Raw genomic sequence first — 60,948 nt, forward strand, 5'->3', positions numbered from 1 at the left:
GACACTTCAGTCAAATCTCCTACCTGGACCACCACTTCTGAGAATTGGATCAGTGCTGTAAAACCACATCTAGCTTGGCTTTGGTTCATCATGCGTTTTCTAAGCCCTTCTGTGATTAGTTCTCAACAGCATGATGTGATTTAGGAGGTTGTGTCATTCCTATGGGTTAAGGAATCTGCACAAAGCCTGCCGATGTATGCTCTCCAGGCCAGCCGCTTTAGTGTGCCTGGCTTTTCAATAGTAAGGGAAACACCGAGAGTCAGCAAGGCACAAACTCCAACAGAAGTCTCACTTAACAAAGGCAGGGTAGAGTCAGCTGTGACCCAGACTGATCCTCTTGCCTCAGCCTCCCCACTGTAGACACAACAGCATGGTTGGGGCACCTCTAAACTAATCTCACAAAGTGAGTACTTTCTCTTGGTTTCTTAGGTAGGAGATCTGATTAATGCGTCTCACAGTGGTGGCATCCCTTATATAGCAAAATCATACTAAAGGTTTTTACATAATCAGACAACAAGTAGACTTGTGTTCAGCTTTTCATTTTTAATATTTGGTTAAACAAAATACATCTTTGTAAACAAACCCAGCACAAGGCCAACAGAAAAAGGGAATAAAGCAAGAAAAACAAAGCCTAGGGTTGCCCCTTGCTGGGCATCAGGGTCAGGATGTCCCTTCCTTAATAGGAATGGGGCTTTTTGCCCTTGGGCATCAACATGGGTCCCTGTTCCTAAGCACCAGAATTGGATATGAACAGAACCAGCCCTGAAATGCTTAAGCGTCTTTGTACATCCCACTAGCTCATGGACTCCACGTGCGTGGGACTCGTTTGCAGTGCCATTTGCATGGGCCCAAGCAGATCTGTAGGGAGGAGTCTCCTCTTCCCAAGAAATGGCTTACTATCACCGACAGTGCCAATGGACCCAAGGTCCTACTTGTGACAATCAGCAAGGTCGGCTGTAACTTCTGGCTGGTAGTGATTGGAATGTCATTGTGCAGGGGCAGAGTTCCCCATGGTGCCAAGCAGATCTGGTGTAGAAAATGGTGCAGATGACCATGGCTGAGCGCAGTGCAGTAGCCACTTGAGGCCTCTGCTACTTGAATAAAAAACGGCCTTGTTGGATTGAAGATACATGTGCAGAAAAAGTGCTGGTGTAAACATGCACTCCAGTCACAGTGGGGAGACAGCCCCCGCTTCACCCCAGCAAGCTTGCTCAGGATTAACATGCAAGCCCCAGGTAGCTCTGCTGCCAAGGGAGAAGCAGGCCAGTGGGGCAGCTCTCAGACCTGCAGAGACCGTGGACTGGTAAGGACTGGCCAGGTCACCTGCCTTGAAGGCCACCACAGACACATTGGTATGGGGGTATGGTACTTATTTCCCCTCATTTTCCAAAATTACAGAAGAAAATGGTCTAGAACTACTTGAGGTGGGGCGAGCCAACCCTGTTTGTTAAAAAAAAAAAACTACGCAGACGCCAAACCCAGAGGCTCTAGCTCAATGCATACAACCAACCTGAGATTGCTGCCACAGCTCTGGAGCTCAGGACGTGCCTACCAGTCTCAAACCCTGAAGCTTACCTTCATGGCAGTTTCCTCGCCCAACTCTGTCCCAAACTATGGAATTTTATGTCAGTGGTAGATGTGTTTCTGATTTTTCTAAAATGGGCCAACTATGAATACGATCACTGTTACTGTCTTTTGCTCCAGAGCCTCCCCAGTCAATGTAGTGAAATGGTAGGGACATAATTAGAGTGACGGGCCACCAGTGACTGCCCTACTGTGGTTTTACCCACACAGTATTAGGTATACCTTTCACCATTGTCTTGCTAGAATACTGTGCAATTCACCTACTTTGGAATAGCAGAACTTTTCATTATAAAACTTCAAGGCTGGCTGGGATTTAAAGGGCTAAGAGGTGGCATAATGGACTGCAGATGGCATGTGGTGCCACTGCTGGAGTCTTGAAGGTTTCCTGAGAGACAGTTTCCTGGCTCTGGGTCCTTTGAGCCAGTCACTGGACTCTGCATGTACTGTGTCCTCAGACCCCATGGTGCCACAGGAGAGAAAAGGGGTGGCCTCTTTGTGAGCCTGAAGCATCAGTGACACTACCAGCAGAACCTGTGTCAAGAACTCATAGAAAGGGGAAAATAATCCAGCCCCTCAAAGGACCCCGTTTTCAGCTCCCTCTCTGAAACAGCAAAGGGTGTTGTTCAATGGCTTGCCCTAAGCGTTCAGAGTTCCTACCTTCTTCCCCCAGGCACAGACTGCTGGGTGACTCTGTGACAGTCCACACATCTGTCCTATTGCACTGGCAAATCTGAAGGGAAAACCCAATGAGATGTTTGGGGAAGTGGACTGCAGAGGCCACAGCACATCAAAGAGGTCTGGAGGGTTGAGGCAAAGAGGGTCAGGCAGAACTGTCACACATCGGCCCTCCAGCTCTGATGGGCTTCCACTTCTTCCGGTACCACCAGTAGGAGTTCACAGTTTTTACCTCGCAAATGGTGTTTTAGAAATTTCCTATAGAAAAGAGAATAGCCAAGAAGAAATGAGATGCCAGTGAGTTGCAGACTGCAGTCCCAGGACCACTCATTCACCAGAATCCTCCCCATCAGAGATCCACTGGCCTCTGCCCCGCCCCCAAGTGCTGGAATTAAGGGTGTCTCCCACCACCAGCAAGCTACACCCATACACCCATGACAATCTTAAAACTCCAAGGGTCACTGGCTCTTAAGAGACTCCATGTTTGGTTACCCCTCCACTCCTGCTAGAATTCCAGTCTCAGTTCCTGCACATTCTCATATATTCCTGTCATTAGTGGCTGCCGGCATGAGGACAAGAACATCACATATTCTAATGGTTACTAAGCTTCAAACAAACCAGCATCAAAGCTAGTGTAAAGCACTTGCCAAGCAGGCCTCAATCTGACCAAGATCCTAGGAACCCACAGTGGATGGAAGGAGAGGGCCAACTCCTGAAAACTGTCCTCTGACCTCCATGTGTGCCCAGGAGCACACAGGCACCTGCACACACACAGTAATAGATAACAGGAAGAACTTCAGTCATAGGGCTGGGTGTAGGCGTGACTCGTGCCTTCAATCCCGGCACTTGAGAGGCAAGAGCAGGCAGAAGACCATCTCTGAGTTTGAGAGCAGTCTAGTCTACATAGGGAGTTCTAGGATAGCCAGGAATACAAACAGGACACATAGAAACTTAACTGTCTGGAATAATGTCATCTTCCTCTCTCTTAACTGGCAGCTGTCTAAGTGGAGAGGTGACAATGTCAGTCCCACCAAACCAGAAAGCTAGAACCATAGGATGTGAAACCTGTTCGTCAAAGGGATGGAGTCCTAATTAAGTCCAAAACCCTATGATTCCAAGGGGACAGGGAAAGGATCCCGGGACACAGGAATTTCATTTCCTTTGTCAAATAATCACAGGAGACCAACTTCCCCAGCATGCCAAGCTAAAAGCCCAGCAGCCCAGCCTTGTAGGGTCACCTGAGCTCACTCTCGCCTCCAATCCACTCTGGCATCTTGAGTTTGGAGTCAAGGTTATAGTAGGCTCCTCCCACCTCACGAACACAGATCCAGTGCTGCCTTTTGAGAGGCAACTTGAGTGGACCCCAGCATAGGCTGGAGGGCAGGTTCATGATGAAGCCCATGACGTTAGTAAGAGCAATGACACCCACGTCCCTGCAGAAGAGAAAAGGTGTCAGGCTCTGAGGCAGCCACACTCCATGGTTACCCCATTCACTTGGAGTTGGAACCACAGTCTGTTCTTGATGGCAAATCAAATTTGGTTTCTACCTGCGCTTGTCCCACCAAACAGCTTCATAGCCTTTGGTTTGAAGTGCTGCCATAATGACATTCACATCATAGTTCCCATTTCCCAGCATGCTCTTCTTGTGGGGTGTTACCATAGTGTTCGGAGACAGCCTACAAATGTAAAAGGAAACATTTAGGCTTGTTGATCTGCCCAGCTTTCCCAGGCTTGTACCGCCAGAAAAGCACTTGATACCACTGCCCCTGGAAACTGGTTCCCTCAGCAGAACAGCCTCACAGGTTTCTACCCAAGCATTGCATGCCTGGCTCCTGTAGCCTAGAGATACCTCTCCTGATACAAAACAACTGAGGAAGGTTGAGACCTATCTGGCCTTCTGAGGAGTGTTGTGAAGAGAGTGACCACAAGAGATGATCCTCGGAGGCACTGGCCTCCTGTCAGTGCAGCACTCTACTGCTGATGTTCTGCTTGGACACATACCTTATAATAAAACACTGGCAAAGCTGGGTGTGCTGGTAGCACACAGCTATAATTCTGGCACTCAGGAGGCAGAAGCAAGGCAGGTCTTTGAGTTCAAGCCCAACTTCATCTACTTAGTGAGTTGTAGCCAGTGGGAACTTTACTATAAAGGCAAAATGCACTAGTAATTGGTATGTGGTGTTTTAAATGGCACAGGTAGTAACTGTTATTCCTGCTGTTTGCAATTTAAATGCTGTAAGGCCTGTACGTTTGTAATTAACTACTCAGAGGTATGTAGTGGCTGAGACAGACAACATAACTGCATGAACTAGAGCCAAATGAAAGGCAATAAAGAGTAATGAGGCCTATATTACACTGGAATGTAGAACCCTATAGTCAGTGTGCATGTGTGTGTATGCCTGTGTACCCTGAACAAAAGTAACATTGTAACATTAATGCTGGGGCAGTGGTGGCACACACCTTTAATCCCAGCACTTGGGAGCAGAGGCAGGCGGATTTCTGAGTTCAAGGCCAGCCTGGTCTACAGAGTGAGTTCCATAAGACAGCCAGGGCTACACAGAGAAACCCTGTCTCGAAAAACCAAAAAAAAAAAAAAAAAAAAAAAAACAAAAACAAAAACAAAACATTAAAAGCACAAAGGATCAATTGGGGAGAAAACCCTTACAGGCAGAAACAAGTGAATGTTTGAGTTTGAGGCCAGTCTGGTCTAGAGAGCAAGTTGTAGGACCTTCAGGGCTACACACAGAAAACCCTGTTGAAAGAAAGAGAGAAAGAGAGAGGGGAAGAGGAAGAGGAAGAGGAAGAGGTCAAAAAAGAAAAAGGTACTCAATTGTAGCTCTGGTGGCCCACCCAGCTTTCAACTAAGGTTTCCACACTAGCTCAGGTTGGCCTTGAAATCAGGATCCTCTTGCCTCAGCTCTAGAGTGCCAAGATTATGGGTATACAGCACCCCACTATGCCAAGCCCTTTCTTTTTATTGTTCCTTTTAGCAATTCCATTTTCCAGCAAGGCCTGTGCTGAGGACATTCCAAACTGGATTACTTTGTTTCCACAGTCTGGACAAGCCAGCAGATGAGAAAGGCCATTTTACTAGAGGAGGGTCAACATGTCTTTTTGTTGGTGGTGGGTTTTGCTATTTCGTTTGTTCATTTGGTTTTGAGACAGGGTCCCTCTACATAGCCCTGGCTGTCTGGGAACTCAAAGAACTCTTGCTTAAAATAAAATAAAAAACTTCTTCAAGCATAGCATCCATGTTGATCTGGGGTGGGTATTAGCAACGCTACAGCCTCATGCATGCCAAGCAAACACTCTGCAAACTAACCCATATCACAAACCCCATTCGTCAAAAATAAAACATGCCCTGACACAGTTGAAAACTCTCCAGTTTCAAGGGACTGTGGTGTACACCTTGTGATCTCAACAATCAAGAGTCTCTGAGGCAGGATTGCTGAGAATTCCAGGCCAGCCTGGACTACAGTGTGAAACCCTGTCTCAAAAACCAAAAAGGGGATGGAGGATGACCCAGCACTTACACAGTGGCTCAAACCCATCAGTAAATACAGTTCCAGGGCCCTTCCCTGGCCTCCATGAGCAGTGGACACAATGGGATGAAAGCATACATGCAGCCAAAACAGCCATACCCATAAAATTAAAATAAATAGACCAGGCTGGCCTCAAACTCACAGAAATCCACCTGCCTCTGCCTCTTCAGTGCTGGGATTAAAGGCATGCGCCACCATACTAGCATACTGGGCATTGCAGGGATTTAGGGCTGGAAAGTTGGCTCAGGGGTTAAGGAAGGCCTGGGTTTGATTCCAAGCAGTCATGTGATGGCTCATAACAATCTGTAATTCTAGTTCCTAGGGATCCAATGCCTTCTGGCCTCTGCTGGCACCAGGCACATATATGGTACACAAACGTACATGTAGGAAAACACCCTTCACTTTAAACTCTCCCCTGACTGACGCCTTTAATGACTTCCACACAGTCTATTTTGATCACATTCTCTGCCCCAGCTCCTTCTTGTCAGACCCTTCTCAGCTCCCTAATCATTTCACCTTCATGGTTTTTCTCTCAAAAAAACAGCAACAAAAGGAAAATCAAACCAGAAAGAAAGACTGAAAAAAAAAAAAAACAAAAACAAAAACACAAAAAAAAAAAAAACCTACCATACCAAAAAAAAATGCAAATAGTGAGTCTGTTTTATAGTGGCCAACTGCTCCTGACCATGGGCCTACCCTGGAGTGTGGCTGATATACCTAGTGACAATCATTGGAAAAATTAATATCACCACTTTACACATTTAAAAAGAATAGTAACATTAAAAGAAAAACGGCTCACTTGCTTGTCTCCAGAGCAAAGGCACCATTTCCCCACACATGAAGCAAATAGCGTTTACTTCTGACATCATCACTAGGACAGCTGCCTTAAGAAGTGCCTCGTTTTAAGCCTCACAATTAGAGGTATGAGTTTATTCTATGTAAGTAAAAAAAAAAAAGCCTGAGGCATGGGGCTGGGGAGATGGCTCATCAGCCAGGACTGCTTGCTCTCCTGGAAACCTGAGTGGATTCTAAGATCTACCTCAGGCAGCTCACAACCATCCAACTGTAGCTCCTAGGGATCTGATGCTCTGGGTTCTACCGGTACCTGTACACATACGCCCCCCCCCCCCCCCAAGAGCTGAGGACCCAACCCAGGGCCTTTCGCTTGTTAGGCTAGCGCTCTACCACTGAGCTAAATCCCCAACCCCTTACATACATTTTAAAATGTGCCTTTTTCTTTTAATTTCTTTTCTGTTTCAAGTCCCATATCCCAATTACCCAGAAAGCCCAGGATTGGTCACCTGAACAAGAAATCTCAAAAAGAAAAGGCAAGCCAGCCCAAGATTAGCAGGTTCCCTTCAAGAGGACCCACAATCTGGATGCTAGTGTCTCCACTCAGAATGTTAATAAAAACTGGCATAGAATAAGATCACACAAGCAAGCAGTAACCTGCCAAGAGGAGCTTTTTGCCATGGGGTACCCTCCTAACAGACCAGGCTATATAAAAGGGGTGTTTGTTGGCCTTGTCACAGAGCTCCTTCCTGGCTTGGCGGTGGTGGGTCCTAACTTTAATCTCAGCACTTAGGAGGCAGAGGCAGGTAGATCTCTATGAGTTTGAGACCAGCCTGGTCTACAGAGCAAGTTTCAGGACAGCCAGGGCCACACAACCTGCTGCTGTCCTTCCTCTCCAAAGGGCAAAGTACACTTCAGGCACTAAAGCTATGTGGCCTTTAGTAGTGCATCCTGCTTCTGACTACAAGCTGAATCCCACAGCTTCTTCAGACTCAACCTCACGTTGTCTCCTCCACAGAATCCTTCCTGATTGTATGAAAACGGAGGGAGACTCAGGACCACACATAATACCAATTTATCCAAATATCACCAACACTAATTTACTGAAGAATTCATCTGGCGTACAAGCAAGCAAACAGTAAGTCCTGAAACCCTTTTAGTCCTCTCTCTCAGCCAGGCATTGACATCTGATAAACATGCCCACGCTGGTTAATGTTGACACGGGGCTGTTGTCTAGAACTCGGGAGGTGGAGGCCCGATGATCAGGAACTCAGGATCATATGATCACCTTCTAATACATAACCAGTCTGGACTACGAGATCTCCTTTCAAAGAAATCCCAAATCCATCAATATAGGGATTGCTAACAACAATTTCCATTCCATTCTACAGGGCGAGTTATCTGGTCCCAAGAAATCTCTTTTCCCAAAGTCCGGCATTTAGACAAAGCCAGCAAACCCCGACCCCACCACCCCCAACCCTGGACTTGGAAAAATAGCTTCCACCTGCTAAAAATAAGCATTCTCCTTATCTCTGGCAAAAGGGGCCTTCCACTAATATATATGCCTATGGTGTCTATTAGCATATTAAGGTTTATGCTAGCTTCTAGGCTCCTTCAATTTCTATTCAACATGTTCTTGTTACACCCCAGTTTACAGACTACTTTCCTTCTAGGTACCTGTTTTCCTTAAAGCCCTGGAAATCTCCCCAAACCCTGTCATTCCTGCTTTCCTGAGAGACAGCTAGGCAGTTTGGAATACATTTTTCCTTTACCCATGAAACAGCTATTTTGGTTTCTTTATTGCACCCACTTTTATTCACCCATGGTCATTTGGAGATGAGGGACTGTCTACCTGTGACCCACTCCCTGTCCGACAAAAGTCCTTTCTTCTACTTTAAGGCTAACTGCCTGCCCAACTAGGCTAGCTGCTTCATAGGTGTTATCATTTAATCCTTTCACAATCTTTAGATACTGTAAACAAGGAAGCTGAGGTGCAAAGGTTACAGTGACCTGCACAGTCACACACAGCGAGGATCCAGCCTGTAGACAATACTGAATAGCTTGCTCAGGACTACTTCCCCACGCTGGTCCAGCAGAGCCTCTTGGGTACAGTGGCTGCTGCTTAGGACTGCCTTGCCAATTGCCACAGACATCCTGGAGCTTGCAGCAAGCCTCTTCTGTTCACCATTACAAACACGAGGTGGGGGTCTCTAAGGTGGGCTCTAGCCTAGGTCACCACTAATGTCCTGAGTCCACTCATAAAAGTTACTACTGGGCCTGCTATCGTGGTGATAGGGATTTTAATGAAGAGGAAAAGGAGGAAGGAAGAGACTGAATCAACTTTTTCTCCCTTCATTCTTTCTTTCATCAGAATTTCCTGATATATTTCTAAATAAAACACAGCTCATAGGAATAGGTAAGTATCAGCTATTCCACATGGGTTGGATGAGCTACTCCAATCCCAGGACCCAGGTTTGGTTCCCAGAATCCACATGGCTGCTGACAACCACCTGTAACACCAGTTCCAGAGGATCTGGAACATGTATGTGGTCCAAAGACATTCATACCGGCAAAACACCCAGACACATAAAATAACAAGATAAATGCCACTGCAAGCTGAGGGGGTACAGTGGCAGAACACTCACGAGCATGCATAAGGCCTTGAGTTCAGTCCTCTGAGTGCACCTCAAAGCCCTTTATTTTCAACATCTAGACGGATACATGGTACAGTGTACAAGGTGAAACACATGCTGATGCCGTGTGTCCACCACTGGAGATAGCTTCTCCTGGACCACGCCTCAGTCACATCTGACTCCTCCCTTCCCTGCCTGCCTGCCTGCCTGCTAATCAGCCTCAGCTCAGTTCTGAATTCTTAACTCATTTCTATTCCGAGCATGAGTCATCTCATCTCCACAACTCTCTTCAGACTCCACCCTGCTTTTGTATTTCTCCTCCTTTAATTGGCTAGAACACCACGGTTAGGATGAACTTCCTCTCAGCAAATAGGTCTTATCCAGACTGTCCTCCGTCTCTGCCCCTCATGAGCCACAGTTTAAAAACAGCATGGGTCACTCTGTCAGCTTTCTTCTCTCTGAATGCCAGTTTCTTCTACAGAGATCATCTTTTCATTTCTAAACTGTTCCAGTGTCTGTGGCTCTCTGCACCTCAGCTCCAGGTACAGCCCTGAGGTGCCCTGCTCAGCTTGTCTTCTCTACAATGCCTCCCAGTACTTGGCACACTGCAAATAGCTAGTTTTCTCTCTCTCACTTCTACTTCCATTTTCTCCAGATTCCTTACATACATTTGGGGAAAGGGTCCCTACTTATCCATACAGAACCTTTACAAGTAAATATGCTCTATAACAGAACTCCTTTTCTGGAATTTTCTTACTGGTCAGCCTGTACTGTGCTGACCAGGAACACAAAAATATACCACAATTTGCAAAAGCTTCAAAAGAAACAGAGCCCTGGTCCCATGTGGCAATTGGCAGATATTTAGCATCTTTCATTCAGGAAAAACGTATCTGAAAGATGCCCAATTATCTACAAACATTTAAAGCCCACACTCCCAATCTTGCTGACTTACTAGCCAGAAAGGCAGCTACTAAAGTTCCTGCTTCTCTGAATTTTCCAGTCTGTAGCAAGAAGCCAGGAGGAGCCCTTTGGAGGCAGGCCTTGGAGCTATAAAGCTTGGCAGGAATCTGGCCATTAACAAATACAGATTCTACATCCTAATTTCTTCATCTGGAATAATAGGAAACAATAGTGCCGGACTCCTGAGCTGGGTATGAGAGCTCGGCTGCTGCACAGAGTCCTGAGAATGGTGCAAGGAGTCGGTCTGTTAGTGTCTCATTAACTCCCTTGTCAGTCCAGGAACCAAACTCACAGAGGTCAGAATCTGTCAACCTGAGTATGACTGACTGACTACATACAGCCTGACATTAATTTACTGGTGGGTAAAACTAGGCAAACTACATCAACTTAGTCCTGGCTCCCCAGGCCACTGCTAAGGTGGTTAGTACACACTCCCAAGTACCACGCACACTCCAGTGCTCATGTTAATCATTTCCTTCTCCCTGGTTATAGATGAGAAAACAATTCAAGCTACCCAGAAGAAACATTAACAGCTGCCCAAAGGGAAGTAGTTCAGAAGCCTGGGCCCTCCTTTCTGTCACATGACTGGGTGGTGGAAAACACCATTTCTTACCTCCTAGAGCTTCATCTTCTGAGAAATGAACTGTACTTACATGAAGCAAACGGCACATCTTCCCTGCTACCCTCTGATCTTTAACTGGCACTGAAAAGTAATTGCTCTTATTGTAGTTCTGTAAGACACTCAGGATACAGCCCTTCTCAGACTCCTAGTTCTTTCAAGATAAGTGGTCCACACTTATGCTTACAAATCACCCTAAACATTCTAGCTGTAACTGACATTCTTGTGCAAAAGCTATTTCTAAGACCTCAGCGTAGACCACTTAAAGCACCCTTGCACTTTCTCTGTCCTGAGGTCTTTTCCAGTTGGAGGGGTAAGACAGGCTCACTGTCAAAGCTGCTATGGATTTCAGTCATGTTGCTGGGTCGAGTCAGACACTATAGAACTAACTTCCAAGGCCCTTGATAAAAGACTTCAAAAGCCCAGGCAATGGGCATAAAACTGCACCCTGACCACTTGTGGAGTGGCATATTTGTTCTACGGAGTCCATCATTTTTCTTTTGGGGAGGCTGTGCTAGGGACTGCACATAGGACCCCCTACGTAGCAAGCACTCCATCACTGAACTTCATACCAGCCCCACAAGTCGTCACACAGCAGGAGGAGAGATCTGGGGTCTGCTCTAATCACACCATAGCTGTTCAGAAGCTGCTCTGAACAAATTACTTGACCTTTCTGTTCATTTCTCTATGAACAGAAAATGACTATAAAATGACTGTGAGGAAAGTCATACAGAACAATGTATGAAGGACACCATGGGCAGCACACGGCCCCAGAACAGCTAAGCATTATGGGTACACTTTTCTTGTGATGCCCATCATGTCCCACCTTTGGTAACAGATGGCTGAACGTCGATGTATTTTGTGTCCCTCCTAGACTGTAAACTCCTTGGTAGCAGGGTCTGGAAGGGAAGCATTATAGCAGTGACCACCAGTGGAGATACGACCCTGAACTCAACCCTGAGTCCAAAGCTTGTTGGATTATTTGTATGAAATTAAGGTGCTCCACAGAGCCCTGTCTTCATCACAAAATGGGAATAACACATGCAACACGGAGTCCCCTGTCTGACCACATCCGTGGAGACAGTACAACTGAGGTTAGTCCACAACAGATGGACTGTAGACAGTGATTATCTCCCATTCCTGTGTTCCTTATTCCTGCCTTCAGCACCTTAATTCCAAACCTGGAGGTTTGAAGGTTTCTGTCCCTGAGACATCGCACCACCCACACAAATTCAGAAATATCAAGAAGTGGGGATCAAGATGCCAAGCAGGGGAGCCCTACCTCTGGAAAATCTCCTGCAGCGTTTCCCGCGTGAAGGCGTTGCTGTCCTGGAAGACGTTGTTGAGGGCATGAAGAGCACAGAGCTCCCTGCGCTGCTTCTCATGGTAGATTTGTGGGGGTGCTGCCTGGGGAAGCTCCAAGGATTCAGATTTGGCCTTGTCTCCTTTCCATGGCATGCAACTCATGTTTTTCGATTTAGGTTCCAGGCAGAGCCCAATAAACACCCCGCTCCTTTCCTCCTGAGGAAAGTCTAGGTTTCTCTGTCTTCAGATTCCTGAGGTTCACCTATTCTCTGGTGTCCATGATTTATGCTTTGTCACTGAAGGTTGGAATCAAAAGGGATCAAAAAAAATCTACCTTTTCTGTCTTCTCGATAGAAAAAAAAAATAACTTTTGGATTAGTTTATGTAGCCAACACTTTCAAAGTGCAGAATTAACAAAGAAAACATATAAAACGTAGGATTCCTTCCTTTCGCTACCTTCCCCTCCCACCCCCTTTGGAAAAAAGAAAACACCACGCTTTCCTGGCTGTGTTTTCCTCTCTGCAGATGCCAACTAGGCCTCAATGCAGGAGGGCAGAGCCGAATGGGTCACATCGCTCCTTTTCTTCCATTTCGTCCGAATCACAACGCCACAGGCTCCGAAGACCCGGTTGAGTGGTGGAGAAAGGGCTCAATGCCCAGAGCTAGTGAGGACCGGAGGGCATGCGGTCGCGGCCCGCGCGGGGGCTCCGGGGATAGCGCTCCATGCCCGCCGGCGCGCTGGCGGACTCGGCCCAGCGGAGGAGCCGCTTCGCCTCGGCGCGGGCGGAGCCGCGGAAGGGGAACGGCGGCCCGGGCGCCGCCGCGGGGAGGTCCCGCTTCGGCCCGCGAGGGTGCGGCCGGACGCCTTGCCTCGCCCGGTGCAGCCCCGGCTCACCGGGCTGGCCGTCCCCACCGCGACCTCCTGCTGTCACGTGAGGCTAGCTCCGGCTCCCTCCCGAGGCCTGCCGGCCGGGGACCGCTCGTCGGCCCCACGCCGCCACCTGGAGCTTGCGGGCCGCCACCTGGGCCGCGCGCGGACGAGCAGGAGGCAGAGCGGGCGGGCACGCGCACCTGAGCCCGACGTCAGCGGCGCTCACTCGGCGCGCGCCCCAGACACGCCCCCGCGCGGACCCCGCCTGCCAGCCTCGCGTCACCCTTGACGTTATGTGACGTAACCGGCGCGCGCTGTTGGTGGGGGTGGAGGTTCGCCGGGCGCCTGTAGGTTGCGGAGCCGTTGTGCAGGGCTGCGGGGCTCCGCGATAACGGGGAGGTTCGACTTTGTCGCTTTACCGCAGCTCCGCCCCGCCGCCCACTCCCGCTTGGATGCGGCAGGACCCTGCTCCGGGCGGAGTGCTTTCACTTCTGTTCACCAGATTTCCAAATACTTTTCCAACGCGGTCGGGCATAATAATCTTGGTTGGTGAACACGACCGCCTCCAGTTTTCTTTGAGAGTTGAGGGCAGGAGTCTCGCCGGGAGTCATATTTCAAATGGAAACTAGAGTTCTATTTCAGATCCTTGGTGTCATATTCCCCTTCACTTCACACAAGCCACTGCCCTTTTGCTCAGCAACCTTCTCTTGATGGCTGTCACAAGCCTTCCTTTCTGTTTTCTTTTCCCTTCCGATCCTTCTTTTTAGACGTGTGTGTTTTCTAGTCCAGCTGGTCTCAAACTCATTACATAACCAAGAATGTCCAATTTGTGCAGGGAAGGGGAGGATCGAACCCTGGTAGATGCAAAACAAGCACTCTACCAACTAGAGCTCGTATTTTGAGTTTAGCTGAGTACATTGTGCCCAAAGGCAGATTATTTGCAGTTTCCCGTGGATTTAAATTAAATCAATGTAACTGCCTTCCTATCGGGTTTGTTAGGGAAAACAAAAGATTTGCACTTTTTTTTTTTTTTTTTTTTGGTTTTTCGAGACAGGGTTTCTCTGTGTAGCCCTGGCTGTCCTGGAATTCACTCCGTAGACCAGGCTGGCCTCGAACTCAGAAATCCGCCTGCCTCTGCCTCCCAAATAATGGGATTAAATGCGTCCGCAACCACTGCCCAGCTAGATTTGCACTTTCAAACTGAAGGTTTCTCTAATCCTCAAGACCACCCAAATCAACAGTGTTGCGCAACACATCCGAGAGATTACCACGTGATAGGGAGTTCTCTGCCTCTACCTAGACTACTGTTGAATTATCTTAATTTGTGTGTGTGTGTGTGTGTGTGTGTGATTTGTAAACTACCAAACTGTAACAGTGTATTTACATAGGATTTATCTCATAGGGACTTGCTGTTCAACCAGAATTATTGTAAACACTTCACATATATTAATTAGCTGATAAATAATTACTACCAAGAAAATTAGACGTTTTTCTTTTTCAGGGAGAAAGCTGAAGCTCAAAGAAATTGATCAAATTGTTGAAAATCACTATGTCTATACGGAATTAAGGGTTTGAGTTAGGGCCAAACTCTTTTCAAAATGAGAATGTAAAGATGGATAGAGAATTACCTTTCAACTGTTACTTTTTATATTTATTCTTCAAGTCATTCAATTCAAAAAGCAAGTACTAGAAAGTATATCCTTTCTAGGCAAAATCCTATAGTGAGAAGGGCATTCTTTTCTCCCAGTCAAATATCGATATATTCTGAAATTGAACTCTTTCTGGCCATACAATGTTAAATAGCAATCGAAGCAATAGAGTTAATACAACCGCAGCTCCGATCACTCCCAGACAAACAGTGAGCAGCCTCCAGTTGAATTCTTAATACTTGGATATACTGTCAGAACACACAAATAAAGGGTTACAGTCCACAAGACTACCTCTCACTTTAGATGTCAGGCGTCCGAATCTCTGGGACTGGAGATAAGGCTCAGAGGTTCAGAGCACTGACAAGTTTTCCAGAAGACCTGGATTGGGTTCCCAATATCCGTATCGGAAGACTAACAATTGTCTGTGACTCTAGTCCAAAACAGTTCTGGTGCCCCATCTAGACTCTACGGGCCCTGCACAAAGGTGGCACACAAACACACCATACTCACAAAATAAAAATAAATCTCAATAACAATAAATCATTAAAGACCAGGTTTCCAGCAGCATCTGTTCATTCAGAGACTTGGTGGTACGTAGTTAAAATGAGAACAAGAAGCTGCAGCTCAGATAGACTCCCTGAATTAGGGAGGCTTCTCCTTCCTCGCCACATACATTCTGTGGTCCAGTCCCTAAATTTCCCATACATTTTCAGATGGCTGCTCTTTTTTTATCTATTACCAGGACGAGTGGCCAGGTCCAGCCAGCAAGTCTGGGTTTCTCAGACATTTGAAACTGGAATTTCAGGCACACGGATGGCGTTTTTTTGTTTGTTTGGTTTGGTTTTTTTGTTTTTGTTTTGTTTTGGTTTGTTTTTGGTTTTAGTTTTTTTTGCACTGGGACTTTTCACAAGTGACAACTGAAAAAATAAGCCACAAGAAACTATCTTGACAAATCTTAGACCTGTGGCTCAGCTGTTCACCAAAAACGTGGCGAGGGGATTTACGCTGGTGTTTGGGCTGTCATCTTTTCCTTTCTGTTCACTCAATTGCTCTCCGAGGAGTCAATGAATGGAGCTCCCTAAGGTCAGCGTTTAATTAATTGTCTTGGTCTGGCTGTTATAATATTACAACTCCTGGAATACATAGCATCGATTCTACTATAAAAATTGCCTTGCGCATGCCAGCACGCCGGACATAGTATTGCAACAATTGCTTTCAATCAATCTGAGTGCCAGGCTCATTTTGCAGTTTACTATCTGGGTGTGCGGCGGCCAGACGCGCGGGACTTAGGGAGGACAAGATTGGGTCCCGCCCTTGTCCATCATTCTGAGGCTCCAGGCGGGACTGTTTTGCAGTATGATTTGGAAGCTATCCCCGCCTCTGGAAAGTGAGGGGGGCCGAAGGCGGGGGAAAAGCATGGATGTCTCTTTTCATTGGATTGCTGTCAAGTCAGTCAAACCTCTGCTTCGCTCCCGTTGGCGGGAAGGATCTAGGCAGGTAGCGTGCACGCTGTGTTGGCCCCACCCGCGATGGGACCAAGGCTCCAGACCACTACGACGTTTGTTGTTGGGGTTTGGGTCTCATTAATTATTCATTAAAGTATTTGAGAGAGCTGCAGCGATTGGTAGCTGAGAGACTGGGTCATCTGTGTCTCTGCTAGAGATACGTGACACTCTCGGGAGGCGGGGAAAGCTGTGCATAAATTATTCCAACAAGAAGGGGCGGGGCCAAGCATAAATTAGTTAAATGAGCCAGAGAGGGAGGGCGGGCGGCCGGCTGCGAATTAGCCTAAGTTCTTAAAGATGGCGGCGGAGCGGAGTCGCTCCCCGGTGGACTCGCCGGTGCCGGCCTCGATGTTTGCCCCCGAGCCCAGCTCTCCGGGGGCGGCCCGGGCCGGCGCGGCCGGGGCCCGACTCCATGGCGGCTTCGACTCGGACTGCAGCGAGGACGGCGAGGCGCTCAACGGCGAGCCGGAGCTGGACCTCACCAGCAAGGTAGGCCCGGGAGGCGGTGGCGGGGCCAGGGGTACGCGGAGGGGCCGGGCGGTCTCCGAGGCGACGGCAAGCAGCCGGCTGTCCAGTGGCACCGCTCACAGTAGCGCCGGAGGGACGCAACCCGCCCACCTGCCGCTCTTCGGGACCTGCGGGGCCCGGGCCCACTCCGCACCGGGCAGCGTCCACCCGGCCTCCCGCGCTTCCCGCTCCCGCCTCGATCGCTGCCCCTTGGCTCCGCCACGTGGAATGGGGCTCCCGACTCCAGCCTCGCGCCCTGCGTCCGCATCCCTGTGTGGACCAGCCCGCCCTCCCCAGGAGGGGTCCCTGAGACGCAGGGTCTTCCTCTTCTGGGAAGGTCCCGGAGGACCAGGTGTCAAGGTGGTTGGGGCGGGGGGCGGGATACTCGCGGAGACAGGTAGCCAGTATAAGGGGTGGCAGCCGTTTCTCTTCCTGGTCTCTGGAAAGGAAACAGAAAGTAGTTGCTCAGAATGATGTCCGAGGAGCGTCCACTCTCCGTGTCCACCCAAATAAAATAAAAAGATGGGGCTGACAAGATGGCTCAGCAGTTAAAGGGGCTTGCCTCCTAAGTTTGATGACCTCAGTTCGATCCCCTGGACCCACCTAGTGAAGGAGAGAACTGACTCCCACAGGTTGTCCTCTGATGTCCTCACGTACACTGTGGCACTCGTCGCCTTCCCCCACCCCTGCCTTATTATACATTTATAAAAAATAGGCCATGACCCTCAGTCTTGCCACTTAGAAGTGAAGCCTCCTCTTGTATTCATGGGATATGGAAGGGCGGCTTTAAATAGCGACTTCTGCATTGTTGAGAAGGTAGGCAGAAATTAAGATCTCACCATTTACTTGGCATTGTGGAAAATAAGAAAGTAACTATAAGATGTTACTTGTGTTTAGAAAGTGTCTAACACCACTTAAGAAACTAATGCCAAGGGAAGGACTGGGCTTCCCTTTCAACTGTTGTCATTAAAAGGGTCTGTGACCTTAGGAAACTTAACCTCTCAATTCTCCAGCTATCCCATCAAGAAAGTGCAGGTGTGTTGCAAAAATTAGAAGAGAATGTTAAGACACATTATAGTACCAGATGCATATCAGAGACTCAGTAAATGTTTGTACCAGATAAATGATGATTCCCAGTGAGGATTAAGAGGCAGCTGATGGAAGATAGAGCAGCCCCACCCCCTGCCCTTTGTAGGATAATTACAATAGAGATTTTATGGAGCTTTGATGTCTGTGGTCACACTATGCTGAACGAGCCTGATCTCGTCTGATCTCAGAAGCTAAGCAGGGTCTGGTCTGATTACTACTTGGATGGGAGTTTTTTATGGTGCTTTAAAAATGACTTCTCATGATGGCACTGCTACATAAAACTTGGCTCTAAACTGGAAAGAACCTTTCCCCGAAACCTAAGTAAGCAATTCCCAACTGTTCTTTCTCCTTCTAGTCTCTGCTGGACCCTTGGAAGCCAACTAGCTTCTTTTTGCCATGATGGTCCTGCCTAGTGCCTCTAATTCCATAGTAAGGCTGGCTAAGCTCAGAGAGACCTCCATCCAAGATGCAGGAGACAATGTAACACTGGCAGCGTCTGGGTTACAATTATAAGTTCTGATGAGTGAAGTGGACACGTTGAAAGTGTACTGGCTAGATGTCAGTGAGTGGTCAGGGAGCTGAAAAAACCTGAAAACTCAGTGGGAAATTGGGACAGAGCTGTGAAGAGGGTGGTACCTTTTTATCATTTTAGTTAATTGCCCTGAGCAAGGAACTGTTACTTCATCAAGGAGCTGGGGAAATCCTTTGAAATTGAGAGAGAGAGAGGGAGAGAGAGAGAGAGAGAGAGAGAGAGAGAGAGAGAGAGAATAAGTGTGTGTGTTTAAAACAAAAGCTGACCATGTGGGGGAGAGAAGGGTGAATTGAATAGATTTAAGTCCTCAAAAGAGTAGACATTAGATATGTATACCCACTCTACAGCTAAAAGAGGGGAGGGAGCTAAGGCTCTAAGAGCTTCCAGCAAGAAAAACAATTCATGATTAATGGTGTGAGATTCATGCAAAGTTTTTGAAGAAGTGACTGGTTGAGATAATTGAAATGCATGTTAGTTGAGCCTGGCCTGGATGCTTTTGTTTTGTCTTGAGACAGCCTCTAGTTGTGTAGTCCATGCCGACCTCAGACTCATAGCACTTCTCTTGCCTCGGGCATTCCAGCACTGGTGTTAGACTCGAGCCAGCCCGTATGCTATATATGTTACTCTCTCAACTAGAAGATTGACATTCAGAGAAGTTCTTTGTCCAAGGTCACATAGGCATGGCTAGAGAATGAAATCCACTTGCCTCATGGCAATGGCCTTCCCAACTAAGTGGTTGATACTTTGTTATTGACGGGATTTGCCCAGCTGTGGTTCTAATAACACTAACCTTAGCAGCAGTAGGGTTTGGTTGACAAAGATGGCCTTCTGCAGGCAGTTTTCACTGACAGCTTAGACAAGGTAGAATAGAATTCTTTTGTTATTATGAGAACACTTGGCTGTGGGTGGAGGGCATGGCTTTAAGTGAGCGATCTGTCCTTGAACTCCCTGATGCATACATACGGCAGGCAGAAGATCGTGCAGAGGTGCAGAGCACAGCTGGACAGCTTCCTCCCAGTGTCAGACTGTCTTCTTCCTTGTTTGGGACCCAATCCTCTGGTGAAGCAGCAGAAAGCAGGCTGTGTACACTTCTCCTCCTGCGGGTTGTGGCACAGACACATACTCATTTTAGTAGATCATCTGGGTCCTAAGGCTGTTTCAAGAGAGACAGCGTGTGTGCGTGTGTGTGTGTGTGTGTGTGTGTGTGTGTGTGTGTTTGTGTGTGGTTGCACAGCTGTGTCCATTAGTGTGCCCTAGGATTTGGTCAGGGTCTTTGGTCAGGCTGTTGACCAGCTTTGGCTGTGGCACTTTGTAGTGAGTGTGGTTCTAAGGCTGTTGGTTTCTCTTCTAGCTGGTTCTAGTGAGCCCTACATCAGAGCAGTATGACAGCCTACTTCGGCAGATGTGGGAGAGGATGGACGAGGGATGCGGAGAGACCATTTATGTCATTGGGCAGGGATCAGGTGAGCATAGTTTTCCTTTCCTTTGTTTGAAACAATTATTTAGTGAACATTTCCCCACCACCACCTTTTCCTCTCATGTGTCTCTTTTGCGGCCACACTGTAGTACCTGCAGAACTGTCTGGAGGGAGGGACCAGCAACTGAACACCAGCTCCTATGTTAGCAGTCAGGACAAATTTGGGGGTCCACCTGCCCAGGGGCCCCTAGAGATACTTCCTCTCCACCTCAGGATTCCTCATTAGCATACAGGGAATTGAAGCTTTAAAGCAAGGAAACCTCTAGTCTAAGGTAAAGGAGTAGGTCCTAGCTAGGTCTAGAACTAATCCTGCTTCCTCTCCAGGTCCTGTCTGTGGTTCTTATTGCTTTCTGTTTCCTATGTGGCCGAGAATCTCTGTGGTTCTTCTTGAACCCACCAAGGAGAAGACACTCAGGATTCCTCCCTTCCATTGAGCAACTTTGGCCCAGACCACACTGACCGATCAGTCTGGACAGCTGTGATAACAGAGGTCCCTCCTGGCCCCCAGATCCAGTCATGCTTGGAGTCATGTGACCATTCTGATTATTATCCTCCAACCTACTTGTTCATCATAATGGAGCTTAAAGTTTTAGAGAAAGAGGGACCCCATGTCAGAGTCCCAGATGAGATTATAGAATTGGTTTTGTCCAGCCCTTACTCTACCCTCTGGTCACTCATAGTGTATCCCCTCAATGCTGTAACCTACTACTACCTTCATCTTTATTACAACATTATCTCTGCTGAAGTGAAAACTGAAATTGTTGAGGATTGCTTGCAAGAAGCCCAGGCTGGGCCTGTGTGCATCATTAAGGCAGTTTCTTTGCTTAGCAGACTTGTAGAAAGGCACAGAATAGTTCTTTGGCAGACTGAGTCTGAGTTAAGGAGCTCTCACAGGCCTCCTGCCAGGCTTGGGAATGCATGCCTGTGATCCTACCACTCAGAAGGCTGAGGCAGAAGGATGGCCAATTTCAAACCATCATGTCTAAAATTAAAATATTAAAAAGGCTGAAGGTGTAGCTCCGGGCAGTGCTCCTCATGCAAGGCCTGGCTGAATCCTCAACACTGGCAAAAAAAATAAATAAATAAAAATAATTGTTCTTCAACTAGTTGACCTGTGGTGTTAAGGATCTTCCAGATCTTGATACTTTCCAAAGTTCTTTTGGTTGCTTAGAATTTGGTTTCCTGGGATTGTAGGTTAGCAGTAGAAGGCTCACCTAGTGTACTCAAGGCCCTGGGCTCTATCCCCAGCAATGAAAAACCAAACAAAGCAGAATAAAACTGGTGGTCTTCAACCCCAAGGAGGAAAGATGTCAACCAGGGACAAAGACTTGGCTTCTGAATCCTACCATGCCTGCCACCTTATCTCCTTTCTCCTCCCACTCCTGCCAACCCTACCAGGCATGGTTCGAGAGATAGGCTAAGAGGTCACCTGTCAAGGAAGGGAGAGAGCTCTTAGCATTGCCAAGTGCTGCTGGGCATGAGGTTCAGAAAAGGCCTGTGTATTTGGTGATAAAAAGTCATTGATTCCTCATGTAAGCTTGTCAGGTGCATCGCTGACCTGCCTTAAGAAGACAAACTACTCATAGGGCACTTCCTATTTTCTAGGAAACCACATAAAGGTCAGTTTTGACAAGTGGTGGGACAAGTCTTTAAAGACTCAGACTTCTTCTTGTTTGTTTGTTTGTTTGTTTGTTTGTTTGTTTTAAGAAGGTCTTGTCTTATAATCCACACTGGCTTTGAATTCTCAGTGCTTTGGCTTTGACCTTCCCAAGCCATGCAAAGGTTTTTCTCCTACCCTTTAATGCAGCCTGAATTTTACCATACCCACCAACTCACATCTAATCCTCCTTCGGAAGGTAAGATGTCAGATACTCACTGGCCCATCTCGGCACACCCCAGCATTAGCCACACATCATCTTGGTGACTCCTTCTGCTGGATTCTTTGGAGGCAGGGAGATGTGAACTGGTTAAACAAGTTGAGCACCAAACAGGACTGAATCCATCACAAGGCCTCCAGAGGTCAGCTTCATGTCCAGCCTCTCCTGTGTGAAAGTGTTTTACCCCTCCAGCAGGGTCTTCCACTGTAGCATTGGAGACAAGGAGACCTTCCTGGGAGCAATCTTTCCCAGATAAACATATTAAAACCATGTACACAATCCAGGGGACTGTGTGCTATACCTATATGTTCTTCATTTAAGGTTGATATTTTAAGAAGCAAGTCAATAATGATCCAGTGGTTTAGGGTCTGGAACCTGGAAAGTCTGGGTTTACCTGTTGGCTTTTTTCCTTGCCTTAAAATGCAGGTTGTGCTGAGCTGGAGAGTGTACTGCTCTTCCAGAGGTCTAAGGTTCAGTTCCCATGCACATTAGGAGGCTCACAGCCGCCTATAACCCCAGCTTCTGGGGATCTGATACCTACTGGACACCTACGCTGATGTGCCCATTCCCACACACATTTAATTAGAACTCAAATCTTTCAAAATAAATAAATAAGTAGTGGGGAGAGATGAGTAATAATCCCACAGTGTCCCAGTGAGAGTGATGTGAGCACTCCAGGAGTGCATGTGTGGCACAGAGGTGTTCATGTCAGCACTGCCAGGTGTTCAGGGTCCAAGGTTGTAGCTGGTTTATTATGGGATTGCTTTGCAAAAAGAACCTTGACTATTTCTTAGAAGTCATGACTCGAGAGCTCCTCTGGAGGTTCCAGCAGGGAGCACAGCTGCTTCATTATACCTGTGACTGCGAACGCTTCTCTGTCAGGGAAAGGTATCCTCTTCTTCTGAGCACAGCTTCTGGAGGGACATACATGGAGTACTGAGAGAGGGAGGGAGGGTATTCCTGCTTAGCCAGCCAGATCAGCCTGGTGATCAGCAGAGTGACAGATGGCACAGCAAGGGACACAGGAGTCAGCAACAGACACACAAAGGAGCTGCTTCTCTGAGCACTGGCAAGTGGGCAGAGGAAACCACATGCCCAGAGGCATAGAGGAATTGGGGTGAGGTGGGTATTTGGAGGGCCAGATATACTCTAGTAAAGAGAGGAGAATGTGAGGTCAGGGGTACTGGACAGGTAGGCGGGTCCAGTTATGGTCCTTGAATGTCATGCCAAAGATCTGAGACTTGTATCCCCAAAGCCTGGGAAGCTGTCACATTTGAGTAGAAGAATGCTGTGGGAAAGGTAAGCGAGCTGGCAGGACAGAAATATGATGAGGGCTGGCACGATCTTTAGTAACTGGACTCTGGCTTTTCTCCTTGGCTTTTGTCTACTCCTAACACAATGAAAGTGGTGTGTGCCAGACCAGGATAATGTGACCACCCAAGAGCTCTGATGGTCGAAGTGACATTGGTGCTGGCCCTAGCTTAGAAAGCAGCAGAGAGATAGATAGTCCTGTGAGGATGACAATTCTCCCTAATTCAGACGGTATTAGAGCTCACCTGTTTATTCAGCACCTTTCTGCCCTCTGCCCTCTGCCCTCTGCCCTCTGCCCTCTGCCCTCTGCCCTCTGCCCTCTGCCCTCTGCCCTCTGCTCTCCCATGGTTCAGTTGTTTTACATTTTCTAGACAATTGAGTGCTTAAGGTAGGAAAGCTGTTCACCAGAAAATGGTTACAATATGGTCCCTGTCCTCAAGACGCTTCTGTAGTAGAGAGAACATGTGTCTAAAAACACCTTTGCACAAAGGCAAGGAGTGGCAAATGTTGCAAGGAGGGCCAGTGTTTGTGGGGCCTCTGAACAGATGCTGATCAGCTGCTGTCTAGGGTGAGAAATGAGGGTAGAGCCGGGACCTAGGACGAGCCCCTGGTCATTTGTACTGGGATAGAGCTGAGAGGGGAGCCTGTGCTAACGGGTGTAGAATGACAGGGGCGGGCCTTAGGGGAAGTAAAACTGGAAGGAATTCTGTTGGTTCTGGAAAGTCATTCAGAGATTTCGATGTGAAAGTGGTGATATAAGTGCTATGGTTTTGTTGGGAGCTTAAATGTGTGGGTGCTGTGCTGGATAGCCTCTAGCGGGTAGCACAGGAGAAGGCACACAGACTAGATTCACTGAGATCAATTCTTCAATAGAATCTGTGCCCAAATCAGGCAGCAAAAGAACAACACCACGAAGAACTGGGATTGGCAGGGCTGGGCTGATGAAAGGGTTATGCTTAGGTATGCATAGAAGCAGAAGCAAAATACTGTCTTTATTAGAATGGGACAGCAAGAGAAAAGGAACAGCCACACAGAGAAAGTGACAGCCAGTGGGGACGGAAAGCATCCAGGTCTAGAGTCAGAGGACCCCAGTTTACACTGTGGCCCCTCCACAGCCTCCCAGCTCTGAAGCATCTGGTTTCAGTTTATCTTGTTTTCTTTCCTCCCTCCCTTCCTCCCCTCTTCCTACTTTTTTTTTTTTTTTTTGTCTGAGGGGAGCCTCACATGTATGATCTTCCTGCCTCATCCTCTCAAGTGCTGGAATTGTCAAGCTGTTCACTTCATTACTAAAGGGAACAGCTCAGCCTGCCTTGCAGGATTACAGGCAGCGTACAGTGCTTTAGTGATGCTGAACACTTGTGTGCCACTGCTTACAGGATGAGTGAGTGTGTCTGAATACCAGATTTCTAGTCCATGTGGAGCTGAGAGGGCCTGCCAGGGCTAATAAGAAAGTCTTTGAAGTCGTGAGTGACAGTTGAGGCCATAGGAAGAGATAGCTAAAGGGAAAGGTTGGAGGAAGAAGAGGGTCTTTGGTAGGTAGACTGGCAGAGGCTGGCATTCAGGGGATGGGCACAAGGGAGACATGAAGAAATCTCTGCCTGGATGGTGAGCAGGGCTGTAGCCATGTAGAATGATGGGAGGCCACTGGCGGTGTTCGGTGACAGCAGCTCCTCTAGAAGTGGTCAGTTCAAACCCTGGGGAAGAATGTCAGCAAGGGTTGGCTTATCTTCTGAGTTCCTCAGTGATCACAAGAGTTGAAGAAGCAGTTGGTAGCTCAGAGTGTGAGCAGAGACGACAGAGGAGTGGCTTTCCTTTCCTTGGAATAGATGAGCTCGCTTTAGGGAACTTGGGAAGGAGGCAGAGAAACAGGCGTGGCCTGGCAAGGTATCTGGGTGCTAAAACAGAAGAGGGTGCTCTGCTATAGGGTTTACTTGGAAGGAACTGAGAGAAGGGCTGAGAGGGTGGTGGACACCGAGCCCCGTGCTACACAGAAGCACCTGAGTGTTGCTGTTCTTAGACCCCCATCATTCTAGTTGCTCAGTCTTTTCCTGCCTTCCTTCATGTCCTGAATCCTTTTTCCAGCTGGTGGCTGGATACAGCACCTGAGCCATCCTAATTAAAACTGTCTCTAAGATATACCCTCAGCTCTCTCCATCTTCCTGCCTTCTTGCTTGCCCAGGGCATTGGAGTTTCTTTCTTGCTGGGTTCCTGCTTCTGGCCTCTTGCTTATTGCCTAGAAGGTATGCCAGCCCACGTCACTCTGACCATGTTGCCCTGCCTGACCCCCACATTTGCTGCAGTCTGGTGTCATACCAGCCTCCACCTCACTGTTGTTCCCCAACACTGTCCTGTTCCTCACACACCGTGCCTGTTCCTGGTCCCTGACTGCTCATGTACTGCCTGCCACGCTCTGGCTTTGCTTCTCTGGCGCAGTGTCCTTTCTCTACATGCTCATATCTCAACTTCTAAAGACCCAGTTGTGATCAACACACCATAGTTTCCCTCCACATCCCTAGACCCTGCTTCGGCACATTCTCTTCCTTCAGCTCTACAGGGTAGTGCTCCAATCAAATTGACATTAATTAATTTCTTTGTTTTCCCTTGGGGCTGTGAGCTCACTGAGGACACCTATATTCCCAGCACCCAGTATGAAGCTTGGCATCACTTCAAGGAGAGGCTCAGTGACTCGTGAATGAATTTACCCAGTGTCATGATACGAGGGGAAGCTGTGGCCCTGCCACATTAACTCTGTGTGTGCCTCCGTTGTTGCTGTTTTTCTGCAGTGCCAAGAGGGACTCTGTTTAGGTAGAGTTGACTGGCTGGCTTATTAGCAGGCTGGTTGGTCAGGACTCCCTCTCCTGCTGATGTCTGGGCTCTTGTCACCAGATGGGACTGAGTACGGGCTGAGTGAAGCTGACATGGAGGCCTCCTACGCCACAGTGAAGAGCATGGCAGAGCAGATAGAGGCTGACGTCATCCTCTTACGAGAACGTCAAGAAGCGGGTGGCCGAGTGCGTGATTACCTAGTCAGGAAACGAGTCGGAGACAATGACTTCCTGGAGGTCAGGTAAGGTCTCTCAGAACACTTGCAGGGGCCCTGCTGCATGACTTGGGGTCTTCACAGAGAGTGTGGTAGGTAGGGCCTGTGACACTTGCCTGTTAGCTCTGCCTCTGCCTAAGGTGGAAAAGTACAGGGACTCATGATCTTGGTGATCCTGCTCTTTGTTTCTGAGTTCCATCTTCAGGTATTTCATCTGGGATGTGTGGGAGAAGGCCAAGCCATGCATTCTGTGGCTACCCTGTACCTCTGTTTAGTTTGCCGCCTGCTCGAGATGCTAGAGAGCTAGGGAGATGCTCTGTGCCTTTCATAACTCTGGGAGTGTTCTCAAAGTAGGAGTTAGGGCTCCTGGTGTTAAAGGTGCTAGGACTCCTGACTAACTTTGTATTCCTGGGTCCAGCTCCAAGAACATTCCCTGCTGTGCTCATCCTGAATAAAGAAGCCTTGAGCCAGGGTGCTGGGGTGAGCCAGTGCTCAGGGCCCAGTCTCTGGCTGAGTAGTCTTCAGGAACTAGCTCTCACATTAGGTTCATGTCCACGCAGGGTGGCAGTGGTGGGCAACGTGGATGCTGGCAAAAGCACACTCCTGGGAGTCCTAACACATGGGGAGCTGGACAATGGCCGTGGCTTTGCCCGCCAAAAACTCTTTCGTCACAAACATGAGATTGAATCTGGTCGAACCAGCAGCGTGGGCAATGACATTCTGGGCTTTGACAGTGAAGGCAATGTAGTGAACAAGCCTGACAGCCATGGCGGCAGCCTCGAATGGACAAAGATCTGTGAGAAGTCCTCTAAAGTGATCACCTTCATTGACTTGGCTGGCCACGAGAAGTACCTTAAGACCACTGTCTTTGGCATGACTGGCCATTTGCCTGACTTCTGCATGCTCATGGTAAGTGTGAGCTCCCACCAGGGGATCTGGGGATGCTATGCAAATGTTTGGGATCGTCTGAGACTGGGGCTTGCTGGTGGGGGCAAGTTTGGGGTCTCAGGGAGCCCTTGTCCTCTGAGCTCTGTGGTCTTCTCCACAGGAAACCTTGACCTTTCTCCTGCATTTAGAGCAGAGGGGACCTCGATACAAAGCACAGTGTCTTGCAGATTTCCTGTTTGGAAAGGCATAGAGGCTCTCTCCTTATTTTGTGCCTTCAGAATGTTTTCTCCTTCACCTTGGGGTTCTTCCAGAGGGCGACCCCAGGTGGCACTCTGAGATAAACCTGGGAAAGAAAAGGGCACCTCATATCAGAAACTAAGACCAGCAGTCAGCAGGGCCTGAGGTGGTGTCTTCAGTGCTGTGAAGGAGATACTGCAGCCATTGTACAGCTCTTTTTGAGAAGCTGCTATGGGCCTGGCCTTGTGCTTCCCTGGTGACATGCACAGTGGGAAGTAGGCCTCCATGGTCCTAGGGCTCACCGGGAGCTTGGGATTAGATGCTTGGGCAGCTCATCACATAGCATCCCTGAAAAGGAGAATGACAGAGGCTTGGCTTCACTGTGTGCACACATGTGCCGTGCTCAGTTCCCGTACTGCTTCAGGGGAGCTGGAGGGAGGAAGAAAGTGCACACCCATGCACAGCAAGTGAGTTTTTCCTGTCACAAGTCTTAAAGTCCCTCCACCCTCCTGCTTCCTCAGCTGCCTGTGCTAAGAAGTGTGGTAAACACAGGCATCTGTTCCTAGGAAACTTGCTCAAGTTGCCCCACAAACAGGTTCTTAGGCCAAGCCTCAGACTGGAGAGGAGAGGGAGCAGCATGTGCTGTAGGGCATCCCCCCCCCCCCCCTTAGGATTGCAGCAGCTACTCTCAAAGGGCTGTCATCTACTCTTTATTGAGGAAAGCTGCCATTCCAAAAGGCATCTGGAAGCCCATAGGGGCCATTAGGCTGTGGGTGTTGAGAAGAATTTGGAGAGGCCGGGCGGTGGTGGCGCATGCCTTTAACCCCAGCACTTGGGAGGCAGAGGCAGGCGGATTTCTGAGTTGGAGGCCAGCCTGGTCTACAGAGTGAGTTCCAGGACAGCCAGGGCTACACAGAGAAACCCTGTCTCGAAAAACCAAAAAAAAAGAAGAAGAATTTGGAGGGTGAGGAAGATGTCTCAGTGAGTCAACTTCTGGTGACCTGAGTTTGTTTCCAGCACCCACATAAAGGTAGAAAACTGACTGTATCTAGTTGTCCTCTGATCTGCTACATGTGTGACTCACATACCAATAATAATTTTACATTTTTAAATCTTAATTTTATGTGTCTGGGTATCTTGCCGGCATGTATGTCTATGTACCATGTGTGTCAGGGGATCAGATTCCCCAGAGACTAGATTATAGACAGTTGTGAGCTGCCTCATGGATGCTGGGAATTGAACCTGGGTTCTCTGGAAGAAGAGCCAGTACTCTTAACTGCTAAACCATCTCTCCAGTCTGTAGTAGTAATAATAATAATAATAATAATAATAATATATTTTTTAAAATCCTACCCTGAATATATTTTTATTTTAACTTTATTTTGTTTTTGGTTTTTCAAGACAGGGTTTCTCTGTATAACCCTGGCTGTCCTGGAACTAGCTCTGTGGATCAGGCTAACCTCAAACTCAGAGACCCACCTGCCTCTGCCTCCCAAGTGCTGGGATTAAAGGCATGTGCTGCTGCCCTGGCTGTGTTTATTAAACATGAAGGGTTTAGAAACCAACATTTTTTTCCTTTTTTGTTTGTGTTATAATAAACTAGCATGAGTAATAACTGTACTACTCGTGAGGTCCAGTATGTTTCATTGTGCGTACAGTGTGAGTGACCCACATGAGCTAGCTTGCATCTCTGGAGAGACATGCTCCTATTGGACCATAGCCTAGTGGATCTCCTCATCATGTCTTAGAGACTCACGTTCTTCAGACAATAAAAAGCCTTTTCTAACAGCTCTGTAAGAGTAAAGACAATGACAGGATAACCTTCACCCCAAAACACATTTTCCTGTCTGAGTTGTAGGCCATCATCAATTTATCAGACTTCTGTAGACAGTGGTATAACCTTAATTATTTCAAACATGATTTTTAATGATGGTTTTTAAACACTCTAACCTCCCTTGTAGCTCACCACCCACCAGAGGTAGTAAAAAAGAAAGCATGTGGTGGGGGTGGGGGCTAGGGAGGGTGGACCTGTTTGGAAAGTTCTTTGTAGCAACTCCTGCCTGTGTTGTCTGGAAATCAGCTAGATTATAGACAGTTGTGAGCTGCCTCACAACTGTTCAGTTGACAGGTTAACAGGCGGCAGCTCCTCAAACCACTTGTAAACACTTCACAGGTACACCAGTAGTCCTGTTTAATAGAGTCAGGTTAGCAACAGCGCTGATGCAACCTAGCAGAGACAGCCAGGCCTCAGCCTCGGCTCCAGTCAGCAAGAAGAACCAACAGGAACACCTGGAGAAGCTGTGCCTCTCTCAGAGAATCGAAGATCAGCGAAGACCTGAGATCCACAAACGTTTTGTACAGCTAGCTCTACCAGCAAGCCAAGCTATCTCTCTGTCACTTCATTGAGTCTTACACTCTCTAAACAGACGTGCCTTGCCTCAGCACGCGGCTTGCCTCAGCACCTGCATCCAATCAGCCCAAGTCCTCAGAAGTGGCAAGAAACTGCGACACACCACCAGAGTGGTTTTGGTGCATTTCACTCTATGGAGTCCCGACAAATGCAGCTCAACTACACAATGTGCGGCGGACCAATACATGCATGCCATAGCAAAGAATCCTTCATCACGTGTCCTTTCACGTGCTTGCTTTAGCAGAACATCCTCATAAGTCTGCCTTAGCCTTTCGTGTCTGTGTTCACTTTAATGAAACGTTCCTTCACGTGTTTGCCCCAGCAAAATACCATCCAGCCGACTTTCTAGAGTACCCTCAAGTTCCCACTTCACAGCAGAGAAATAACAGCATGGTGATGGCTCATGCCTAGAATCCCAGCCCTTGGGAGATGGAGGCAGGAGGATCATGGCTTTGAGGCCAGCCTGGGTTACATGCCAGTACTGTTTCTTTTTCTGGAGACTCCCCTGCAGGCACTGGGAGTGAGTAAAAGCGACACAGTGAAGACATCCTGCCATGCGCCAAGTGCCACCCAGGCACAGTGTGGCAGTTTCTGTCTTATGTCTATTTTAGTAAGCATTCTCTTACATAATACACAAAAATCAATGATGTGGACTAGCTCAGTGGCTGAAGGTGTCTGTTGCCTAGCCCGACATCCAGGAAGTATCCCTCGAAGACAGTTTGTCCTCCGTTCTCCAGACATCACTTCGGCATGCCTCGCCCCTCCCAGGCCCTATCCATTTGTGTGTACGCACTAACTACTTCTTTTTTGAGATGATCTTACTGTGTAGCCCTTGCTAATTTAGAATTTGTTGTGTAGACCAGGCTAGCCTTAAATTCACAAAGATTCTCCTGCCTCTGTCTCCCAAGTGCTGGGACTAAAGGCATGTGTCACCATGCCCAACATAAATACGATTTTTAGAAAAGCAACAGAGAGCATGTCTCTTCCTTGTTTCCTGCCAGAGGTAGCCAGTAGCTTTAATTTCTTGTGTTCCTGCCAGAGACACTTTTTAAAGGTTTATTTATTTTTTATTTTTTGTTTATCAGTATTTTGCCTGCATGCTTGTATTTGTACCGTGTGTGGTATCATTGGGCTATAAGAGAGCAGAGGATCCCTTGGAACTGTGGTTTTTTTTAAAGTTTTTAAAACCACCATGTAGGTACCAAGAACTGAATCTATATAAGAGCAACCAATGCTCTTAACCCCTGAGCCATCTCTCCAGCGCAGAGAAACTGCTCATACTGGCAAGCGTCCCATTATATCAAGCATCAGGTGACCCTCTAAAGTAGAAGTGGTCGGCCAATGATATGTTCTTTGCAGACCAAGAATGTTAAACTGAATGCACTTAGGAGAGCATAGATGCTGTGCTTCCCAGACTGTTTGAATTGTCTATTAATGTCTGTAGGACTTCCTGGTTTTTTTGCTGTTGATTTGATGTGAGTTTTTGTTTAGTCTGGGTTTTTTTTTTTTTTTTTTTTTGCATTACTGAGAACTGAACCTTGGGTCTGTGGTGCACAGTCTACCTCTAAGCTACACCTCAGCCTTTTGTTACTTTTTTTTCCTTTCTTTCTAGAAAGGATGTCATTGAGTTTTCCATACTGGTTCAGAAGGTTCTCTGTAGCCCAAGCAGGCCTCAGGCTCTGGCTTCTGATTGGCTGGGGCTGCAGGCTTTGTCACCTACTTTTCAGGTGTAAGTCCGCATCGCCAGGGATCGGTTAAATGAACTGTGCCCTACCCAGCTTTCACCAGTGGGCTGGGGTCCACTGACCACCCAGCAGTCTCTTCTCTTGCACTGACGGTTCCTTTCTGTTGTGGCAGGTGGGCAGCAATGCTGGCATCGTGGGAATGACCAAGGAGCACCTGGGCTTGGCATTGGCACTTAATGTACCTGTCTTTGTGGTTGTCACCAAGATTGACATGTGTCCTGCCAACATCCTTCAAGGTAAGTGAAGCCTCTAGCCGCAGCAGCCTCTGGGATTGATACTGCATTTCAGGGTAGACTGCTTCAGAGCCTCAGACAGCACCTTTTGCATTCTTGTCTGTGCTAGATTAGCCTCGGTGTCCATCAGCCAGAGTCTGTTGCTTCTTCTCCTCTTTACCTCTTGACTAGAATTTCCCTCTGCTCTTTTCCCTCCTGGTTCCAAGTGTAGGATCTATGGACTCTCTAGTCTGCCACCCCTCCCCCACACGCTTTCTGTCCCCAGTGGCGAGCATTGGCTGTACCATTGAAGCAGGATGTGTATAGAAGAATTTGGGTAAACAGTCTGATGGCCTTTAGCCACCAAAGCCTCCACACACAGAGGCCTTGGGGCTCGGCTTCTGCATCTCTCCTCTTCCTTGGTGCTGCAAGTTGAATGGAACATTGTCCCATTAGAAGTTCTCATAAGAATGGTCTCTGCAGCCTTCAGTCTAAGCACTCAGGTGGCAGAGGCAGTGGATCTCTTGAGAGTTCTGTGCTAGCCTGGTCTACAGGGTGAGTTCTAAGACAGCCAGAGATACATAGAGAAGCCATGTCTCAAACAAAACAAAAAACAAAGGGTCTCTGCAGATTTATGAATGCCCAGAATATTCCTGAGATGAGACCCTCCAGGAAGCAGAGCATTGTGGGAAAGAACATTGTCTTTGGGAACCCAAGTCACTTGTCTGTGTGTCTAGACTCAGCCTTAGAGAAGAGACACATGTGTGTTCTCTGTATGCTAGCAGCATGTGCTCACCCATCTTTGATCATCCTTTTTGCTTCTCCAGGCATTGTGGCATTTAACACTGGTCCGTCTGTCTGTCTGTCTCCTGCTTACATCAGTATTGAGTGCACCTGTCTTACCCTGGAAGTCTGGCCAGAGAGAAGGCTGTGTCCCCTAATTCTATTCCATTTCACCCTTTAAGAAACCCTGAAGCTGCTACAGCGCCTGCTGAAGTCACCAGGCTGCCGGAAGATCCCTGTCTTGGTGCAGAGCAAAGACGATGTGATTGTCACAGCTTCCAACTTCAGCTCTGAGAGGTAATGGGGGAGGACTAAAGGGTGGAGGAGCACCTGCTTTTCTAAGCAGGAGCCCTTGCCACACCAGGCAAAGTAAGCTATAGGCCTGAAGCAGCCAGTCAGGCATGAGGTCTCATGGGCATGGCTGAAGGAAATAGAGGTTGTCTTTGCAGTCTCCTAGACCAGCACTGTTATTTGGAGCCTGTATCATGTGGCTCACATTCCGAGTTATTGGCCTCTTGGGTTGGAGCACCAGTGGGGTCATCAGCATCCTTACCTAGGAAGTGGGGATGTTATTAACTTCCTGAACTAGCCAGGGTTCTCTAGAAGCACAGAACCAATGGAATGACTACATGGGATATTAGGTTGGATTACGTGCTGCAGACTGACTAGTCCAACAGTGACTGTCTGCTTCGTGGAGAGGTTGAGGACTTCATAGCTGCTTCATCCACAAGGCTGGATGCATCCTCAGTCCCAGTCTGGAGCTGAAGGCCTCAAGGATACCTGGAGAGCTGCTGCTCCTTAGTCCATGCTGCAAGGCCAGAGAAACCAGGTTGTGATGTGAGTGAAGGAAGCCAGCTATGGTAGCTATGTCAGTCGGGCACTCAGTGTAGGAAGATAGCATGGCGGCTATGGCAGTCAGGGCACTCAGTGCAGGAAGACAGCATGGTGGCTATGGCAGTCGGGGCACTCACTAGCAAGGAGTGTGACATCAGTGCAGGAAGACAGCATGGCGGCTGTGGCAGTCGGTACACTCAGTGCAAGAAGACAGCATGGCAGCTATGGCAGTCGGTACACTCAATGCAGGAAGACAGCATGGTGGCTGTGGCAGTCGGGGCACTCACTAGCAAGGAGCAAGGGTGGGCAGGCAAAGGCCGCGCTGCGTCCCCTTGGCCTTTTTGTTTATTTTTTGTTTGTTTGCTTTTTTGAGACAGAATCTCTCTACAAAGCCCTGGCTGTCCTGCAACTCACTTTGTAGACCAGGCTGGCCTTGAACTCAGGTCTTGAACTCCTCCAGAGTGATAGAATTAAGGCACATGCCACCATGCTTAGCCTTCTCTCGTGGATTCCTTTGTAGCTGAGCTCAGTGCTCTGAACTGACCACTCCTAGAGGAACTGCCATCACAAGCATTAATGAGGCCTCCCATCATTCTACACAGCTACAACCCCGCCCACCTTTGGGAGGCTTCCTTATACAATTGCTTCTTCCCAAAATAGCCTCAACTCCACCCCACACTTGTTTCTCAGTTGATTCTAGATCCAGTCAAGTTGGCAACCATAATTATCCCTCATGCTCCTCTGAGGGTGCTTGGGCTCTGGACGTTCTGAACATAGAAAGCAGGAGCCTGTGGCCGGCTGGTGGCCACTGTCTTTTTATGACTCACTGACTTTTGATACTGTTTCTCAAAAGCCCTCTAATAACAGGTCAGCTTAGCGTTTATTTAGTGAGTCTTTTCATTGCATAGGTGTTTATTAGCCATTCGTTGTACCAGGTTCTTCTTCCAGATGTTCATGCACCTAGATTCTAGAGATTAACTTGAACAGAGTCCAAAGCTCTTCAGCTCATTGGTCTAAGACCATCTTTTTGTTGTTGTTTGTCTGTTTGAGACAGGGTGTCTTGGGTTTTATTGCTGTGAAGAGACACCAAGGCAACTCTTATAAAGGAAAACATTTAATTGGGACTGGTTTACAGTTTTAGAGGGTTAGTCTATTATCGTCATGGTAGGAAGCATGGCAGCCTCCAGGCAGAACATGGTGCTGGAGGAACCAAGGGTTGTACATCTTGATCCAAAAGGCAGTAGAAGATTGTGTCACACTGGGTGTGGTTTGAGCATAGGAGACCTCAAAGCCTACACCCACAGTGACACATTACTCCAACAAGACCACACTTACTCAAATAGGGCCACACTTCCTATAGTGCCATTCCCCATGGGCCAAGCATGCAAATACATGAGTCTATAGGAGCCAGACTTACTCAGATCACCACAGGGGGTTTCTCTGCGTTATCTTGGTTGTCCCGGAACTCACTCTGTAAACCAGGCTGGGCTTGAACTCACAGAGATCCGACTGCCTCTGCCTCCTAAATGTTGGGATTTAAGATATGTTCCACTACTGCCCCACTCCCAGATCATCTTTTGATAACGGTTCCTTCCCTTTGGCCAGAGCCAGGGTGTCATTGAGAGCAGCCTGCTTCCTGACTTGGTCTGTGCTTTCGAGCAGCCTGGCATTTTGCCTGTTTTTCTAGCCTGGTGCTGTGTTCGGCAGCAGCAGTAGTCCAGTGAGATGCTGCGTTTCAGGGGTACAGCTCCACTCATGCTCCTTTGAGACTAGCCTGTGAGGCAGGCACTCAGGAGTGTGCAATCCTGATCTCAAGACAAGTCACAAAGAGTAAAGCCAAAGGGACTAGCTGACAGATGGCAGTCCTGGCTACCCGAGGACCTCTCTTCCTTATTTCACTCTTCGTTTAGGATGTGCCCGATATTCCAGATCTCCAATGTCACAGGTGAGAACCTTGATCTGCTCAAGATGTTCCTCAACCTCCTGTCCCCGCGCACCAGCTACAGGGAGGAAGAGCCTGCTGAGTTCCAGATAGACGACACCTACTCTGTCCCCGTGAGTACCTCTGGCTAGGACTGCACAGGGTGGGCAGCTGGTGGGCACCTCCTATTCTAACCTGAGAATGAATCTGTGCTGGGGATGGGTGTACTAGGCTGGGGTCTTCTCCTTGGCAGGGTGTGGGGACAGTGGTGTCTGGGACCACACTGCGGGGCCTGATCAAGCTGAATGACACACTGCTGCTGGGCCCAGACCCCTTGGGTAACTTCATGTCCATTGCTGTCAAGTCGATCCATCGCAAGCGTATGCCTGTCAAGGAGGTGCGGGGGGGCCAGACAGCCTCCTTTGCACTGAAGAAGGTGAGTGCGGGTAATTTCAGAAACTCTTCCTGAACTCTACTAAGTCTGGACCATGGAGTCTGCTGTCTTCAGTTCTTGTGGCTGCATTGCAAAGTGTGAGTTTACTGATCCTGTTTTCACAGAGGAGGAGACTGAGGCTCATAGCCTAGTAACCTTTCCAAGCCAGGACTCATCCCTGGGACTGTCTGTCCTGTGGACTCTGCTCCTCCCGCTGTGGCCTGAGCATTTATCACTTGCAGTGCAGTCAGATAGGCGCATCCCTCCTGCACATGGTGCTGTCCTTCCTAGGGTTCAGATGGGTGGGATCTGTACCACATACTCTTGCTGCTCCAGCTTCCATCTCCTGGGGTTTGGGTGAGAGCTAGTAGCTCTGGGGCCACCTACCTTCCTGTAAACCAAAATGACCAGAAAGAGTGGCATATGGTTTGTCTTCTCCAGTGGTTATGCATCTCTGATTTCTTCCTGAGTGCTTGCCTGCACCTCAGGCCCAGCAGCTGGAACGCCGAATTCCTGTGCAGTCTCTTCCTGCCTCCTAGTAGCTACATCCGCTTGCTGCCTAGCACCGGGGCTGCCTTGTGCTGTCTGCATTAGACGGTAGTGAGGGCCAGGGCTGAGTTGGAGTGGTTCCCACCCCTAGGGAGACATATTGTTCTCTAGGACCAGGCTGGGTAACCCAGAAGACAGCTCCGTCCTTGAGCTGTGCTCACCTCTTCCCTTTCAGATAAAGCGCTCGTCCATCCGGAAAGGCATGGTGATGGTTTCCCCGCGCCTGAATCCCCAGGCCTCCTGGGAGTTTGAGGCTGAGATTCTTGTCCTCCACCACCCCACCACAATTAGTCCACGATACCAAGCCATGGGTAGGTGTCCAAGGTCCTGCCAGCCCCAGAGGTTCTGTGTTAGCACCCTCCCGAAAGAGCTCCTCAATCCAAGCCCAGTGCCTCCAGCTTCAGGCAAGACAGGTCTCTATCCTGTTTAGCAGAGCCATCCCTATAGTTTATTCCCTAAGAGCTATACCTGTCCCATGCATCTCATGTGCCAATATTCATTTAGGGTTGTTGAGCATAACTGTGTGCCTGGTGGTATCAGGGAACAGTCCTGTGGGAAGGCATATGTGTACACAGAGGCACTCAAGCCCTGCCATGAAGGCCTGGGAAGGGGTGAGATGAGGAAGGGTCAGGATCAGACCTCAAAGTAGGCTGTCCTGCTGTATCCGGTTCTCAGAGTTCTTGTCCTGCCCTGGGGATAGCGCTCTAGCTAGAGGCCACAGGGCAGGTCATGCTTGTCCTGATGCTGGCTCTCATGGCAGTACACTGTGGGAGCATCCGGCAGACAGCTACAATCCTGAGCATGGATAAAGACTGTCTGCGCACAGGAGATAAGGCCACTGTCCACTTCCGCTTCATCAAGACCCCTGAGTATCTACACATAGACCAGCGATTGGTGTTCCGGGAAGGTCGAACCAAGGCTGTTGGCACCATCACCAAGGTATTATGGGTAGCCACGCCTGCCCAAGGAAGCTTCAGTTTTCTCTAGTCCAGTAACCATGAGTACCACAAGCTCCTCTTGAGAACCCTGAAGTTGTCTTCCTTGTGGGACAGAGGTGTGGTCCCTGCCCTGGCAGAGCTGAGCCAATACTAGGGTAGGGCTTCAGGGATGATTTTGCTTGCCCAGGATTTGTCCCCAGACCTGTCTTGAGCATTGAAGACTGTCTTGAAGAAGGTGGCATTGGAGTTTGGTTCTCCTCCATAGAAGGCAGTGGGACAGTGGCTGGGGGCCCAGAGTTGGCCTCTGAGACGCTTGCTACCTCTGAGTCCTGGGGCTTGCTTAAGACTCCCTGAGGGCTTCCCACAGCATGGTAGATCATTTGGAGTGAGTGCTGGGTATCATGGGCACATGAATGACATGGTTGGAAGGTCCCACGGTGCCTGAGGCTTTTCTGGAGCCCACCTTTTGCCTGCTATGGACTTCACCCATGATCTTGGGTGGAACATTTGGTAGAGAATTTGACCGCTGCCCCATTTAGAGGAAGATATAGCTTCCATGTCTGAGACTGGAATGAACCTCAGGCTGCCTTTTCTTCCTGAAAACTTCCCTCAGGCTGTCCTGGAAGAGCTGGGCTTCTTGACAGTGTGGTAGAGGCTACAGCACCTACAGTGGTGTCTTGTGGAACCCAACCAATCTTCTCCCCTGCTGTCTTTGAGATTGAACCTGGGACACAGGGAAAGATTCTGAGTCAGTTCCTCCTAGCTGATAGCTTTTATGATATCTGACAGACGTTTATTTTGTTTCTTCAGGTGGTCTGAAGTTAAAATATGGTCCATAGCAGGTTCTGGGCAGCCCAGACCCTGGCTCTGTAGCTGGGCTAAGGATAGGGTGGCAGAGGTTCAGAGAGCTCTCTCTGCAGGAGTAGCAGCTGGGCCCAGAAAGGGCGGGATCCTTTCCAGGCAGGGAGAAGCAGGCTGAGGCATCATTACTGGTCCTGTGGTCAGGCCTCTTTGCTCTGCCTTCTGGGACCAGCCTGCCTCACTCAGAACTGGGCAGGCAGCTCTAACCTCCTGCTGTCCACTTGGCCTCCACAGCTCCTACAGACAACCAACAACTCCCCCATGAACTCCAAGCCCCAGCAGATTAAAATGCAGTCCACAAAAAAGGGTCCCCTGAGCAAGCGAGAAGAAGGAGGTCCATCTGGTGTGCCAATGGCAGGAGGCCCCCCAACTGGAGATGAAGCTTCCTCACTAGGGACTGCACAGGCTGCCACATCCAGTGGTCTCCAGCCACAGGTAAGCAGGGCCTCTTGGCTTCTGGCATGGTGGTGGGAGCAGCAAGGCTGATAATCTAACTGGTCCTGATTGCCATTTGATTTTTATTAAATAAAGCAGATTAGAAAAATGTCAAGGTCTCCCCCCCCCTTTTTTTTTTTTTTGATAGGCTCTCACTATATAGCAGACTGGCTTGAGATTCACTATGTAGGTTAGACCAGCCTTGAACTCAGGGCAGTCCTCCTGTCTACCTCAGCTTTTCTGATGCTGAGGTCACACAGAAGAGCCACCGTGCCCAGCCAAGGCTTCCCCTTCATAGTAAGAACATATGTGGATATGCTGGTGCTGTGTGACCGAGACACTGCCCTAGAGGCTCCTGATGCCCCTGTCGGCATGAGGGAGGCAGCCTCGTTAGGTCATTGGACCATCACTCCATTGGCTCACCTGCCTGTCTTTTCCAGTTCTTTCCTGACCTGACAGAAGCCTGGTACCAGTCTCCCTGATGCCTGTCCTGTGTGTGTGTTACTATTGCACAGGATTAGTGTTCCTCTCTTCCACCTCCTCCTCATTCTCTCTCCTTCCTCCTTGTACCCCTCAACCCTTAGTGTGACATCCGAGTCCCCAGCAGTGCTTGCTGACTCCTGTTCCTTTTGTGCTTCTCTGACTAGCCCCCCACTAGTACCACACAAATCCATGCCTGTCAGGGAGACTCCATTTCCCCCTCCAAACTGACCAGCTTAGGGCTGCTGCCTGCTTCACTACCTGGTCCTGCTCCAGAGGCCCAGCACTTTTCAAATGCCTGCTTTCTTTCTTTTAGCCCAAGTCCAGCAGTGGGGGCCGGCGACGAGGGGGCCAGCGCCACAAGGTGAAGCCCCAGGGGGCCTGTGTGACTCCTGCCAGCGGCTGCTGAATGTCCCCTGGTCCACTCGACCACCATGGGACCCTCGCTCCTCACTGGCCACTGCTCACCAACTGGGCAGAATCTTTGACCGCCACCCACCCACTCCAGTCCACAGCCAGAGCATCCTTGTTGCCACACCCCAATTTTCCAGGGGGGATTGTAATTTATAAGATGAGGAGGGACTACATGTCGAGGACTGACCGTTGGCCACCTGCCACCCTCCTTACTCACAGCTTCCGTACATCTGGGCCCTTAATTTCTATCTTTTTATTATATATTTGTCCCAAGTGTGTGTGTATCTGTGTGTGTTTGTGTGAGTGTGTGCATGCGCGCACCTGTAGTGGGTGTGTGCAGGAGTGCAGCTGACCCTGTCTCCATTTCAGTCCTAGCTGGACACCAGCCTCCAAGAGCTGACCGCCTGCCTGTCCTTCCATCTGTCTGTATTTGTCTCGATGAGATCCTCAGAACCTTTAGGGAACCTCAGAGCCCAAGGCACCTGTCTTCCCTGGCCAACTGCCCCTCTTAGCTAGAAGCCCTTCTCTGGGGCTGACCTCTGGGCTTAGCAGCTTCTGCCAGAACAGGGATTCCCCCACACTACGATTTGAGGAGTTGAGTGGGAAATGGTGGCCTCTCTTGTCTTTCCTTTTTCCTCCAAGCTCTTCAGGGGCACCTGTGACGTCTGGAGGCCATGGTGACTGCATTGTAGGACTGCCTACTCTGCCTCTTGACCCTTACCATGGATCCAAAGAACTAGGTGGGCTTATCCTTAGAGACAATCCTGGGCTTGCCTGGCTGGCCCTGGCTGCTCTGGCTTCTGTGCCCGCTGGAGCCTCTTCCTGTTTTCATTCAGATCTCTGGCTGAGCCTCAGAGTTCGGGGTACTATTCTGGGTCCGAGTCTTCCTGGAATCGGGTTTCGTAGTACCTCCTTTGGTGGGGGAGGGGAGGTACTCCTGAGTTAAACCAGGACTAGAAATCCTCCTTTCCCACATGTCACCCCAAGACAGCTGCTACAGCCATGCCACATAGCAGTGAAGGGCCTGAGCCCAGATGCCCCAATTGGGGTGTACAAGGGTAGGTGGCAGTGTAGACTCTTCTAGGCCATCAAAAGCACTGCTACTGGGTTAGGGCAGGGTGGGCTGCCCAGAGCAGTGTGGGCAGAGCCCTGCACCACCACCTGAGGCTGGGGTGCTCCTTCTCAGCCAGGACAGATAGGCAGCTGGCTGGGGCCCTCTATAGCCCCGCCTCCCCTCCCAAGCTCTCTTGTCCTCTGCTCCTGACTGCTCTTCCCTCCCTCCCTGTCCTTCCAGCTGTTTCTAGTTACCACTGCCCCAAGGCCATGGACTGACCAGACCAGCATTCACAATAAAAGTTTGTTCTAAGTTGACAGTGTCATGTTCCCTGCCCAGCCCTCCAGGTGGGGTGCTGCCACGGGCATGCTGTGGTTCCGTCTGCCCTGTGCACCCGACGGAGCCCCTCTTCCACAGGTGACAGTGCTCCACTAGCTGTTTTTGAACCTCACTCTCCTCACTGCAGATCCCTGCTTCACATCAGGGATCATTGAGCTTGTGAGGGAACCAGGTGCTCTGGACAGGCTGAAGGCAGTGTGGTGCTGCTGTGGGTGGGCTTGCTCAGCTGGACATTCACTGCTGCCGTCTGAGAGGACAAGAACCCTGAAGCTCAAGGAAGGGCTGTGTGCTGTGGCGTTAGTTCCTGCTCGCCCTGCAGCCTTGCCCAGCTGGGAGCAGTCCTCTCTCTCCAGCTGTTTACCTGTGCTTCGTGGCTCTGGCTCACTTAGGCTGCTGCCTTTGTAGTAACGGGGCCTTAGCATGGTGGTGCATGGCACAGTGCCAGCTCTGACTTCCTACAGCAACAGGCCAAAGTAGAACTTAACTGTGCCCTCAGCATTAGTGGTCACTAGAACTATTGTGTTCAGGAGCCATAACTACCAGTCTGGACTCTGCCCCTCGGGGAGGTAGATGACCAAAGGAACTGACGGAATTCAGTGTTGAACTGTCATTAATAGGGACTACAAAGGTCCCTGCAGAACTCAGCCCTCTTGGTTCTCCATCTAGAGAAAATACCAGCCTGTTTGTTGTCAATAAAGAATAAAGATACTAATCTGTCAATCTCATAAGTGTAAGGCCTAGCCTTCTGTATGTGCAACTTGTGTGTACAACTTTTCTAGAACTAAGGCTGCGGGGTGGGGTGGAGGTGGCCAGGTCCTCACATCACATGCAGCACTGTTCCGGCTCATCGGTGCCTGGCACTGTGGTGCTAGAACAGGAATGTGCCCTGGTGCAGCGGTGTATGTGGCTGGGTTTGGGGAGAGTTAGGCAGATAATGGTGTGAAGCTAAGACTCTGAGAGGCTCAGAGGATTTGAACCTGGGCAGGCGGCAGAGGCACTGAGCCCTGGTGGTAGGTGACAAGTTACAGGGCTATTTGGTGGGGTTCTTTCTGCCCATGATGCCTGTTTTATGTCCTTGGTCTGAGTACAGACTGGGTGTCCCTGGGCTCTGGATCAAGCTCTGGGCCAACTTGTATTCTAGCCAGTGCCCTCTCCTCCCTGCTGACCAGTTCCTGCTTTTATTTTCTCAGCCATGGCAAGGGCCAGCTCTGAGCAAGATTCCATGGTCAGTAGGATTCACCTCCAGCTTGGTGAAGCATCACCTGAGCTGAATCTAGGCAACCATCAGGTGTCTTGGCAGATCCTGGCCCTTCAGGAGATACCTCTATCAGCCTGAGGCTCTCTGCCTGAGTTTAAGCAGAAAGGAAGCCTCTTCTTCCTCTTCTTCCTCCCCCCCACCCTCCAATCCTCCTCTATAGAGGTGTTCTTGACAGCCCCTAAAGCTATCTCATTTCCTCCTGGCAGCCCTCAAATCCAGAAACACTGTAGTGGACCTTAGCTGGGGTTCCAAGTTTGTCCAGTGGTTTTAACCAAAGGCCTGGGTCTCTGAGCATTAGGACTAAGGCTTTAGGTACTGTAGTTTGGCTAAGAATTCAGGCCCTTGTATCCCCCAAGAGCAGCTGAGTTGCTCTTTGACAACCAGAAAAAAAGCACAATCCATGGATCCTGGGCATCCTTTATTTTTTGCATAGGCATAAATTGGAGTCTGGAGAGGTTTGTTTAGTTTTGTTTTGTTTTGTTTTGAAAAAATCAACAGTGCAGCATTTGTGACAGGAGAGTGCAAAACAAGCCCCGAGGGCAGGGCTGTACGGGTTGCCATTCGCCTGAACACTTAATCAGGCCTCTGCTTGCCCCTGCCTAGCAGCTCCTCCTGGCCTCTTCCATAGGCCAGGCAGGACCAAACCTCTCTCAGAGGCAAGAACTGGAAACTGGGTAACAGCCGGTGCCCCTCAGAATGGGGCTAGAAATCAAGCCTGTAGCTTTTTCAGTTAAAAACAAAAAACAATAACAAAAAAACCAGACCTCGGGAATTCTATATATAATACAGCAGGGCCATTCATCTATAAGCCTCTTCCTCCTCCCCACACAAGGTAACTTCTGCCAGCCTTCCTCCCTCTCAGCCCCCGTCCAACTGCCACGATAGAGGCCAGAAAGGAAGCAATCTAAGCAAGAGCTGAGAGCTCAAGGGAGTTGCTTTAGTGTGGAAAGGGCCACTCTGAAGGGTGGGCTAGTGTAGCCCCTCTACCTGATATCTTGAGCCACACTGTGGCTACTGGCACTGGATCAGGAGAACCCCCGAAGTCATCTCCCCTCTCCTCTAGACTACCCTGCTAGAAAGGCCCCAAAGACAGGGCTAGGTCCTCCCTGGGGGATGGAAAGCTTGCTGTGGAGCACAGGCAGGATGCAGCAGGAATGGAAAACAGACCCTCACCCCACATTAGAAAAAGCAATGGTCCCCAGCACTGGGACTCTCTTAGGTTGGCACAGACATACAGTAGTTCTCAGAGGCACACAGGAGCTGGTTTTGTCCCCTTTGCTAGAAACTCCAGGGCTCCTATGGGCCATGGTACCTTCCATGCCGGAAGAGCACTGCAGCCTCTGAGTCATTCACCAGTCACCTGCCAGGGACAGTCCCAGCTGCATAGTGCTAAGGACTGTCCTAAAAGGCCACAAGACCCCCAGCTTATTCCTAGGACTCTGGCTTGGCATACCCATGGCTTTGGCACCTACCAGGAGTTCACCGGTGCCAGTCCCTCCACCTTACTTCCTGACTCGCAGTCCCCCAAAGTATGCTACATATATACACCCTGGTAGGCGCCTAGCTCTAAGGGAGATGAAGAGAGGCATAGGCCTGCTGGTACCCCCGCTGCTTGGCTTTTGCAGGGAGTCTACACGTGCTGCCTCTTCGCTCTCGCTCCTGGAAGTCAGCGCTAACAAGCATGTGCGGGCAGGGGTGGGGTGCTGTGCACCTACTACTCTCAGAGCAAGGGAAGATGCTGGGAACGGTGAGCTTCCCACGTGGCTTGCAACAGGCACAAGATCTCAAAAGACTAGTGGGCAGGCTCTCCATGCACCCGGAAGCGGTAGATACACGTGTACTCAGGGTGGCCCCAGTTGGTCAGGATCCGAAGTTCCACAACTTGGTATGTGGCCATCTTAGAGGCCTAGGTAGAAAAAAAGGGGTTCAGTGTCACAGTCCTTTGACACCTCAGCAACAGAAGGGGTGGGGTGAGGAGCCACTCCAACAGCCAGATGTCTCCTGCCCTAGGGCTCATAACAAAAACAAAAAAAACTGAATTTCTAAAGTTTCTCTTTCCTGGGACAGAATTTCCAGGCCAAAGGCCCTGGGGGACTTCGGGGTTCCTAAGTGTCACTACCCAGATGAGCCAGCCCTTGGGCCATATATGAACAGTCTTGAGTCCAGAGGACCAGCATAGTTCATCTGAGACAGGTGAATTCATCCGGTCACGGTTAGCATTATCAGTGCACAGAATGTTCATAGGAAGCTTGTGGACACTTGGGCTTTTTTCTAAGTATCTAGCCTGTACTCTACGCTTAAAGCTATAGTGCTATAGGACTGAAGAACTGGCTCAGTTAGGAGCACTGGCTACTCTTCCATGTAATCCAGGTTCAATTCCCAGCATTCATAAGGCAACTTGCAATTGTCTGTAACTGTGGTTCTAAGGGATCCAAAGCCCTCTTCTGGCCTCTTGGGTACCAGTTCACAGATGGTGCACAGATATATATACCAGCAAAATACTTGTACACACAAGACTAAGTTTAAAAGAATTAAAATGAACTGACCTATCCCTAGCTCCAGAATCTGCCTCTGTTAGGCCCAGGAGATCTGATACCCATGTGCCCTACCTGAGGCCCTAGCTCTCTGCACACCCATCATCTTGAACAGCCTTCACAGTCACTTCCTTGTCATAACCCTTCCTTAGTGAAACTCACTTCAGTCGAGCCTCTGATGAGAAAGCTCTGATGCTGCCATCTGTGTCCCTGACAGGAGAAAATCATCTCTGCCCTATACCCTGAAGTAAGGCAGGGTGGGAAGATACACCCATCCCTGAATCCTCTGCCCAGAATTGCAGATACTGGATACTGGAGGATCTGCTGTTGACTGGGAGTGTGAGGTACCACCCCATAAGCACACAACCCTGTACCTGGAAGTAGAAGGTCTGGATGGGCTCCCCATCCTGGTCGTAGGCAAACGTGCCAAGAAGTGTCCCTTCCTGCTGCAGGTCTTCATCGAAGCCCTACAGAAAAGCATGCAGGGAGAAGTCAGAGAGGGCCACCTCCCTCTCACAGCTATGCTGAAGGGCCAGGTCTCCTGGCTCTCTCTAATGCACTAACTCTTTACTGCCAGAGCCACCTAGCATAGTTCTCAGCAAAGACTCCACACACCCCAGTAAAAAATCAGGTACTCACAAAGATGGCAAAGTCCTTGGGAGCACTGGAGATAGTGCTGTTGGGTGACAAGGCCTTGGGCACGTGCTCTAAGGTGACAGCCGTGGGGCGAATACGAGCAGAGAGGCGGACCACTGCGAAGCCCTGGGGTCCCTGGAAGGCCCAGCAGTTGCCTGGGTGCACATCTGGCTGAAGGGGGTGGGAGGCATGTCAGAACAGGGCCTCTAATCCAGCTGTGGCTGACTGAGACAGGGCATCCCCCACTGTGTTCAGAGTGCCCACCTGCAGAATGACTCGAGGTGACTGGGAGTGGTACCACAGGGGGATGCCAAAGAGGCTGAGAAGGGCTGTCTTCGTCTCGTAAGTCTCAGAACAGCGGGTGCTGATAACACTGGCTCCTGTCACAAGAAAGAACGATTTTAAAACTCACAGTGGGGAGGCCCAGTAAGTTCGGGTGGTGGTTCCAGGGCTGAAGAGGCAGCCAGGGAAGAGACTGCTACTGCTGTCTCCAAGAGCATGGGGACAAGTCCCTCAGGCCCACCCCTTAGCTCTAACCCAGTCTCATAGAACCATTCCCAGCCAGGGGTCCACTCAGTGGCTCATGGCTTCCCTCAGCCATCCCTGGCCTTAGATGGGAGTCTAGTTTGTGCTGGTCTCAAGCCTTGTGTGCTTAGCACTGTGCTGCCTGGCAGACCTGGGACCTAGCCAGTTTAAGGACCAGGGTAAGGTGAAGTGTGAAGGCAGCACACACCTCCTGATTCCAGGGCGTAGTCCACCATTCCAATCCGGTCCTCACTGTAGCGCTGCAGGGCCTGCTTGACGATCCGGTGCACTTGCTAAAACATGCCCCAGGTAGTCAGTGGGATGTGAATGGGGCATAAGAGGTACTGCATGCATATCCATGTACCGGCCCTGCTGGACTAGAACCAGTGGTACCCAAGCAGGTTTTGTACACTTCCACCACCCACACTGGGCCCAGAATATACACTCGAACCTCCAGCCCAGAGCATCTATCATGCCCTAATACACATGAAGAGCTGGCAGTGTAAGACTTCCAGGGGAAAAAGCAGTGTGTTGGGGGAGTAGTCGTCCCTTACCTCCTCTGTCACCCCAACTACGCCTTCTTTCTGCAGTGTCTGTCCCAGGGAAGCTGCAGCCTCCCTGGCTGACTTGCCCTGCATCTCAGCTATATTGGCAAGGATCTTGTTCTCCAGCTCCTGCAGCTGAGCGTGCATCTCGTCTCTCTGTAGGAGGCCGCTGCGGGCACCCCTATCTCGAAGAAGGAACTGACTGATCCAGTCAGGGAACTGGGATTCCACCTACGGACAAAGGCAGTGTCACTAAGAAACTTGCAAGAATGGCAAGGGCTGCTGTGACAGGGTGGGTGGGCTGTCACTGGAGGAGGAAGCAGAGCTAGAAGGGAAAGATGGAGCCCCTGGAAGAGATGTTAAAGCCAGGAACTACTCTCTCCAGGGAACAGTGGCTGCGATCAGAGCCCAGGCCTGCTGTGCATGTGCCCCAGAACAGCAGGCCAAAGACACTGCTCCAGCTGACAGACACCCCTGCCAGTGGGTGGGTGGTCTCAGAGGGGAGGGTGATTAGTGGGGCTCTGGATACCTCCCACTCACATCAGCCCTGGCAGCCTGGATCTTCTGTGGCAGCAAGCCCACTTCATTTGCCACTGAGTTCTGCTTCAGAGTCAGGGCAGCCAGCTCCTGCCGCAGGCTGGCCAGTTGGGCTTCCAGCCGTCCCAGCTCCTTCTCGGAGCTCTCCTGGAAGGCCTCCTGGGTCATGCTAGGTCCAGATGGAAGGAAGCAAGGTAAGGCCATGCTGAAGAAAGACAAGGAACCCCTGACTGACTCCAGTCATAAGGCGTAAGTCCATCACTGTGTGTGAAGGAGCAGGGCTGCCCTGGGAGTCTGGTAGGAGAACATAGCCCAGGAGCTTGGGCTTGCCTGTCTCACAGCTAATTCTGGCCTGATTCTCTGTAGGCCTGGTCAGCACAGTTCACAATGCCACCGCCTGCCATGCCTTCACAACTAGGTCATAAGAGCAGAAGGCATACAGAAGAGACCAGCCCACGAGCTCCAGTTTCACTGCCATGCCTGTCCCTGCCTCCCCCAGGCCTTACCAACCAGCCTTGTACCTTAGAGGCCACAGGCAGGATCCTAAGCTAAGTCTCAACCAGCCAGGCAGAATCCTACTGGGGTGGCAGAGCAGGCCGTGGCCAGACGGCTGCCATTACCTTTGCCATTCTGTCTTCAGCTGCTGGACACGGGCTTCAGACTCCTGGGAGCAGCAGGAAGGGGCAAGGACAAGACAGGATGAGTTCAGAGATGTCTGAGGGCCTGTTCTATATGGGAGTGTTTGCTTAACCACAGCCCCTGAAAGCGTCTCCCAGACCTTTCAGCAAAGATCAAAGCAGGTGAAGTCCTGTGAGTCTCGGCCCTTCTCAGACTCATTCCCACCTAGGTAAGTGTACGTTCCCTGTGCACAAACACACCCAGCACAAATACCATCCTTGTTCCATGCACATCCCGGGTCACTGTGGCACATCTATCTGTGGCAAGTTCAGGCCCTAGAGAAGGCATAAGACTACACCCTTCTACTCAGCATCCAAGCAGCATCCATGGTAGAACCTAAGATGTAAGTGTGGGTGAGATCCACGTGCAGTGTACATGCCGAGCCCACTGACCTGAGAGGCCTGGACAATCTTCTTGAAGAGGTCTTCGGAGTCTTGGTGATGCTCTGCCCTCAGGGTAGCCAGTTCTTCCTACCAGATATGAGGGTTGATTTGGGGGGGGGGGTGTTTTTTACATGTTTTCTTTTGGGCCAGCATCTCTCCATGTAGTTCTGACTGTCCCAGAACTCCCTCTGTAGGCCAGGCTGGCCTGGAATTCAGAGATCTGCCTGCCTCTGCCTCCTGAGTGCTGGGATTAAAGGCCTGCACCACCACACAGAGAAGGTTTGACAGTTGCCCTTGGAGGAACACTTGTGACTAGACATGGTCTAACTGGGTTCTTTCTAGGGTTTCTTCAACTCCCAAGTTTCAGCTCCTGGCCCTATGCTACAAGGCCCTGAAATACAAGGAGTACCTACCACCTGTGCCTAACACTTTACTTGTGTCAGCACTGTGCTAGTGACTCCCACCACAGAAGATAGATCAGGTTCATCTTGACAGGGTACCTGGCAAATGGCCCTAAGTGACACACTACTGTCTCCTCCTACGCCCTGTATATGACTGTCAGGGTTTTCTATGGCATCACCTTTACGAAATGTGCAGTCCCACCCCCAGACAACGATGTTCCCCCACCTGGATACGAGCCACTGTGTCCCTGCGCAAGTCTTCCTTCAGAGCAGCCTCACGGCGGCTCACCAACCCTTCTAGGAGAGACAGGGTATCTTCATGGCTCAGGCTACTGCTTCCTCCATGGCCAGCAGCCCCCTGCCGCAGTTCTAAGCGTTCCAGCCGTATGGCCTCCTTCTGCCAGTTGGAGGAAAACTCAGAAGCAAGAGCTTCCAGGCGCCGCTCCAGAGAATGAACCCGGGAGAGAATACGCTGCTCAGCCTGGAGGGGCCAGAGGGAAAGAACAGAGGTATGAGCCCAGGGAAGCATACCACAAGGCTTCCTGAGTATGGCCACTGAGACAGATGGCAGACAGAAAAAAAAATCCCAGAGAGAAAAAAAATCTCCTGACTGCACAGCTGGGACATGGCAGCTGGGCAGTGGTACAGGCCTTTAATCCCAGCACTTGGGAGGCAGAGCAAGTGAATCTTTGTGAGTTCAAGACCAGCCTGTTCTACAGAGTGACTTCCAGGACAGCCAGTGCTAGTGAAACTCTCTCTAGGAAAAACAAACAGGGCAAAACCAGCTGGGACATAGCTAGTAGCTGCAGCATTTGACAGGAGACCCTGGGCATGCACCACAGGAGGGCTACCTGCCTTCAGCCCCCCTCAACATGTCATTACCATCAGATCCCAACATGGAGGGAAAGGTGGCTGGGAGGGGGAGTCTAAGCACAGGGACTGGCCGGGAACATTTTGTGAATTTGTAGGATGGTCACAGGGGCCCAACTAGGCAGCCCCCACCCCATGATCTGGATAAGGGGGGGGCAGCTCTTGGCTTTCAAGTGCTTTTACTCTTCCATAGATAACTATACCAAAAAAGGAAATGTTTGAAGGCTTTGCATTTTCTTCGTTTAAATGAATGCCCTAGAGAAGATGTAGTAACAGCCATCAGACCCAAGGGTGGCACCTGATAGTATGTCATGAATATGAGGACTATTGTTGGCCAAACAACAAAATCTTTGCCAAGGGAAATTACAAAACACAATCTACCAACTGCCCCTTAAAGGGCAAAGGACTTTGGGGCAGAGGTCTCGGGTTTTAGACATTCTCTTTTAAACGTGCTTGCACAACTCCAAAGGCAGCAAGCACAGAATCCCATTCCCAGCCGGTCCAGCCCCGCCTCTGCCATCCCCTCTCTGAAGCAGCTGTCTTCACTGAGTCTTCCCACAAGCAGATCCTGTCTGTGCACTGCTGGCCTTGCTTACCCTTGTCACATGAAAGATGGCCCAAGACTGAATTGCCCCTCATCTCTTCAAGAATAGATTTTAAAAGGAATTTGCAGATGACAGAATATGTCATCATTTTAAGAAATAAGATCACAGGGGCTGGAGAGATGGCTCAGGGGTTAAGAGCACTGACTGCTCTTCCAGAGGTCCTGAGTTCAATTCCCAGCAACCACATGGTGGCTTACAACCATCTGTAATGGGATCTGATGCTGTCTTCTGGTGTGTCTGAAGACAGCTACAGTGTACTCATATACATAAAGTAAACAAATAAATAAAAATTTAAAAAAAAAGAAATAAGACCACACTGTTCTGGAACATATTTAAAATGTGGCGAGCTTAATTCAGCTGATACAGGTGACATTCACTTCACTAGAGGACTAAGAATTTGGAGGGTAGGGGGAAAGGGGCTCACTCTTAGTCCAGACTGTCCTACAGTTTGCTATGTAGCCCAGGCTGACTGCAAAGACATGTGATGCTCTTGCCTTAGCCTCCCAAGTGCCAGGACTACAGATGTGAGCCACCATGCCCTGCTAAGACCAAGAAGTTTGTGTGTGTGCCATGTTCTTGTGTATGGTGTAAGCATGTGTATACAAAGAATATCTGTGTACTATATGGATGCATCACCCGTTAATTAAAGTCTATGGCCTATGGCTTAGGCAGGAATAGGAGGTGGGACATCTGGAAGGAGAAAGAATTCTGGAATAGGTCAGGCACAGGAGATCGGCCCAGGGAAGATGTGAGGAGACAAGACTCGAAGTACCCAAGCACAGGTAACCAGCCACATGGCAGAATGTAGGTTAAAATAATTGGGTTATTTTACTGATGATCTAGTCAGAGAAGACCCTAGCTATATGGCCAAGGTATTTATAAATATATTTTGAGTCTGAGTCTTATTTCTAGGAGCATGAGACTAGGAAAAAGAAGCAGATCTTAACTTCAACATGTGTGTGCACACATGTATGTATGTGTGCACATGTATGTGCAGGTGCACTTGCTTGTGCATGCTGAAGCAGAGGCCAGAGGGTGACATTAGATGTCTCCCTCTATGGCTCTCCGCTTTATTTTTTAAGCCCTCTCATTGAACCTGGAGCTCAGTACTTCAGCTGGATTGACAGCAAACCCTGGAGATCCACCTGCCTCCACCCCACCACTCCTGCACCAGGGTGACCGGCCTGTGCTAGTCAAACTGGTGATATGAACTCAGATCTCACAATCGCATAAGCATGTTGTGCGCTGAACCAGCACCCCAGCCCTGGGACAGAGTTTCAGGTGACCTGAATTTCTGTTACATTCTGGTTATATGTCCACATGTCACCCTCAACTGTGCAGGCCCCTAGAGAGCACACCCTAGACCTGCCCTAACCCAAGACACTGACTACTGTCTCTCACCCCCATGACTGCAGCCTCTGCAGAGTGACCTAGCAGGCTGCCCTCCTAGAACACAACTGAGTTGCTATGGGAGCAAGCCCAGGCTAGCTTGACAGGTGAACAAAGATCAGGTAGGGGCAGTTGTCCCTATGAGGGCCTGGGCCTGCTGGCCGACTAAGCAACTATCATAGACTGTCCTGGCATAGCCCAGAAGGGCCCACTGGTCCCTCCAGACTCACAGCTACTACATACTTGAAGTCTTAAGCCACAGTATAGGTTGGGGGAGGGGTGGGAGGTACCTGGTCAGGATGTTACACACAGAAGCCGTGGCGGTATGGAGAAATCGCGTTAGAAAGCAACAAGACCGTTTGCCAGCCCCTTCCTTCTGCTTTCTGAAGATGTACATAACTTTTGGGTTGTTGAGTTGTGTTTAGAGGAAAGTTAGCTCCCCCATGACCACAAACAGCGCAGGAAGGGTGTTGTAGTTTTCTGGCTTTGTGTGAGTTTTGTGTGACTTCTCCAACTTGCAAAGCCAGGCTGGAGAAGTGTGCTCCCCACCCTCAGACTCACCTGGAATTTCGGGGAGGCATCTCTGGATTCCCACACCTCGGGCTGCCTCCTGCTCTCCTTTGCTGCCCACCAGGAGGCCACCGCGGGTTGCAATGTCTGCAGCCCTACAGGGTAAAAATACCAAGCACCTAGGCACATGGAGAGAGTACTTAGAATCTTCTTGGTCACAGCCTGTGTCACACATTGTGAGTCTTGCTCTACCACAGGTGGAAGTGACAGCCCATGGCCTCACAGCACCTTCATGCTCACACCTCACTCCCGATGTCCTAATTCATTCTGCAGACAGTTAGACTTAGGAGAAAGCAACTTCCTTTACTAGTTACAGAGTCTCAGGGGTGGAGCCCAGGCCCGGATGGACACCCTCACAGTTGAGTGAACAGTTCCCTGGGAGTTTTGACAACAACTAGCCTTGACTGCCCTGTCCAGAAGGGTTAGCTGGCTCGAGTGGCATTTGTGAGTGGGCTTAGCAGCTCCCTGGCTCCATGGCTGGGCATCACAGAGAACACAGCACTCGCTTCAAGGTGCAGGGGCCCAGGATTGGGGCCCAAGACTGTAGCCACAGAGAAACAGTGCCTAATTTCACATTTGCCTCTTACTATCAGCCATGAGCAGGAAGGGGAAGGGAGCATACACAAGCCACTAGGCCTGAGGTCCCAAGTGGACATAATCTCACACTCCCTGAGCAGGTCTGGGCCCTCCTGCCTCCCATCTTCACATGCTCTGGTGGTGACATCGTCTCTATCAACCACGAAGAATTGATACAGCTCAGACTGAGCTGTGCTTAACACCTGGGAAAGGGCTGGCAGGGTAAACACTGCACGGCCATGAGTAATAAGGTAATGTCACTTTAAGGGTGATGCCCAGTTTCCACTGAATAGGAACAAGTTGTTCTTGTAACGGGAAACAAAAAGGAAATCAACATTTGGAAAAATGTCCTGCCCTTTTTATTAATAAAAGAAGCTGGGTGGTGGTAGCACACATCATTAATCCCAGCACTCAGGCGGCAGAAGCAGGCAGACCTGTGAGTTTGAGGCCACCCTGGTGTTCAGAGTGAGTTCCAGACAGCCAGGGTTACAGAGAACCCGTCTCAAAAGAAAGAAAGAAAAAAAAAAAAAAAAAAAACCACTAATAAAGCATTGCTCTGCAGTTGTTCCTAGGTTTACATAGCCAAGTCACACGAAACCGGAAACTCAGTTAAATTGTCCAATGAGAAGCGGAACACACAAGGCAAAGACAAGAAGGTCCTGTGGCAGGCACAACAGGGTAGAGCTGTGGGTAGGCAGCTCTTACGATCTCAACCAATGCCTTTCTGGCTGTTTCTAGCTTAAAGGCAGCCAAAGGTTTCACTTGATCTTGTAAAAACAATCCAGTCACAGAGACTCTGTCCTGATTTGGAATAGAGGGAAAATAGCTGCTCCTAATAATAGCTCAGAGTTCTTGCTCACTACCCAGAAAGTAGCTGTCGGGGGCGTGTTCCTCCCAGAAGCTCCCTGTACTATAGCAAGAGTAAGGTCAGAGGTGAGACATGTCCCCTCAGCCCTGGGACACTGTCAGACAGGGCAGCCTGAGTCAGTAGAGGACTTGGGGTGGAATTGGGGGCGGGTAGGAAAGTCAGGCCCAAGGCTCTGCATGGTCCACTGGATCACCATTAGCCCTGACTCTGCCACACCCTACCCCTGCCTCTGCCTTCCCTCTTTTCCACCCCTGCTCACCGTAGGTCAGACCCGTCAGGAGTAGCAAGAGCAGAAGGAACCACAGAAAACTCTTCAGGTTCGGCGAGAAGTGCCTGGACCTCAGGAGGACAGACAGAAGGCAGACGTCAGTGGGATCTAGGCCTCCATTCTGCACTCAGTCCCTTGGGACTTTTCTAGAATTCTGAACTAGAGTTAAAATATGTACCCTCGGGCTTCCTATGGGACCGAGATCAGACAGGCCACCAGAATGGTACCTGTAGATCCTAAGAGTTATAGGGAAATTTTGGTTCTATGAACCTTAAAACTTTGTGTGTGTGTGTGTGTGTGTGTGTGTGTGTGTGTATCCAGGTGAGTACAGGTTCTTTAAAAGTCCCTGAAACTGAAGTTACATTATGTTGTGAGCCACCATGTGAGTGTTAGAAATTGGACTCAGGTCCCATGGAAGTGCTCTTACATGCTGAGCTGAGCCTCTAGCCGGCCGCATCCCCTCACCCCACATATATATTTTAGAAAGGGGTTTGATAGGTAGCCCAGGCTGACCTGGACTCCCCATGTAGCTCTGGCTTTCTAGTCATGGTTCCCAACATGTGCTTGGCAGAGGTGCCCTGACCCCCTCCTAGTCTAGCCTTTGTTCTCTGCCCAGGGAACACAGTCCTTAATGTCTATCCTGCTGGTTTGGGAACTTAGGGAATGACCCCACAGCAGCCTCAGACAATATCTCTTCATGACTTCTGGTCATGGGCAGGACTTCTGGAACACAGCCTGTCACAGGTCTAAGACAGAGGCAGGACTTCTGAGAACCGCTCTTTTTGGTTAGTGTCTCAGTTTGCCAGTGGGAGCAAAGCCACCCTTTCTCTGAGGACTGGAAGGGTCCCGGTGTCCTTTGGAAGGATCTAGGTGAAGCACCTGTGTCACAGAGTACTGCTAGAAAGTAATCAACTAGGAGGGAAAACCCGCCTAAGCCAAAAGCTACACAGCCTGGGAAACCTTCAAGGAGTAGTGGACCACATTCAAGCTTAGATTCTCTGTTCAGCCCTGTGGGAGCACGTCCTTCTGATTCTTCATCAAGGCTGGCATCTCACTCACCTGGTTAAGACGAAGACATCCAGGAGGGAGGCAGCAGTTGTCAGGCGGTACCAGGTGGTGCCAACCCACCAGTAGAGAAGACCAAAGAGGCGTCCTGAAAAGTGGCCATTGAAACTAAGACTTGGTCGTATTTAGCACACTGCTCTTTCCCCATCTGTGTGCTCTCTTGCCCAACCCTTGCCAAGCCCCCTTTGTCCCAATCCATAGTGACGCCCTCCAAGCCCACAGTCTTCCTATAACTCAGCCTGTTCCGAGGTGGCTCCTGCTCAAGTCTGCTAGGGGGTTCCCACAGCCCTTGGCTTCCAGTGATGACTCCCCTGCAAGCCTTCCCCGACCCTGTAGCCTGGGTGCCCAGTCACAGACACAGAGTGTGGAAGTCTAGCACACAGCCAGCACCCACCTGGAAAAGTGACCAGAGTCCAGACAAAGGAGCCGGCCCGAGATGCTGCACTCCTTAACCCTGACCCTGAACTGTGCTGGTCTGAGTCTGTGTAGCCTGCAGGAAAGGGGAGAAAACAAACGTAGCTCCGTAATAGCACAGTTTGTGAAGTGAGGAGATACGAAGTGTCCAACATCTTTTTCCTGGTGCTGGGGATTGAACCTAGGACCTGTGCTTGCTTTAGCACTGTGCCTCCTGAACTAAGTCCCCAGGCCTTGACATTTTATTCGCCCTTTGCACCCTCACCCTGCCAACAATCTCTAGGATTGTTGCTCCGACATGTATCAGAAATTACTGAGTATTAACCATGTGTGAGCCCCAGAAAAAACTGTCTAAAACATAGTGGTGTGGGTTCTGGGTTACTCACAGACCAGTGGAGGAGGATCCTATGGACACACAGAGTCCTAGGTGAGGGACAGCTTCACACACACACACACACACACACACACACACACACCCTCCCAAGGCTCCATGTTTGCTAGGCAAGTTCTCTACCAATGAAAGAAACTCTATCCCCAGCTCTCAGGGAAGCTGTGAAGTGCCCAAGGCCTGTGACATGTGAGGTCATCTCATACTGTCAGGATGCCCCTTGCCCTCTGCCCCCTGTTGACCCAGAGCCCACTGGCATGGGGTAACAAAGCAGCACCTACCTGCAAGGTCATCCTCTGAAGAATAGCCTGAGGAAGAGCCGAAAAAGTCCTCTGAGGCCTTCCTCTCTGTGGTGAGCCCATTGGCTTTGCTGCTCTCAGATCCACCAGTTCCTCTCCTCCTCCTCCCCCGAAGGTCCCCACCTGGCAGGAGATAGGGGCTCTGCTGAGCGCTCACAGCCACCACCCTGGTGGGCCTGGAGCTGAGGGGTGCTTCAGGGATCGTCCTCCAAGGGACCTTGGGAACACTGAGAGGGGAGGAATTTGGAGAGCAGGTCTCGGGAGCGAGATCTGGTGTACTCACTCCAGTAGGGTTCACTGTGTAGATGGTCATCCAGTAGGGCGCTCCTGGCTAGGGACACAGCCCGGGGGCTGCCTATGTAGGACTCTCGAACCACAGACTCGCTGTAGTAGGAGGTGTGGGAGTCAGAGGAGGGGCCCAGCTGTGGAGCTGGGGACAGGCGTTTCATGTTGCTGGATTTCCTCTTCAAAGTCCTGTGGAACAGCCATGAAGGGAAAGATGGGGGGGGTGGGGGGTGAGCCCAGCCAGGAATGGGAAGCCAACAACCCTTGTGATCCCATTTTGTGTGGGAAAGCCTTGTTGCCAGGCACCCAACAACCCAACTACTTCCAGCACAGGTATTTTTCTGCTCCCAGTATCTATCTCTGAATCTCATCAGAGATGAGCAAGCCTGTCAGTCAGAGACAGAGACAGCGTCCAACTCAGGTTCCTAACCTCAAAGCCAAACGTTTTCCCATGCTTCCTAGGGGGACTTGGAGTTTCCGTAACCTACTGGAAATCTGGACAAACCTGACAGGGCCTCATGGCTCATAGCTGCAGGGAGGCAGAATGACAAGGCATGTTGCCCCAAGCCACTAGCCAGCGACTGAGGCTCTCCACTTGGTGAGCTGTGAAGCGTGGGCCTGGGGAAGGTGGCTGCAACCCCACACCTGTCCATAGTCAACTGGCTGCAGTGAGCCCAGCTTACAACTCTGTTTCCTGCCTGGCTTTTCTGTGAAGCTGCTTCTCCCCACTTCCTGCTCACTAAACCGGAAGCTGGGTGGCCCCTGCGCTCACAGTGAGTAGAGAAGGCAGCATCCTGGCTCAGGGTATCCTCACAGGAGTAAAGCCAGACAGAACCAACCCTCTTGTCTCCATCCACAACAACAGCAGCAAAAGCGAGGGCCGCCTGCTCTGCTCCTACCTGAGAGGACTGTCTTTAAACACGGTGCTCTGGCTTCCTGCCACGGAGCTCGCTCCACTGCTGCTGCTGCCACCGTCGTTGTCATCCTGGGAGTAGCGTGTGAGGCGCTGGCTTCGTCTTGACATGATGGGGCGGGTGAAGACCCTTCTTCTGAAGGCAGACAGGGCAACATATAAGGTGTGGGGAGAACAGATGCCCTGTGTACTTAGGCAGAGCAACCCTGTGCTCGAGGGCATCTCCCCTCACCCCTGTCTAAGGACCCAGGGAGCTTCTTCCATGGCTCTTTTAACAGGCTTCCTAATTTATAGGTTGCTTGTCTTAATCTTCCTTGGCACTGAGTTCTGTGGGAGCCAGAATCAGGCCTTGCTCGACCTCTGAGGTGCAGCAGGGCCTGACACTTGACAGGCACTACTTCCTGGGGTGTGCCCTCCAGTCCCCAACCCCCAGCCAGTGCTTTATTCTCTCCAGCTGTCCAGTCTCATATACATCACTACCCTTCCATGGGGCACACTTTCCTTTTTTATGGATTTGTTTTTATGTGCATTGGTGTTTCTTCTGTATGTATGTCTGTGTGAGAGTGTTAGAGCCCCTGGAACTAGAGTTCTAGACAGTTATAAGCCACCATATGGGTGCTGAGAATTGAACCTGAGTCCTCTGGAAGAGCAGCCATTGTTCTTAACCTCCGAGCCGTCTCTCCAGACCCTATCCTTTCCTTCTTTTTAGTCACAATCTCTGGTTCACAGACCCAGCTACATTCTGACTGCAGAAACCCTTCCCACCATATTCTGCAGCCCCTCAAGCACACTGTGCTGTGACATCTTGATGTGACAATGACAATGATAAATGACTACTGGCTGCCTAATTCCTCATTAATGACCCTGGCACAAGCAAGGCGGCCGTCATCACCCATCTACAGGGAGGAACCTGGGATGCTGGTCTGTAGATGAGAGCCAGGTCTCTCTGCTTAGACCTGACAGGCTTCAGGGCCTGGACATTTGCACTCCATCAGAAGGTTTGCAAGTTGTTTGGGAAGAATTACAGCTCCATTTAGCACACGCTTGGAACATAGCTGTGAACTGCGTGGTTGCATAGCGGTTACACAACGAATATTTGTTAACGAAGTAAGGCAGAAGGTGGAGCTGTTATGTGGTGCTGCAGTCAGTCCGGCCTATAGGACAGTCAGAGTCACCACATGGGGTGGGGCGAAACTGATAAGAAGGCCAAGGTGAAAAGACCTGGCCATAGACAGCCTTCCACTATTCCACTACATGAGTGAAGATAAATCTTTCAGCGCCGGGACCCAATTTCAAATCTCAGAATATCAACATAGGAGTCTCACCAAGCCTGAGCTAGCATTATTACACTCTAGATTCCAAGCCCATCCAAAAAGAGTTCCTGGTATTTATGACTTTGTATTGCTTCTGATATTCCTGGTGGATACTGCCCTCCCATAGTGGGAAACACACCCAAACCCCGACCACAGAAACCAGAAGGTCAGGTTCATCCAGCTAGAAAGACAAGTAGCCTCCTGTCTGGGCTAACTGGCATCTTCCCAGGTGGGTTGCCCATTTGGTATCTTTCACTCTCTTTAACTGGTGTTGGTAAAGGGACCAAGTGGTAGTCGCCAAAGCAGGAAGTTGCCTTGGCCCTGGGTTGTATTCCAGTCCTTATAAGGTAGTTCCACCCATGACTGCCATCCCCACCTGACAGCTCCAAATGCCCACACCCACCACCTCTTAACCCCTGCCCCCTTGTAGCACATGAAGCCTTTGCGGGGGCAGGGGGTGACTTCAACATGTTTATACAGTACCCATGCCGCTGTTGCAAGAATCTAAAGGTTCTGAGAAAGTGGAGGAGAGGTGGGGCACTGAACACTGCCTGTGTGCCATCTCTCTGCGCTTCCGGAGCAGTGTGGACCTTATCTTTAACTTTCTTACTTCATCCTGTTGTCACAAAATAGTTAACCACAGCGGCCATCCAGGTTACACAAGATCACAAAGGTCTACCGTGGGGAGCCCCGGGGATAGACACTCCTCCATCCCTCCATTAGTTACAAAACCCTCAAATAAAACATCCTTTCCTACTTCAGAGCCTTGGCCTCTGAAAGACATGGCCCCTGTCCTGGGGAATCTTATATGTGACATTTCCACTCCATTTCTCCTGGGACACAAAAAAGTGCTCCAGGCGCTCACCCTCTGTCCTGGCTCTAAGTCACACCCCGGCGCGCAAAGGCTTTGTTTTGTTTTGGTTGGATTAGGTTGTTTTGGACTGAGCTAAATGGGCCCTCCCCCGCCCCCCATAACTGTGACAGGCGGTGGTGGCGCAGGCTGGGAACTTCCAGTGCCAGGACTCGGCCTATGGCACTGCCCTGGTCCGGTTTGGGGCGGCTGGGTCTTGGCTGCTCTCCTCCCCGGAGGCTGCTGGGGAAGTCCCGCCTGGGGACAGCGCCCTCCCCGTGACCGCGATGCGTCAGGGCGCCGGCCCGCGAGTGTCCCGGGGCGTGCGTCGCTCGGGGACTGGAGTGGCCCAGCCTGGCCGGACAGAAAGGCGCAGGTCCGCGCTTCAGCCGGACGGCGACCCAGGTCAGGCGGGCGCGGGGCCGTAGGAGGCGGGCCCAACCGGTTCCTTACCTTGCGTGGCTCTTCCCGCGTCAGAGTCCCCCGGGCGGCGCCGCGCGCTGGGCCCGGCTGGGCCCGGGGCTGGGGCTGAGACGCACGCGGAGCGGAGATGCGGGACGGCGCGGGGTCGGTGAGCGGACAATGCGACCGGCGGGGGCCCGCGCTGCGCGAGTGGGGCAGGGCGGTGCGCGCGTGGCCGAGTGTGTATGTGTGCGCCTGTCAGTCAACGCTGACAGCCCACAAGTCATTGGCCGGGCCCAGCAGGCCCGCCCCGCCCTCCGTCGCCGCCCATTGGTTGGTTTGAACACAAAGGCTCCGGCTCGGCCCGCCCTCCGCGTGGGCCCTGTAGCTCGCGCGTGGGAGGCGGGGGCGAGTACGATCTCCAGGCTATGGGACTTGAGCGTTCCCTCGTGCACCCGTGCCCACAAGCGCGCGGCGCCGGGGCACTAAAGGCTTTAGGTGCTGATGCACACAGGATGTTAGAATTGGCCCCGGGGAAGGGTCCTTACGCTGGCTCCGCGCTGAAGGATAGCGCGCGGATGATGTGGACGCTTGCCAGCTCCAGCCGTGTCTGCCCATTTTAAAGACAAGGGAAACAGGTCCGTGGAAGTTTTCTGTTTCTTACGTAGAACCCACCCAGAGGTGAAGTTGAGTCTAGAAGATTAATGCCGTTTTAAGGTTGAATTTTGAATTCCAAGATGGGTAGGATCTTTCCGAACCACCTCTTTTTGTTGTTGTTTTAGTTTTTCTAAGACAGGATTTTTACTGTCACCGAAATCCACCTGCCTCTCTGCCTCCCGGGTTCTGAAATTAGAGTGCACCACCATGTCCAGTCAGAAGCCCCAAGTTTCACAACAGCTTTTCTGTTAAGGAAGGCTCCATCCACAGCCGGTGGCAAGAGACAAGACGGTAGGGCTGGCGACACATTCTCCTGCTTTCCTCCCCCAGGGATGAGTTCCTGATTCCACAGACTTGTCCCCTTCCACCCCCTCCCCGCTAAGATGAAGGAGTGCAGCTGAGGATAAAACACTTCCGTTCAATCTCTTCTAAGGAACATGAGATCCAGTGTCCTTCACTTTAAAATGCCAAGAAAAAAACTGGGACAAGAAAATGATAAAATAACAAAAGCTAGTATTGGAAGGCAATAGGAAACCGAGAGGAAACACAAAAACCCCCATATTGGATTGGTTTCACCGCCAGATAAAACCAGACCCCCTTTCTAGACCGCCATTGTCCCATCTGGAAATGGGCGCTGCCTGCCCTCACAGTATCTTTGGACAATTACTTCTGAACAACTTGCTGGGAACTGATGCCTGCGTGAAGTTAGCTGCACAGGGAAGACACTGATTACAAACTGCACCTAAGCAGGGCAGGGACTCCCAGTTGGGTCTTGGCTCACTCCACGGAGTCTCTACCTCCAGTACAGAGCCTGCTTCCCTCCACCCCCAGGTGCTGCTTTGTGTCTCATGCCCTTGGGCTGGTTGCAGGCAACCATTCCCAAGCATGCTAGGCCTCCACACATTAATGGGTGCTAATCCTGGGTTCTATGATTGGATCTGAAATGGAAGGGCTTTTCAGACTTTGGAGTGAGATGATCCTGGATTATCGGGGGGCCTTGTGACAAGAATTCATTTCAGGAAAAGGCAGGGATAGGGGAAAGGGGGGGCAGTATGACCTCTGAGATAGAGCTCAAGACCCAGAGAGGAGGAATGCCCACAATCGTCAGAAACTAGAAAGGACAAGGAAAGGACTCTCCCTAGACAAAGGGAGGCCGTGGGGCCCTGCCACACCCTCATTACGGATAGGCTAATGACCGATCACAGATTTCAAGCCTAC

General features: G+C 50.1%; 3 protein-coding genes and 1 long non-coding RNA gene across 6 annotated transcripts; 2 read left to right on the forward strand and 2 right to left on the reverse strand.

Annotated features, from left to right (window-relative positions):
* Positions 1–523: 523 nt before the first annotated feature.
* Positions 524–13,232, reverse strand: Josd1 (Josephin domain containing 1). The gene is made up of 4 exons (XM_034516752.2): positions 12,088–13,232; positions 3,807–3,935; positions 3,498–3,692; positions 524–2,517 (listed from the first exon to the last, which is right to left on the reverse strand). The coding sequence occupies exons 1-4, from the start codon at positions 12,270–12,272 to the stop codon at positions 2,418–2,420; spliced, it is 609 nt and encodes a 202-aa protein (XP_034372643.1). The 5' UTR covers positions 12,273–13,232; the 3' UTR covers positions 524–2,417.
* Positions 7,414–12,579, forward strand: LOC143434119 (uncharacterized). Its single transcript, XR_013103375.1, has 2 exons — positions 7,414–7,731; positions 11,971–12,579. It is a non-coding gene; the product is annotated as an uncharacterized LOC143434119 (long non-coding RNA).
* Positions 13,233–16,399: 3,167 nt separating the features above from the next.
* Positions 16,400–40,479, forward strand: Gtpbp1 (GTP binding protein 1). Its single transcript, XM_034516335.2, has 12 exons — positions 16,400–16,624; positions 19,615–19,726; positions 25,815–25,995; positions 26,529–26,877; positions 31,361–31,484; positions 32,426–32,540; positions 34,988–35,132; positions 35,252–35,434; positions 36,156–36,291; positions 36,741–36,919; positions 38,014–38,214; positions 39,011–40,479. The coding sequence occupies exons 1-12, from the start codon at positions 16,433–16,435 to the stop codon at positions 39,101–39,103; spliced, it is 2,010 nt and encodes a 669-aa protein (XP_034372226.1). The 5' UTR covers positions 16,400–16,432; the 3' UTR covers positions 39,104–40,479.
* A 1,681-nt stretch (positions 40,480–42,160) lies between these two features.
* Positions 42,161–59,347, reverse strand: Sun2 (Sad1 and UNC84 domain containing 2). 3 transcript variants are annotated; one of them, XM_034516841.2, is made up of 18 exons: positions 59,125–59,347; positions 56,495–56,641; positions 55,594–55,784; positions 55,293–55,433; positions 54,604–54,699; positions 54,204–54,297; positions 53,136–53,215; positions 51,424–51,551; positions 48,225–48,479; positions 47,607–47,684; positions 47,157–47,200; positions 46,540–46,705; positions 46,009–46,230; positions 45,663–45,747; positions 45,194–45,309; positions 44,933–45,100; positions 44,668–44,760; positions 42,161–43,665 (listed from the first exon to the last, which is right to left on the reverse strand). In XM_034516841.2, the coding sequence occupies exons 2-18, from the start codon at positions 56,617–56,619 to the stop codon at positions 43,552–43,554; spliced, it is 2,196 nt and encodes a 731-aa protein (XP_034372732.1). In that variant the 5' UTR covers positions 56,620–56,641; positions 59,125–59,347; the 3' UTR covers positions 42,161–43,551. The 3 variants fall into 3 exon arrangements, with proteins under 3 accessions (XP_034372732.1, XP_034372733.1, XP_034372731.1); XM_034516842.2 differs by having other exon boundaries at positions 53,136–53,209; positions 56,495–56,644; XM_034516840.2 differs by having other exon boundaries at positions 56,495–56,644; positions 59,125–59,346.
* Positions 59,348–60,948: the final 1,601 nt, after the last annotated feature.

This window comes from Arvicanthis niloticus, chromosome 13 (assembly GCF_011762505.2).
Source record: "Arvicanthis niloticus isolate mArvNil1 chromosome 13, mArvNil1.pat.X, whole genome shotgun sequence".
NCBI lineage: Eukaryota > Metazoa > Chordata > Mammalia > Rodentia > Muridae > Arvicanthis > Arvicanthis niloticus.

Bases quoted from the DNA above. Each gene is read 5' to 3' on its own strand.
- Josd1 (XM_034516752.2), bottom strand. From the start codon at position 12,272: ATGAGTTGCATGCCATGGAAAGGAGACAAGGCCAAATCTGAATCCTTG. The intron at 3,936-12,087 runs GTAGGGCTCCCC...TTACATTTGTAG, and splicing joins CTGCAGGAGATTTTCCAGAG to GCTGTCTCCGAACACTATGG. The intron at 2,518-3,497 runs GTGACCCTACAA...TCTTTTCTATAG, and splicing joins GGAGGCGAGAGTGAGCTCAG to GAAATTTCTAAAACACCATT.
- Gtpbp1 (XM_034516335.2), top strand. From the start codon at position 16,433: ATGGCGGCGGAGCGGAGTCGCTCCCCGGTGGACTCGCCGGTGCCGGCC. The intron at 36,292-36,740 runs GTAGGTGTCCAA...CTCTCATGGCAG, and splicing joins TCCACGATACCAAGCCATGG to TACACTGTGGGAGCATCCGG. The intron at 36,920-38,013 runs GTATTATGGGTA...TGGCCTCCACAG, and splicing joins CTGTTGGCACCATCACCAAG to CTCCTACAGACAACCAACAA.
- Sun2 (XM_034516841.2), bottom strand. From the start codon at position 56,619: ATGTCAAGACGAAGCCAGCGCCTCACACGCTACTCCCAGGATGACAAC. The intron at 48,480-51,423 runs GTGAGTCTGAGG...TGGCCCCTCCAG, and splicing joins ATGCCTCCCCGAAATTCCAG to GCTGAGCAGCGTATTCTCTC. The intron at 45,748-46,008 runs GTAAGGGACGAC...GGCATGTTTTAG, and splicing joins TAGTTGGGGTGACAGAGGAG to CAAGTGCACCGGATCGTCAA.